Raw genomic sequence first — 69,795 nt, 5'->3', positions numbered from 1 at the left:
CACGCCACCCACTCCTGCTGCCCGCAGAGCACACTTCTCTGTTGTTAGAATCAGCTGATGTGGCCAAGGTCCTGCCCCCAGGAGTGCACACGCCACCCACTCCTGCTCCCTGCAGAGCACACTTCTCTGTTGTTAGAATCAGCTGATGTGGCCAAGGTCCTGCCCCAGGAGTACACACGCCACCCACTCCTGCTGCCCGCAGAGCACGCTTCTCTGTTCTTAGAATCAGCTGATGTGGCCAAGGTCCTGCCCCAGGAGTACACATGCCACTCACTCCTGCTGCCCGCAGAGCACGCTTCTCTGTTGTTAGAATCAGCTGATGTGGCCAAGGTCCTGCCCCAGGAGTGCACACGCCACCCACTCCTGCTGCCCGCAGAGCACACTTCTCTGTTGTTAGAATCAGCTGATGTGGCCAAGGTCCTGCCCCAGGAGTGCACACGCCACCCACTCCTGCTGCCCGCAGAGCACACTTCTCTGTTGTTAGAATCAGCTGATGTGGCCAAGGTCCTGCCCCCAGGAGTGCACACGCCACCCACTCCTGCTCCCTGCAGAGCACACTTCTCTGTTGTTAGAATCAGCTGATGTGGCCAAGGTCCTGCCCCAGGAGTACACACGCCACCCACTCCTGCTGCCCGCAGAGCACGCTTCTCTGTTCTTAGAATCAGCTGATGTGGCCAAGGTCCTGCCCCAGGAGTACACATGCCACTCACTCCTGCTGCCCGCAGAGCACGCTTCTCTGTTGTTAGAATCAGCTGATGTGACCAAGGTCCTGCCCCAGGAGTGCACACGCCACCCACTCCTGCTGCCCGCAGAGCACGCTTCTCTGTTGTTAGAATCAGCTGATGTGGCCAAGGTCCTGCCCCAGGAGTGCACACGCCACCCACTCCTGCTGCCCGCAGAGCACGCTTCTCTGTTCTTAGAATCAGCTGATGTGGCCAAGGTCCTGCCCCAGGAGTGCACACGCCACCCACTCCTGCTGCCCGCAGAGCACACTTCTCTGTTGTTAGAATCAGCTGATGTGGCCAAGGTCCTGCCCCAGGAGTGCACACGCCACCCACTCCTGCTGCCCGCAGAGCACACTTCTCTGTTGTTAGAATCAGCTGATGTGGCCAAGGTCCTGCCCCAGGAGTACACACGCCACCCACTCCTGCTGCCCGCAGAGCACGCTTCTCTGTTCTTAGAATCAGCTGATGTGGCCAAGGTCCTGCCCCAGGAGTGCACACGCCACCCACTCCTGCTGCCCGCAGAGCACACTTCTCTGTTGTTAGAATCAGCTGATGTGGCCAAGGTCCTGCCCCAGGAGTGCACACGCCACCCACTCCTGCTGCCCGCAGAGCACACTTCTCTGTTCTTAGAATCAGCTGATGTGGCCAAGGTCCTGTCCCAGGAGTGCACACGCCACCCACTCCTGCTGCCCGCAGAGCACACTTCTCTGTTCTTAGAATCAGCTGATGTGGCCAAGGTCCTGCCCCAGGAGTGCACACGCCACCCACTCCTGCTGCCCGCAGAGCACACTTCTCTGTTCTTAGAATCAGCTGATGTGACCAAGGTCCTTCCCCAGGAGTGCACACTCCACCCACTCCTGCTGCCCGCAGAGCACGCTTCTCTGTTGTTAGAATCAGCTGATGTGGCCAAGGTCCTGCCCCAGGAGTGCACACGCCACCCACTCCTGCTGCCCGCAGAGCACGCTTCTCTGTTGTTAGAATCAGCTGATGTGGCCAAGGTCCTGCCCCAGGAGTGCACACGCCACCCACTCCTGCTGCCCGCAGAGCACACTTCTCTGTTGTTAGAATCAGCTGATGTGGCCAAGGTCCTGCCCCCAGGAGTGCACACGCCACCCACTCCTGCTCCCTGCAGAGCACACTTCTCTGTTGTTAGAATCAGCTGATGTGGCCAAGGTCCTGCCCCAGGAGTACACACGCCACCCACTCCTGCTGCCCGCAGAGCACGCTTCTCTGTTCTTAGAATCAGCTGATGTGGCCAAGGTCCTGCCCCAGGAGTACACACGCCACCCACTCCTGCTGCCCGCAGAGCACACTTCTCTGTTGTTAGAATCAGCTGATGTGGCCAAGGTCCTGCCCCAGGAGTGCACACGCCACCCACTCCTGCTCCCCACAGAGCACACTTCTCTGTTCTTAGAATCAGCTGATGTGGCCAAGGTCCTGCCCCAGGAGTGCACACGCCACCCACTCCTGCTGCCCGCAGAGCACGCTTCTCTGTTGTTAGGGGCGGCAGCCAAGTCTGCACAAGGCTCCATGAGGTCAGCCCAGTAAAAGCCCGTGCCTCGCCCAGTCCAAACCAGTCCACCTGAGCAGGGCAGAGGGACCCTCGAGTTGGGGGCTCAGCCACAGCCAGAGCACTGAGCAGTCAGGCAGCACACACCTGAGCATGGGGGCTCCTGGGCAGGTGTCCAGGGAGGACCTGGGAGTGGCAGAGCTTGGTCACAGGAGGACCCGTGGCTGCCAGGGAGGCCAGGGAACCCCGCATGGCTGAGTGCCCAAACAGGTGAGTCCAGTTGGCTGGGGCGTGTGCGGCACGCTGTGTCTCCATGCTGCGTGCAGACCAGCAAGCAACCCTGTGGACGTCCCTGGGGGCCTCGCTCGCCAGCCTCTTCACCTCAGCCTACCTGGCAGATCGAGTCATACACGGCAGAGAGGAGAGCAGGTTCCACCCTGGGTCTGCGACAGGCTGACCAAAGGGGTCTGCACAGTGCTGCAACTGACCCACGGGGGGGAGGTGACCACACGCCAGGAGGAACCAGGGAGTGAGACCTGGAGCTACGAGTCACTGCCCCGGCCTCCAGCGCCTGCAGCCACGCAGGAAGGTCCTCGGCATCCCCACCCATGTCCTAAATCGAGGGCCACCACCCCTTGACCCGGCCTCTTTGCCCTGCTGCCTCCAGGGCATCTGCATCTCCACTACCGCCCACAAGTGGCATGGGGACCCCTCACACGGTCTTCAGTAGCACTCATTTATGTTTCTCAAGTGGCAGACCACGTAGTCCCACTAAAAAGCCTTTATTATGAACTGGACATAAACAGCAGCTGGCTTCCTCTCGGTCAGCGCCTTGCCGGAGTTTCACGGATTCACACTGAAAGGTGGGCACCTCTGGTCCAATGGCTGAGGCCTCACCAGGGGCAGGAGAGCAGGCACCAGGGCACCCACTGCCCGAGCTTCTACAGGGACAGAGCCTTCTTCTCCCTAAGCCACGGAGAGTGTGGGGAAGTCACTGGGAAGTGCGTGGTGCGCTTGGCTGGGAGGTCACTGGGGGCCCCACGGGGGCTCCGTCAGCCAGGACCCCACGCGAAGGGGGCTGGCCAGGCAGGTGTGTTGCTCTGGTGTTGATATTTAGCCAGGCATTATCGGCATTTTTCAGTGGACGCCTGCTGGTTCCTGGCATTGCTGCGCTGGGGAGAAGCCTCTCGCAGCCGAGCCTCAGCGCCAACCTCAGCGCCAACCTCAGCGCCAGCCTCAGCGCGAGCCTCAGCGCGGGCTGGCTTCTTCAGATCCTCTCCAGAGTGCTCCAGTGACCCTCCAAATCAAGTGTGGAAGGTGGAGACGTCTTACCAGAGGGCTGGGTGTCGGGGTTTCCGGGACCCCCAGCCTTGGGCACGGTCAAGATGGCGCCTGACGCTGAGCCAAAAGCGGCCAGCTATACAGTGAACAACCAGCAAATTCCAATGATTGGCTAGTTAACGATGTGATTAGAGCATGCCCCCCTCGTGTACCTATTCTATGCCTGCAGCTGTCCGCACGTTTACCTCGTGTGCTCTCCCCTGATTGGTTGAAGTGTATATAAGCTTGGTGGGTGGGGGAGTAAGAGACAGAAGCTGAAGCTGGGAGTGCGCGTATCGCATCCCCTCTGCCCGCAGAGAGAGACACGACAAATGTCTGAAGCTTTGGAAGTTTATTGTGCATAGTCCCTCTTCTACACTTCTCTTACTCCTAGCTTCCCCGCACTCCCAGCTTCCCTTCTCCCAGCTTCTTCCAGCTTCCGCGCACTCCCGGCTTCCAGCTCAGCTTCAGCCTCCACCTCCGCCGCTTCTTCCGCTTCTGCCTCTTCTTCAGCCCCCCTACTCTCCCACCCACCAGGCTTATATACACTTCAACCAATCAGGGGAGAGTACACGAGGTAAACGCGGACAGCTGCAGGCACAGGATAGGTACACGAGGGGGGCATGCTCTAATCACATCGTTAACTAGCCAATCATTGGAATTCGCTGGTTGTTTACTGTATAGCTGGCCGCTTTTGGCTCAGCGTCAGGCGCCATCTTGACCATGTCCAAAGGCTGGGGGTCCCGGAAACCCCGACATATCCCCCTTCTTTACTATTAAACTAAGGCTCGGGACCGTGTCTGTCTTAGGCTGAGTGGTCAGCATATGTCCTTACCCGTCATCAGAGTCTGCAGAGCATGCTGCAGCTCCTGTCTTAGGTTGGTACACAGCCACCTCCTTCATTACCCGTCTTTGACTACCGGTCTAGCATCAAGAGCCATACTAATGGGGGGCTGTCGGCCTTTAGGGCGGTCATGGCCTGATGAAAGATAATTTGATCTCTCTATTGGCTAGCTCGTAGATGCATGCCAAAACGAATGAAGAGAAGGAGGCCAAGGCAGAGGAGTACCACCATAGCTCCTAAGCCTGCCCGCTGTTTGACAAATCTATAAACAGAAGAAAAACCATATAGCCATATTAAATACAGAAACAATATACATCCCAGTAGTGTTACAATACGGGCAACACAAAACAGCTCTCAGGGAATAAACGCATCCCAGTCCCAAAAGTTCTTGCAAGGTATCCACTTGTTCTTATAGTGAGTCCCAAAAGTTCTTGCAAGGTATCCACTTGTTCCCACAATTAGTCCACTCTCTGATAGAGTCTCCATGGTCTGTAAGGCTGCAGCTGCATTCTCGGCCAAATAATCGTTATTATGGTTGTGTCAATGCTGCTACTGCAAGGACTGTGATGGCAGTGATCACGGCTGTTGCAATGTCAAAGCCTCTCCTGCTTCTCGACAATTGCACTGGCAATTCTATATCTGCAATAGAAACTAGGACTGGTAGGAAGATAGAAATGTGCAAATTGCACAAAAGAACCATTCCAGTATTGTGAAAGATAGCACACGGTTAGTGAACAGTTAAGAGGTGTTATTAGAAATGTTAGTTGGTAGAAACATAAAAAGGGAGGAAATACACAAGCTGACGTGGGAGGAGAAGCAATATTACAGCTAGGGTCAGCAGAACGAGTTGCTCTACTCTGGATCTGATTTGTAGTATGATTCCAACGGCAAAGTGCAAAAATTCCTCCTGTTAAAGCAAAGAAAGACTGGAGATATCCTTGTCACCAAAAACAGCACGACCTGAAAAATCATCAGTAGAATTGACAGACTTGTAGAGGAATTGGTGAAAAACAAGAAAAGGAAGGATAAAAAATGTGTTAGTTAGAAGTGAAAAATATGGCCAGGCTAACAATGGCCCATAGGTTCCGGGTTTGCCTTTCCGTCTAAGTTTTTGTTATTGAAGGAAGGCTCAGACTCGCCATTGTGAGGAGGAGCAGCATCACTTGCATGCTGTAAAACTCTGATTAGCCTTTCTGGAATCCAGACTGGAGTCTGTTGATCCTGTGGGAAAATACAAACAGACCCTCGGACCCAACGAAGGACTGGATCCGGTCCTTTCCAACAATCTGTCAGGATATCTTTCCATTTTGCCCATACTTGAGGAGTATTATGGGGATTATAATGTCGATCAGCTGCAGAATGACCGTCCCTATCCAGAGTTAAGAAATTTAGAATGAAAAGAACTAAATTAAGTTTATCTTTAGGAGACTTGTAGGAGGCTCCTATTCCCCCTTTTTGTTTATTTAAACAATTTTTTAAAGTAAGATGTGCTCTTTCCACAATGCCCTGTCCCTGAGGATTATAGGGGATGCCAGTGACTAATTGGATGTTAAATGTTTGTAAAAACAACCGGAAGCTTTTGGAAGTATAAGCAGAACCATTATCTGTTTTAATAACTTTAGGTATGCCCCAGCCAGCAAATGCTTGTAGGCAGTGTTGAATGACATCTTTTACCTTTTCTCCAGAATGAGCAGAAGCCATAATGACCCCTGAAGCAGTGTCTACTGACACATGTACATACTTAACAATACCAAATTCAGAAATATGGGTTACATCCATCTGCCAAATATGACCAGGCAGCAGTCCCCTGGGGTTAACTCCAAGGATTGTACTGGGATTAAAGGAGCACAATGTTGACAATTTTTTTCTATTTGTCGAGCCATACATTTAGATATAGGAAATTTTCTGCTCAAAGTAGTGGAATTTACATGAAATTTTTCATGAAAGAGTTTTGCTTGTTCCTCTATGGAAAAAACAAAAATTGATTTGGTGGCCATATCTACCAAGTCATTAGCATTGACCAAAGGTCCTGGTAAATTAGAATGAGCTCTAATATGTCCTACATAGAATAGATGTTTACGCTGTAGGATAAGGTTTTGTAGCGTAGTAAAATAAGAAGCTACCGTGGACATGGAAGAAATATGGGGTACCGTTTCAAGAACCTGTAAAGCGTTAACGATATATAAGCTATCGGATAGAAGATTGAATGGCTGATTATATGCTAATTTAAAGGCTAATATTACAACTGCAAGTTCAGTAACCTGTGCGGAGTTGGGTGGAACTATTATGGTGTGAAGTTGTTTACTGATAAGTACTGCACCTACTCCATTTTTGGAGCCATCAGTAAAAATGGTTACACAGTCTTTAAGAGGCTGGACACGAGTCACTTTTGGAAAAACTATGGGAGTATTTTTACAGAATTGAATCCAGGGATGTTGGGGATAATGGTTATCGAACTGAGCTGAAGTGGAACAATATAATACTGACCAATCATCATCATTATTAATTAGCCATTTAATTTGCTGAGTGGAATAAGGAGTTATAATAATAGACGGATGGATTCCAAAAACAGTAATGCAAGATTCTATTCCCTTGAATATTACCTGAGCAATAGCTTGGGGATATGATTGCAATGTTTTAGCCGGAGAGCTAGGGAGATTTATACTTTGCAGAGGTCCTCCCTGCCAAACTATGCCAAAAGGGGTATGTTTCTCTGAGATTATGATTAAACTTAATGGTTGAGTAGGATCACAACGATCAACGTAACACTGCTGAAGTCTATTCTCTACTAGCTGTAAGGATATCCGTGCTTCGGGAGTAAGTTTCCTAGGGGAATTCAAGTCAGGATTACCTTTTAATATATCAAATAAAGGTTTTAATTCCCCTGTGGATAATTTTAAATAGGATCTGATCCAGTTAATGTCACCTAAGAGTTTCTGAAAATCGTTCAAGGTATTCAATTGATCTGTCCTGATGGTCAACTTTGTTGGTCTGACTGTAGTAGCAGTGAGCTTTGTACCCAGATATTCTTGGATCTCCTCTAATTGTAATTTTTCAGGGGCTATCGTTAGTCCTCTCTTTTCTAATGCTTGAGTTATAAATTGTAATGCTTCTAACAAAACTTCTTTTTCTGGATGGCAAATAAGTATGTCATCCATATAATGATAAATCAACAATCTCTTAAACTTTTGTCTAGTAGTTGTTAACGCTTTATCTACGTATATTTGACATATAGTAGGACTGTTAGCCATACCTTGAGGCAACATGGTCCATTCAAATCTCTGGTCAGGCTGAGTGTGATTAAGAGAGGGCAAAGTAAAAGCAAATCTCCAACAATCATTTTTGTGTAAGGGTATAGAGAAAAAGCAATCTTTTAAATCCAGAATAATAGTAGGCCAATTTTTTGGTAGTGCAGTGACAAGAGGGAGTCCACATTGGATGGGTCCCATAGGGTACATTTGTTCGTTTATGGCTCTTAAATCATGTAATAACCTCCATTTTCCTGATTTTTTCTTTGTTAAGAATATTGGAGTATTCCAAGGAGAAGTAGAATGTTGTAAATGACCTGCTTGTACCTGCTCTTGTACTAACTTATGAGCTGCCTCTAGCTTCTCTTTTGTTAGGGGCCACTGTGGAATCCAGTGAGGCTTATCATCTTTCCATATTATAGGGATTGATGGTTTATCAGTGGCCCCTAGGAAAAACCCAATCCATGAGAATCATTTTTTGGTGGAAGTAAAGGCGTGGTTGGGTAGATCCTTGACTATGTCTTCCTAATCCTTTTTTATCATCATAGTTCATATTTTGTAACATATTTCTTACAGGAGTCCCTTGGTAAGTCTGATCAGTGGTGAGTTTCATATCCATTTGCTGCAGGACATCTCGTCCCCATAGGCTAATAGGAACATTACAGACATATGGCTGAAATATTCCTGTGTGTCCCTCTGTATCTTTCCACGACAACGAGGAAGCACTTTGATTGGGGCTTTCTGCTACTCCTAAGCCTCTCAAGCTCTGAGCCGCTGTGATCAATGGCCAGTGCTTTGGCCAGACCATTGCGCTGATAATACTTTTGTCTGCTCCCGTATCTAATAAACCTGTAAATTCCATATTTCCCACTTTTAATTTTAGGAGGGGCCTCTGTCCCATATCCATAGTAAGGTTTATTAAAGTGGTTCCTGTTGATCCAAAACCTCCTTGTCTTTTATTTGTATTTTCACTGGGCCACAAAGAATGTCGACTGGGCAATATAAGCATTTGTGCAATGCGATCCCCTGGAGAGATGACCGTAATTCCTTTTGGTGAAGAGACCAAGGCTTTTATTTGTCCAGTGAAATCAGGATCAATAACCCCTGGGTGTACTATAAGTCCTTTTAGTGTTGAGGAACCTCTACCTAGTAATAGTCCTACACTGTTCTGTGGGATTTTTTCATGCCAATCAGTATCAATCATCTGCACCCCCATATCTGGGGTTAGTATGAGTCTGGAGGTGGCACAGATGTCCAATCCGGCACTTCCTGAGGTGGCTCTGCGCTCCCCTTCTCTGTGGGAGGATACCACCGTCGGGGAACTTGTTGAATTACCCCGTATATTTGTTGCGGGCCCCGGGGAGCGCCCTGTCTCCCATTTTTTTGAAGTTCAGGATTCAACCCTAGGAAATTATCCTCCCTATCTCTAATAGGCTGACAGGCACTATTCCAATGACTTCCTCTTCTGCATCTTGGACATAGCCCTGGGTCATAAGGTGTAACAGATTTTACTATAGTTATCTCTTATCTTTTGTTAGGGCATTATCTCCTTGCTGCTGATTTTGTGCATCTATTGAAGCGTATTGGCCTTCTCCTATTAACATTTCTATCGGGAAACCTTGCCACTATATTTCTGCAAGCAGTTTCAACAGCTATTTCTTGCTACTGAGCTTCTCAATTAGACATTGTCCTCCAGATAACACTGCTCTGCATACCTGTTTCCAAATAGTCTTAACTGCCTCTTTAAGTTTTTCTAATGGTTGATGGTATTTCCATTTGCTCCTCAAATACGGGCAGGTTCTACAAATTTTGAAGCTCTTTTTATTAGGCTTAGGTTTCTCCTACCTTTTCCCCTTGTTCCTAAGTTTTCACTACCACTTGGTTATTCCTTCCGGGGGTTCTTTATGTTAGACTTAGTTCCCTTTTTTCCCTTGTTCTTAGATTTTTTGAGGAATTATTTTCTAGGTCACCACCACTCAATTTTTCCTCACTTCATTCTCTTTAAGAGTTCTTTTCTGTTGCTATTAGATCCTGTTCATGAAGATCCCCCTTGTGGCACACTGAGCAGCTTTTCTTCTATAAACTCTGGGCTTATTCTACTAGGGTTTGAACATATAATCATACAGTGGTTTCCTTATTTTCTAGTCCTTCCCCAGTGTTTCTACTGTAGGGTATTCAAAAAGCCCTCAAGGGGAAACCTTTCCATAGTATCAAGAAATACTTTAGCTGTTTTTTCCTTTAATGGCGTCTCATGGTTTTTTAATAGTTCCCTGAGGGGTTGCTGCATTCTGAATTTAGACGTTTCAGACCCCATTGTTACTAATTTGAATAGCTTTAGTTATGGTAATTACAATAACAAACAGTGGCCTAGCTGCCAGGAGCAACGAGATTACTGAAAGGAAAACTATCAAGTGCGCATTAGAATTTTTATAGCGGCTTTTCACGTACTACCTAATTGGACCGCTTCAAACGTGTTTCTACTTTCACTTTAATTAGACCGCGTTCCACGCGTCAGGACCGCTGATGGCGTATCCCGATACCCGCGTTCTACGCGTCAGGATCCCGTTACCTTTTAACCCGCGTTCTACGCGTCAGGACCGCTGATGGCGCGTCCCGATACCTTTCAACCCGCGTTCTACGCGTCAGAATCCCGATACCTTTCAACCGGACCGCATTCCGCGTGTCCCCAGGACCGTCAATGGCGCATCCTGACACCCTTTAACTTTTTTATAACCGGTTTAACTTGTATACAAAAAAAATTTTTTTCAAATATCTTACCTCGTTTTCTTTTATAAGGCCTTCATCTTTCCTTCATGTCCCGGGTTTCGGCACCAGTTATCGCGTTCCCTCTGCCCGCAGAGAGAGACACGACAAATGTCTGAAGCTTTGGAAGTTTATTGTGCACAGTCCCTCTCCTACACTTCTCTTACTCCTAGCTTCCCCGCACTCCCAGCTTCCCTTCTCCCAGCTTCTTCCAGCTTCCGCGCACTCCCGGCTTCCAGCTCAGCTTCAGCCTCCACCTCCGCCACTTCTTCTGCTTCTGCCTCTTCTTCAGCCCCCCTACTCTCCCACCCACCAGGCTTATATACACTTCAACCAATCAGGGGAGAGTACACGAGGTAAACGCGGACAGCTGCAAGCCTAGGATAGGTACACGAGGGGGGCATGCTCTAGTCACATCGTTAACTAGCCAATCATTGGAATTCGCTGGTTGTTTACTGTATAGCTGGCCGCTTTTGGCTCAGCGTCAGGCGCCATCTTGACCATGTCCAAAGGCTGGGGGTCCCGGAAACCCCGACATGCGCGGAAGCTGGGAGTAAGAAGAAGCTGGCAGAAGCTGAAGCTGGGAGGGCGTGGAAGCTGGGGGGAAGAAGAAGCTGGGAGTAGGAGCAGAAGCTGAGAGCAGAAGCTGAGGGCAGAAGCTGAGGGAAGAAGCTGAGAGAAGAGGTGAGAGTAGGGGTAGAAGCAGGAGAAACGAAGCGGCCGGAGCAGGCGAGAGCCGAGCGGGAGAAGAGTAAAGTGCAGGAGAGGGAAAGAGAGCGAGAGAAAGGGATAGATAAGAAGGAAAGAAAGGAAGACTGTACGCAATAAACTTCCAAAGCTTCAGATGTTTGTCGTGTCTCTCTCTGCGGGCAGAGGGAACGCGATAACTGGTGCCAAAACCCGGGAAGATGAAAAATAAGATATCTTAAAAAATTTTAACAAGTTAAACCGGTTATAAAAAAGTTAAAGGGTATCAGGATACGCCATCAGCGGTCCTGGGGACACGCGGAATGCGGTCCAGTTAAAAGGTATCGGGATACGCCATCATCGGTCCTGACGCGTGGAACACGGTTCAATTAAAGTGAAAGTAGAAACACGCTTGAAGCGGTCCAATTAGGGTATAGGTAGTACGTGAAAAGCCGCTATAAAAATTCTAATGCACACTTGATAGATAGTTTTCCTTTCAGTAATCTCGTTGCTCCTGGCAGCTAGGCCACTGTTTGTTATTGTAACTGCCATAACTAAAGCTATTCAAATTAGTAACAATGGGGTCTGAAACGTCTAAATTCAGAATGCAGCAACCCCTCAGGGAGCTATTAAAAAACCATGAGACGCCATTATTCAGAATGCAGCAACCCCTCAGGGAGCTATTAAAAAACCATGAGACGCCATTAAAGGAAAAAACAGCTAAAGTATTTCTCGATACTGTGGAAAGAGTTTCCCCTTGGTTTTTGGATGAGGGCTTTTTGAATACCCTACAACACTGGGGAAGGACTAGAAAATAAGGAAACCACTGTATGATCATATGTTCAAACCCTAGTAGAAATAAGCCCAGGGTTTATAGAAGAAAAGCTGCTCAGTGTGCCACAAGGGGGATCTTCATGAACAGGATCTAATAGCAACAGAAAAGAACTCTTAAAGAGAATAAAGTGAGGAAAAATTGAGTGGTGGTGACCTAGAAAATAATTGCTCAAAAAATCTAAGAACAAGGGAAAAAAGGGAACTAAGTCTAACACAAAGAACCCCCAAAAGGAATAACCAAGTGGTAGTGAAAACTTAAGAACAAGGGGAAAAGGTAGGAGAAACCTAAGCCTAATAAAAAGAGCTTCAAAATTTGTAGAACCTGCCCGTATTTGAGGAGCAAATGGAAATACCATCAACCATTAGAAAAACTTTAAAGAGGCAGTTAAGACTATTGGAGACAGGTATGCAGAGCAGTGTTATCTGGAGGACAATGTCTAATTGGAGAGCTCAGTGGCAAGAAACAGCTGTTGAAACTTCTTGCAGAAACATAATGGCAAGGTTTCCCAATAGAAATGTTGAGATGTTAATAGAAGAAGGCCAATACGCTTCAATAGATGCACAAAATCAGCAGCAAGGAGATAATGCCCTAACAAAAGATAAAAGATAACTATAGTAAAATCTGTTACACCTTATGCCCCAGGACTTTGCCCAAGGCGCAGAAGGGAAACACGTTGGGCTAACGAGTGCAAATTGGTTACTGTTGAGGGAAAGCAGCATGCAAGTGATGCTGCTCCTCCTCGCAATGGCGAGCCTGAGCCTTCCTCCAATAACAAAAACTCAGACGGAAAGGCAAACCCAGAACCTATGGGCCATTGTTAGCCTGGCCATATTTTTCACTTCTAACTAACACATTTCTCATATTGTTTCTGTATTTAATATGGCTATATGGTTTTTCTTCTGTTTATAGATTTGTCAAACAGCGGGCAGGCTTAGGAGCTATAGTGGTACTCCTCTGCCTTGGCCTCCTTCTCTTCATTCGTTTTGGCATGCATCTACGAGCTAGCCAATAGAGAGATCAAATTATCTTTCATCAGGCCATGACCGCCCTAAAGGCCGACAGCCCCCCATTAGTATGGCTCTTGATGCTGGACCGGTAGTCAAAGACGGGTAATGAAGGAGGTGGCTGTGTACCGACCTAAGACAGGAGCTGCAGCATGCTCTGCAGACTCTGATGACGGGTAAGGACATATGCTGACCACTCAGCCTAAGACAGACACGGTCCCGAGCCTTAGTTTAATAATAAAGAAGGGGGATCTGTCGGGGTTTCCGGGACCCCCAGCCTTGAGCACGGTCAAGATGGCACCTGGCACTGAGCCAAAAGCGGCCAGCTATACAGTAAACAACCAGCGAATTCCAATGATTGGCTAGTTAACGATGTGACTAGAGCATGCCCCCCTCGTGTACCTATTCTATGCCTGCAGCTGTCCGCGTTTACCTCGTGTGCTCGCCCCTGATTGGTTGAAGTGTATATAAGCTTGGTGGGTGGGGGAGTAAGAGACAGAAGCTGAAGCTGGGAGTGTGCGGAAGCTGGGATTAAGAAGAAGCTGGCAGAAGCTGAAGCTGGGAGTGCGCGGAAACTGGGAGTAAGAAGAAGCTGGGAGTAGGAGCAGAAGCTGAGGGAAGAAGCTGGGAGAAGAAACTGAGAGTAGGAGTAGAAGTTGGGAATAGAGGCGTGCAAGCAGGTGTGAGCCGAGCGGGAGAAACGAAGCGGCCGGAGCAGGCGAGAGCCGAGCGGGAGAAGAGTAAAGTGCAGGAGAGGGAAAGAGAGCGAGAGAAAGGGATAGATAAGAAGGAAAGAAAGGAAGACTGTATGCAATAAACTTCCAAAGCTTCAGACGTTTGTCGTGTCTCTCTCTGCGGCCAGAGAGAACGCGATAGCTGGGTAGGCCCGAACCTCCGCCTGACCTGAGCGGCTGGCCGGGGAGGGCAGCCCAGCGGGAACCTGCCCCCACGCCTGCAGAGCTGCTCCCTGAGCGCTCTCACGGGCTTGTCGCTGCTGGAATTGTGTTTCACGGAGGTGCAGGTGTCCACGCAGGGTAGGTGGGACGGGTACGTACCAAGAGCATTTCTTGGGAGGAAAAACTTCTCCTGGAGCGGGCTCCAGGGAGGAGGGTGCTCCAAGGAGGAGGGGACTCTAGGGAGGAGGGTGCTCCAGGGAGGAGGGTGCTCCAAGGAGGAGGGGACTCCAGGGAGGAGGGTGCTCCAGGGAGGAGGGTGCTCCAAGGAGGAGGGGACTCCGGGGAGGAGGGTGCTCCAAGGAGGAGGGTGCTCCAGGGAGGAGGGTGCTCCAGGGAGGAGGGTGCTCCAAGGAGGAGGGGACTCCAGGGAGGAGGGTGCTCCAAGGAGGAGGGGACTCCAGGGAGGAGGGTGCTCCAAGGAGGAGGGGACTCTAGGGAGGAGGGTGCTCCAGGGAGGAGGGTGCTCCAGGGAGGAGGGTGCTCCAGGGAGGAGGGTGCTCCAAGGAGGAGGGGACTCCAGGGAGGAGGGTGCTCCAAGGAGGAGGGGACTCCAGGGAGGAGGGTGCTCCAAGGAGGAGGGGACTCTAGGGAGGAGGGGACTCCAGGGAGGAGGGCTCCAGGGAGGAGGGTGCTCCAAGGAGGAGGGGACTCTAGGGAGGAGGGGACTCCAAGGAGGAGGGGACTCCAGGGAGGAGGGTGCTCCAAGGAGGAGGGGACTCTAGGGAGGAGGGGACTCCAGGGAGGAGGGCTCCAGGGAGGAGGGTGCTCCAAGGAGGAGGGGACTCCAGGGAGGAGGGTGCTCCAAGGAGGAGGGGACTCTAGGGAGGAGGGTGCTCCAGGGAGGAGGGTGCTCCAGGGAGGAGGGTGCTCCAGGGAGGAGGGTGCTCCAAGGAGGAGGGGACTCCAGGGAGGAGGGTGCTCCAAGGAGGAGGGGACTCCAGGGAGGAGGGTGCTCCAAGGAGGAGGGGACTCTAGGGAGGAGGGGACTCCAGGGAGGAGGGCTCCAGGGAGGAGGGTGCTCCAAGGAGGAGGGGACTCTAGGGAGGAGGGGACTCCAAGGAGGAGGGGACTCCAGGGAGGAGGGTGCTCCAAGGAGGAGGGGACTCTAGGGAGGAGGGGACTCCAGGGAGGAGGGCTCCAGGGAGGAGGGTGCTCCAAGGAGGAGGGGACTCCAGGGAGGAGGGGACTCCAGGGAGGAGGGTGCTCCAAGGAGGAGGGCTCCAGGGAGGAGGGGGCTCCAAGGAGGAGGGGACTCTAGGGAGGAGGGTGCTCCAAGGAGGAGGGTGCTCCAAGGAGGAGGGGACTCCGGGGAGGAGGGGACTCCAGGGAGGAGGGTGCTCCAGGGAGGAGGGCTCCAGGGAGGAGGGGGCTCCAAGGAGGAGGGGACTCTAGGGAGGAGGGTGCTCCAAGGAGGAGGGTGCTCCAAGGAGGAGGGGACTCCGGGGAGGAGGGGACTCCAGGGAGGAGGGTGCTCCAGGGAGGAGGGGACTCTAGGGAGGAGGGTGCTCCAAGGAGGAGGGGACTCCGGGGAGGAGGGCTCCAGGGAGGAGGGTGCTCCAAGGAGGAGGGGACTCCAGGGAGGAGGGGACTCCAGGGAGGAGGGTGCTCCAGGGTGGAGGGGACTCTAGGGAGGAGGGTGCTCCAAGGAGGAGGGTGCTCCAAGGAGGAGGGGACTCCGGGGAGGAGGGCTCCAGGGAGGAGGGTGCTCCAAGGAGGAGGGGACTCCAGGGAGGAGGGGACTCCAGGGAGGAGGGTGCTCCAAGGAGGAGGGGACTCTAGGGAGGAGGGGACTCTAGGGAGGAGGGGACTCTAGGGAGGAGGGCTCCAGGGAGGAGGGTGCTCCAAGGAGGAGGGGACTCTAGGGAGGAGGGGACTCCAGGGAGGAGGGCTCCAGGGAGGAGGGTGCTCCAAGGAGGAGGGGACTCTAGGGAGGAGGGGACTCCAGGGAGGAGGGCTCCAGGGAGGAGGGTGCTCCAAGGAGGAGGGTGCTCCAAGGAGGAGGGGACTCCGGGGAGGAGGGCTCCAGGGAGGAGGGGGCTCCAGGGAGGAGGGATCCAGGGAGGAGGAGGGGTCCAGGGAAGAGGAGGGGTCCAGGGAGGAGGAGGCTCCAGGGAGGAGGAGGGCTTTGGGGGGGTGCTCCAGGGAGGAGGGGGCTCCATGGAGGAGGAGGCTCCAGGTACGAGGGTGCTCTAGGGAGGAGGGGGCTCCAGGGAGGAGGGGGCTCCAGGTACGAGGGTGCTCCAGGGAGGAGGGGGCTCCAGGGAGGAGGAGGCTCCAGGGAGGAGGATGCCAGGGCCGACTTCTTATTTCTTTCTTATTTATTCACTCTGCTCTTCTGGGTTAGGCCAGGGCTCCATCACTGAGCTACACCTCAGCCCGGAGGATGTCTTCATATCAGAACAAACAGTACTGTTCTGCTTTGATTGACAAAGGTGTGGGAGGAACCCTGGTGCAATTTCCCTGAGGCACAGAAAGGTAAGGAGGCTGGGAGTGCAAGGTTGGGGCGACACTCATTCTTAAAGCAGCAGGAACAGGGTGAGGTGCAGGTGTGGGGGGAGGCTGCTGGAGCCGCGGGCATGCCTGGGGCTCCTTCTGATCCCCAGAATGTTCCTTAAAAATGCATGCTGTTGCTGGGCACAGTGGCACACGCCTATAATCCCAGTGGCTCAGGAGGCTGAGGCAGGAGGATAGAGAGCTCCAAGCCAGCCTCAGCAAAAGCGAGGTACTAAGTAACTCCGTGAGACCCCGTCCCTAAATAAAATACAAAATAAGGCTGGGGGTGTGACTCAGTGGTTCAATGCCCCAGAAATCAATCCCTAGTACTCCCCCAAAAGGGGGGCAGCTCTCATGAAAATGGAAGGCAGAACATGAAGTAGAGGAAGAGGGCCGAGAGGGAGGGAGGAGGGGTGGGAAAGGGAGGAACTGCAGACGAATTCCACCAGACTAAGCCACGTGCAGGTGTGAATGTGTCACAGTGAATTCCCTGATTCAAAATAAACAGACCAAAGGAAGACCGAGGGGGCAGGTGGGGAGGGGAGGGGAAGGAAGGAGGGAGTGCTGGGGACTGAAGTGGAGCAAATCATGTTATGCAAAAAGAGCTAGACAATGATGTAAAACCAAAAAGATATATATTATCAAGTAATTAACAATAGCATATCCAAATGTCTGTCACCAAACCCCAGATAGTACGGGGAAAGAAAATCAAAGAGAATTAATGACTCCACCTTTCAAAATATAAATATGATTTTTAATTCCTAAATGATAATTCTGAACTAATTATTTGGGTTCAGATTTTTCTTTAAATTCTGAACTGATAGCAAGTCTAAATTACTTCTCAAATACCAGACACTTAAAAGGTTAAAGAAAACAGTTTATGAAGGAAAAGACAGAAGAAAGAAAAACAAAGTCACCTTAAATCTAAAAGTTTAAAGTAAAGTTAAAAACGAGATGAAGAATGTCAGGTAAGCACGCAAGGGTGCTCATGGACCCGAGGTCAGTAAGTACCTCAGCCAGTGCGGATGGATGCTTAACCAACAGAGGAATGTCACGGACAGGTTCACAACACCTGCCTTCAAGAAGCACACAGAGTGAGCTAGAGAAGAAAGAGAAGGAAGGAATTGAAAAGTCAATACCATTTCAAAAGATGAAAACACCAAACTGTAAACAGGGCAGCTTTTGTTGATTAAAGATCCAATCAGCAGTGCACGTGTTGAGACACTGAGATTTCAGGTCACTGGCAAGCATCAGTTATGTCAGCCAAAAATTGTTAGGATTGATTGCACAAAATTAAAAGATGCTTTTAAGAAGAACTGAACACTCGGACAGCAGGTGGTGCCTCTTCAACGTGAGTTATTCTGAGTCGAGTGCCATGGGAGGGGGCGGTGCAGGAAGGGCCTCCCTGCCGCCTTGCCTAGGGCGGGACACGGCACAGCTGCAAGGCTGCTCCTGCCCAACCACTAGGGACACCGCCACTGGAGGTGGCACCAGAGGAATCTGCAAATCCAGCTGCACTGACGCCTTTATCTGCTATTTATTTGCCTCCCCATAACCTGCTGTCCCTAGAGACTTCAGGTCTTCTTCCTTTTTCTTGTCACTTTAAAAATGCATTAATCTTGTTGAAGACGCTGCATAAACTGGAGGTCTGGGTTGTCTGTTGAGAATTACTGGCTGATCCCCTGACCTCTTCCAAGCCCATATAAAACACTCTTAGGGAACCTGCCTTCGTTATCTGTTGGGGGCTATGCCGTGCGGACGGCGCGGGATGGCGCTTGGCAGTCAGCCAGAGGTTGCTTTGATCACATCGGTGGCGAGGAGGTTGATTGACATAAGCACACCCAGGTGATTTGTCATTGGCCTTATTCAATTAAGTCCACTCACACAAAGCGTGCACAGGTGTTCCCGAGTGCTCCTGATCCTGCCGGCTGATTTTGACCTTTACCATGATTGGGCAGCTAGCTCCTCGCCTAATCTTTGCATAATTGGTGTCAGCCCTACCCTTCGCCTCCTGGAGGGGATATAAACTGGCTCTCCTTGAGCACTGGGTTTTTTTTTTTTTTTTTTTTTTAAAGAGGTTGGAGGTTGGAGGTTGGAGGTTGGAGGTTGGAGGTTGGAGGTTGGAGGTTGGAGGTTGGAGGTTCCAGTTCCCGGGTTTCCTGATTCATCAATAAACCGTTCCGAATTCAAGAGCCTCGCTACTCTTTTGTCCCCCGTGCCAAATTGACTCTGCTGGACGGCGTCAGTTATCCTCATGTGATCTGTCTATTGCATTGGGATTTTGCAGTCGGGGGGAGAGATTGGGCTCAAATCCAGACACAAACTTGGATGGGGGAATTGGGAGCCGAGGAGCAGCGTGGTCAGGGCCTGGCGCATTTCTAGGAAGAAACACCAAGACCGACCAACGTGATCCCACAAGATTCTTGCTGAAGGCAGGCGAGGGCGCCAGCATCCCCTGGGGTGGAGGATGAGGAACCCGATCAGAACGTGGTCGGGAGGGTGTCCCTCAGCACCTGTGCACGGTTTGCTTGCTCAACTTGGACAACGCAGAGACTGAAATGGAAGCCGAGCATCAGGCCCATTTGGGAGAGTTCAGAGGAGCCAAGTACAGGTTGGCCAGCAAGAAAGTGGTCAGGGAGGGGTGCGGCCCGAGCGCAGCACTGGGTTCACAAATCAATCCGGGTTTTCTTGGAGCACAAGGTGCAAATATGAAAACTGTCGTGATCTTTCTTGTGGAAATTTAAAGTTAAGGCAATTGACAAAAAAAAAAAAAAAGAGGAAAGATTATTTTGGTGGACCACAATGCATACTTTGCATACTTCTGAAGAAAAAGCTACTAATGTTTAATGGAAATACTTATATGTGGTAAAATAAAAAGCAAATAAAATTGTTCCCCTGCCCCAATTCCCAACACCTAGCGAACAGCCTTCAAAGCCCATGGAATTTCCTGAGGGCAGAGTCCTCTCTGGCCCACCTGCTTTGGACCAGCCAGTGGATGGCAGGGGATCTCTAGAGGTGTATGATGAAAGGTCAGCAGGGTGGACTCTCCAGCTCCACACCACCGCTGACCTCCCGGGAGGAAAGCCGTGCCAAGGAGGCATTCAACCCTGGAAACTTAATCAATCATGCTACGGGGTGAAGCTTCTGCAAAAGCTTCAGGGAAACTGAGCACAAAGACCCCCTTAGAACTGCAATTCTGGTGATCACGTCAGTCTCAGACCTGTCACTCAGAGAAGCAGGCATGAGTTTGTTGGAAGGATGGGAAAAAGGGACTCTCAAGGGAGAGAGAGGGGCCTCACAGAGAGAAGAGGGACACTGTGCCTCTGCTTCCCTCCAGTCTTACTGGGGCATTCCCAGGGAAGTTTCCAGAGAACCCAGAAAGCTCTTGACTTTTGACTGACAGCAGGATGACATCAGACCTTCAAGTCCCCCCTACCGTGACTACTCTAGGTCACTTTGGCCCATGCCGACTGCTTCTGAGTAAGGGCCACAAAAGTCCCCCCTACAGGATGGCTGTGTTCTTATCAGCATTTCAAGGCCTGCATTTCCCCTGCAGATAAGTGGTTATTTACTGAGGAATGTGACATATCCTGTCCACTCAGGCCAGGCAGGGCTGCAGGTACTTTGTGTTTTAAATGTAAAAGCATGCAGGGGTCCCTTAACCCAGTTGCATCTCTTATCCATGTATTTTAAGAAAACTGTAAGTCAGGGGATTTTCCAGCATCATCTACCAATCAGTAATGGAGACCAGGTCAGTCTGAGGATCCTGAGAAGCATCAGATCATCACCAACCATCTGTGGCCACTAGACTGATGTCCTCCCTACACAACTTCCCATGCCCACCGCTCACCCAGGTTCCTATGAAGAAGAGCCCAGAACCCCAGAAGCACATCTCTCACTCTCCAGATGCCGATTCCCCCCTTGAATGTGCATCTGCTTTCCCAAATAACTCTGTCTGAACAACATGTGCTGAAGTTCTTCTAAATCAAACCCACCAAGAGCCCCCCTGGTCCTGAGCCGAGGTCCCCTCTGCAGGAACACCTCCCACCTTTCTTGGTGACAATATGACCAAGAATGTTAAGCAACAGCAATGTTTGTCACATAAGTGATCTAATGCAGAGAGGAGACCCTTAACAGATGGTTACATTTCAATATAATCTGAGAATATAATTTCATGACACTACACTGAACAAAATTGATCTGAGATCATCAGAATTCTAACTGGAAAAGCTAAAACCACAAAGCTTAACAGAAAATCATGGGAGAACATGTTCATTACTTAGGAGGGTACAATGATTGGTTAGGACACAGAAAGCAAAACATTAAAATGATTCATGGTTCTGTCCTCATCAAAATTATAAATCCTGCTCCTCAAAAGGTCCATTAGCAGAATGAACAGGCATGACCGAGGACTTAGCTCCAGACTGCCCAGGCCTCCCTGTCCCCAGCTCTACTGTGGCCCTCCTTGGGGTTCCCACCAGGCCCTGCCACAGCCCCTCAATCTCACCTTAAATGCCAGACATCATACATTGGGAATGAGGACAGAGACACACAGGGAGCAAATAATTTTGTCATTTCTGTAAAGTGGTCTGATTTTTACAGGACCGACGCATCTGACGAGCTGACGGTTCTGGAGTTGTAAGATTTCCATTAAGGTCTTTCATACATTGACATCACCGCCAGGGAGCACAAAACTCAGTCAAAATCTGCACGCAACAAATACGACAGTGGAAGCTTGGCTGGCGTCCTGCGCGCTGTGCTCGCGGGTGGAAAGCGGGGACCCCGAGGCTGGGGGCACGTGCGGCGCCTGCCGAGGCTCTGGGCCCGCTGGCAGGAAGGGCGCGTCATCTGAAGTTCGTGGGGAATGCAGGCACCGAGCAGGACCGGCTGTGATTTCCCGGAAATTCAAAGCAGACGCCCCTGCAGTGAGCCGCGAGCACAGCGTGAGCGCCGGGGTTTCCGTTCCGTTTGTGTTTTCACTTTTGACTGATCTTTTAGAAGAATCCTCATCTTTAGGGCTGGACAGAAGAGACGGGCAGCCACGTCCGAGTCCTTTGGCCTCCCTGCCTTTGTCGGGTCCCCCGACACACACACGGAGAAGACAAAGGCGGTCAGTATCAGGGCAGCAGAGTCTGCCCCTGGTCCTGGGTCTGAGGGTTTAAGAAGCCAGCCGACCACATATCCAAAGGAGCCGGTGGAGGTGGAGGTACCGCGCGTGCAACGTGGAGAGATGGAGCCGAGCTGCGAGGACCCGCCGGGGCGCACCGCGCCCCGGGCGGTCCCCACCCTCCCGCTCGCAGGCTTTGCACGCACAGCGCACTCTCCGCGGGCTGCTTCACCAGGTGGCTCCCCCGGGTCACAGGGGCGCCGCGCGCGAGCCACCCGGGCAGCGCAGCGCGACCCGTGGCGACCCCGAGCGTCAGCGCCGGGCCTGGCCCCGTGGGCCCGGTGGGGCGGCTGCCGGCTCTAGCGCAGAAGCACAAGCTCGTAGTCGTTCTCCGCGGAGCAGGCGGCCGGGCTGGCGGCTGGGGCCCTGAGCTGCGCGTACTCCGTCTCCGAGGCGCCGCGGGGCAGCGCGCGCCGCGGGGCGCAGTCCACGTTCTCGTAGCCGTGGTCGCTGGCGCTCAGCGAGGGCCGGCGCGGCGGCGCGTGGCTGATGACCGTGTAGCACACCTCTTCCGAGCCGCCGTTCCCGGAGTCCTGCACCGGGGGAGACCGCAGACGGGGTCAGCTCGCCTCTGCGCACAGCCGCCCAGGTTCTCACCCAGGACGCCCAAGCCCGTTCCCAGCGGGGTCAGGGACCTCGGCCTAGCAGGCCACTGCCCGGTCTGCTTCTGCCCCACATCCAGTAACAGAGGCGGGAAGGATTTGCAGACCTCCAATACGGAAACCAGCCACACGCTGCGGTCACACAGTGAGCAGATCTCGAAAAGTAAACCGAGTCATTAACACCAGTTTTTTGGTTTTTTTTTTGTAAGAGAAAATGCTAATAATAAAATTAGTAAGGAAAGAAAAAGTTAAAAACTTTAATATATACTAATTGAATCAATGAGATGCTCGTGATGTAGTTTTCTGCGTTATTGATTTCTATCATGTTCACAAGCATGCATGTTAATTTCTGGATACAGGGACAGACAGGATGTGGAAGCTAAACGAAAAACGTTATATTGTGTTCAGATAATAAGTGCAAGCCTACCTGATTTCATCTGTTTTGTTATAAGAGCTTTGAAAATTAAAACATTAGGTGTCAGCAAAATTGGGACCATAACAATAACTTTCTAATCATCTAAACCAGTTAAAATATTTCAAGTTTTTATTTCCTTTCTTTATCCACTAAAATTACCAGGTAAATTATTTAAAATACAAAAGATATCTCTAAGTCCACTTAGAAATTGTAAGTGAAGAAAGGCAGTTGCTACTTTTGAATAAGATCATCTGTATTTTGACATTTATCAGAAAAATGCAATAAAAGTTAGTTGGGGGCTCATCCTGATGATTTTTAATTACCTGATTAGAAGTGGATAGAAATTCTTTACCTAGAGGATAAAAAACAAAAGGAAAAGAAAGTGAGACTTGTGACTTCCACCCCCACAGGGAGCGGAAAGGAAGGAGGGAGCTGGTGGTCAAACTGCAGAGGCCTGGTCCCTTCCTTACCCGCCCCACAAGCCCAGGCTCCCCTGAATGGCGAGACCAAGAAAGAGGCAGGTCACCCTGCATTCTGTGTGCTGGTACACACCAAGTCCACCGGCGACCCAGGACTGGTACCAAAACGTCCACAGACACCATGGCAGTGAAGTGGGGAAGCAGACCATGAAAGCTGTGAATCCGAGATGAATCCAATGAGAGTACCACAGGACAATCTCATGATTCTTAAAGAGGACCCGTCATGATGGCGACAGATCCACAATAGCAAGAGTAACTCTTTCAAATTAAATACAAACACACAGTTCAGGTTGATTTCAACTGTGAACCCTGAAGCAATTTGCATACAAGGAAATTGTATTCAATTTGTAGTGACTTGAAATCCACTACTTACCATTTTTTTGAATAAACAACTACCTTAGGGAATTCACCAAATACTGAGTAAGGCGACCATCTCAATTCGTAAGAAGAAAAGTGACTGATTCTGAAACCTACAATCTAATCTGCTTGATAGCTAATCTTAGCAATTATTAGGCATATTAGGTAAATTGAATAGATGCTGGTGAACAAAATAAGCTAAGAATTTCTAATAGTTAATAATTTCTAATAGTTAATAGTTCTAATAGTTTCTAATAGTTAAGAATTTCTAATAGTTAACTGTTCTTCACAAATAAAAAGTCATGCCCAATGCATTGATTTCAAATAGGAATGCTACATACATTCGTGTAACCATGTGCCCTTATCAATGCAGCCATACCTAACGGTCTAATTAGATAAGTGTGCTTCAGTTCCGGACTGCTTTATGATCATAGACTGAGGAAGTTACGCAACCTATGGGCAGTTCTGGAGGTGCGTCTGAGAGGCATGAAGAAATCAGACTATTGGGTAAAGTGTTGCTATTGGTGCTGAATTTGTTACAATATTTAGGAACAATCCTTTTAAGTTTCCTATTCAAAGTAGGAGCAGGCCAGTGCTGCTTGGAGGACCTCTGGAGGTCTGGACCTTGGAGGACTGGACCTCTCGCAGACTTTTCATTTGAAAATAGGGCATTGACTGCAAAAGCATGAGAGCAGGTGCATCTGATGCAGTCTGACCGCAGCACCCTGAATCCCAACCTGCCTCGAGTCTCTTCTCAGAGGAGCTCCCGGCTCTGGTCCTGGGAACGAGATTCTCCTGACCTGAATACCCACGGGAGTTGTCTTGCAGAGGAAGATGGCTTTCTGAGGGACAGCATTACATCAGGCTACGGGGGAAATATATGAATGTAGCTGCTAAAATGGCAAAGAAGACCTCCCTTTCTCCAAGTCCTAATACACATTAATGAGTATTGCATTGCTTTCTGAAATGCAAAGGGAACGTGTTCTAAATAAATCTGGTAATCCAAGTATGCCTTGAAAGCTCTTTTCTGAAGTTCAACCCAAGTGCAGCTAAGCTGCAGAAGCTGATGTCAGGGATGCCTAAAGAAAGAAATTCACAAAGGTTTGAGAGTCTGGGCTAGTTCAGTCACCTGGTTTGGTTTTGAGATGGAGCAGATGCATTACATCTAAATATGGGACATAAAGAGTTCACCATCCACAGCACACAGGGCGCAGGCTTATGAAGGCTCAGCTGTGGCCACCTGACGCAGAACGCAGTCTACAGGACTGATCCCACAGGGCTTATGGGAAGAGTGGAGAGCACCGGCCTCTTTGTGGTCCCTGCTCTTCAGAGCATGGAAACACGGGACGTGGCACCACCGGGCTTCCAACTTGTGGCTCAGGGCCTGAGTGAAGGGCCAAGGAAATGGCCGTAAAGACCTGCTTTGCACCTCGACCCCTGATTTGGATAGTGGGACAAATGCTGTTGTTCCTGGATCTGTTTCATATGGGTTGAAAAGGCCCTTAAACATGTTCTGTGACTTTCGCCAGGACTGGAAATCGTGGGCAAGATCAACGCTGTCGCCCAGTTGGTAACAGCATCTCACTGGCTCTCCAAACCTACTCAGCTGGCGTGGCACCCGTGGAACCAGACCAACCAGCCAGAAGCAGAACAACTTCCCTGCAGAGTCAGGAGGTTGACCGCATGAAGATGTGGCATTGATTTTGACTGCATCCCCTGTTGACTTCGTTTTTTAACCTGTTCGAGGATTGCTGGGTCTGAGTCTTCACAAACATGAGACGCGTGTGAGTGGCAGACGACACCACTGAATTAAGCAAGAGGTGCCAACGCCTAACACGCACTCCTTTCAAACGCGGGCAGCCAGCCCAGCTTCCCTGGTGCACGTCACAGCTCCGTCAACTTCTGTCTTTTGGTCAAAATCTGACTTCAAGAAGACTGAGCCCCTCCCGCCTCCACATCATGATGGTCCACAGCCCGAGGACAGAGGCTGACAGATCCAGCAGAGAGGAGGCAGACACCTCGCTTCACACACTGAAACCCAAGGAGAACAGGGACCCAGCAGGTTCTTCAGGCTTAGTCACCTGAATGACTCCAGGATGGCCACATCAAGTCAAGTTTGTCTGCTCTCTTTACAAAAGCAGTACAATATCTGGTGAGCCCTTTAAAATTTGGATCAGCCATACACCAGTTGAAGTAGGTACAGAATGAGATATTCTACTGTAAAAGCATTAATAAAATCCAAAATGTGGTTCCATTAAAAAATAGCAATAATGCGTGAACTTGGTGCCAAGGTGTCGTTCAGCAGTAGATCCCTTACCTAGCATGTGTGAGGCCCTGAGTTCAGTCCTCAGGACTCCAGAGAGAGCGAGAGAGAGAATAAAATAACTGAAGGATGGATCGCTGAGGACCACCTCCACTCCAGGTCGGACTCATGAAGGTGCAGTGTCAGAGGGAAGCAGGCAGGCAGCTGTGGCTGAGGACCCCAGGCGGTGTGACATCAGAGGCGGCAGCCTCAGGAGGGAGATGCGAGCCCCAGCCGAAGTGCAAGCGCCGGGTCAGGATTAAGACGGGGCGTCCTCCAGTCGGAGGCCAGCCGCAGGAGCGGCCTTAGGCTCTTGACATGACTCACAGGCACAAATGGCCTTCCTGCCCAGGTCTGGTGCCACCACACTCACAGCGCACTTGACATCACCGCCAGGTGACACTTCCCTGTCGCGACCGCGGGGACTCGGTCAGGCCCTCCTGCCTGGGGTTGCAGTGGCACCTGGTGGCTCTGCTCTCCACAGCCAGTGACGCTCACTAGGAGCAGGGAGCAAGCACAGGCTGGGGGTGGGTGGGCGGGGAAAGCCCCCAGGGCGGCAAGAGGCAGGAGCAGACCCGCAGGAGCAGCAGGAAGCTGAGGAGGGGAGCCGGTCCCCCACCCCGGGCAGCCTGCAGCGCAGGCGAGGGGCCTGGGGCCACGCCCAACCGTACCTGGGGCCCGCACTGCGGGGCCGGCACAGCGCCTGTGCGTGGTGACCGGCCGCGGGCTGGCGTGTGGGGGGTCCTCACACCCTGGGCCTACCCTCACCACCACGCAGCCTCATTTGCCAATTACGCCTCAGAAGAAAAGGAGAGAAGCGAAGAAAACGAGTGTCCTTAAGACACAGCTGTCCTCGGGGACTGACACCACTATTCTTAATTGCCTGTTTTGAATAATTACGTGATTACCACCCTAGACAGTGTGGCAGGTGGAGAGAAGAAAAAAGACAAAATGCACTCTATCGCCAGCCGATGTTCAAAGCGGCACTGTCTGGAAACAGTAATACAGACACTAAAATCCGGAGGCTTTGGTTAATGACTGCCCTCACACGTTTGTGAGGCATGGCTCAACCTACATCAAGGACAGTGTGACCGCAAGACCTAGGTCGACGGTCTGAGAAGGGAAGACCTAGCAGCCGCTGCTCGTGCAGACCCTGGATGGCTGAATCCACATTCCCGTGCGAGGAAGCAAGGACTCACCGCTCTCCTCTTGACTGTGGGTTTCCCCTTCAGCCGCGGCCATTTCCTGCCTGCAAGGTAAGAAATGAGCTGCCCGGTCGTCCTCTGGTCCTCCGAGACCCTTCCCGGCGGCAGCACAGCCCTCTGAACAGTGGGGCCTCCAGGAAAGCGGTGCAGCTGGAGGGCACCGAAGGTCAGGAAGCGCGGGACTCACAGTTCCACGCCACGCGCTGCCTCCCGCAGAGCGCATGCGAGCAGGGGCGGCGGGACGTCCCAGGGAGGCTGGACAGGGAGGCTGGACAGGGAGGCTGGACGTCCGTGCACCTCGCTGCCCTTCAGGGTGCGGGCGAGAGGGCCCTGCAAGCTCTTACAGACAGGAGCGGCAGCACTGGAAGTGTGGGCCAGCCGTGAGAGGAGTGGAGAGTCCTCGTGGGGCACGGAGGGAAGGCCTGGGCCGTGGCTGCCAACACAGCACCTTCGTTCCCTGCCTCCCAGCCTGAGCCTAAGGGGAAGCATGGAGGCCGCCGAGGCCGCTGCTGTGCTGGCCTCCGGCTCAGCAGCCATGCTCGCAGGAGAGAGGCGCCAGCCAGGGGCGAGGCATCGGTGGCCAGGTGTCCGCGCAACACGCCCAGCGAGGCAGGTCCTAGCGCCTTCCCCTCCGCACCCTCAGACACTCGCACACGGTCACACTCACACACACGCACGCACACACACACGTGCGGCAGCCGGGAGCTGGAACGTGCACAGCTGGAGGATGGAGGAATGCACAGCTGTGATATAAAAATATGGTCCAAGAATCACCAAAAAGAAAGTGTACTGCTGGGCCTGGTGGCGCACGGCTGTAGTCCCAGCGGCTCAGGAGGCTGAGGCAGGAGGATCGAGAGCTCAAAGTCAGCCTCAGCAAAAGCCAGGCCCTAAGCAACTCAGTGAGTCCGCGTCTCTAAATAAAGTACAAAACAGGGCTGGGGAGGTGGCTCGGTGGTCAAGTGCCCCTGAGTTCCATCCCCGGTACCCGCCCCTGAAAAAAGAAAAAAGTAAAGAAAAAATGTGCTGCCAAGCGTTAGACATGGTTCCTCTGGGAACCTGTGACCTGTGAGCTCTCCAGGAAAAAGCAGGTGGCCGTGGCCGCGCGGCCAGGTGGCCGCCAAGCACGGGAGTGAAGAGTCAGGGCGCTGCTCTCCTGGCCCCAAGGTCTGGCCTCAGGTCCAAGCCGCCCAGGTGGGCAGGGTTGGTCTGTGCTCGCTCCCCACGGCCTGGCCTCCAGGCTGGTGCAGGATGGCTTCACTGTGGGGAAACCAGGACCTAGGGAGCGTGGGTGACCGTCTCCCGGGGACACGTTGGCCAAGAGGACTGAGAGAACCCAGCAGCAGCAGCCGCAGACCGCACGGCCGGGCGCGAGGAAGACAGTGTGCTTCAGAACCTCAGCACAGGGTTGAAGTCAAAAGCTCCTCGGATCTCAGGAGAGAAGAGCAAGGTGGCAAAAGGCGAAGGCTGGGGACACGCCCCAGAATCTGGCCTCATCCACCCCAGAGTGGCCTCAGGGGCGGCCCTCCCACCACCCACCTGCTTGGAGCCTGAGCCGTGGGTTTCTAGTGTGTCCGGGGCTGCGGGGCGGCCCACACGCGGACTCTGCACTTCACTCGGAAGGCAACTCCGATCCTGGCATTGGTGGCCCGTCCCTCCAGCCCGGGGCCGGCAGCTGCCTCCCTCTGGCCCGCGCCTCTCCGTCCTCTTCCTTCTTCCTGCTGCAGCCACAGACACCGGCCACCTCTCCTGCCACCACCCACCCGGCCTCCTGTGGCCGCCACCTGCCGCCTCCCTGAGATCGGCTGTGCACACACAGACGGAACCTCATTCACAGTTCAGCCTCACACACTCCCGCTCTCCACAGGAAGGGCTGGAAAGACACGACAGTCTAGGGTGCAGACCGATCAGGACAGCGACAGAGGAAGGAGAAAAGCGAGGGCCGCCAAAGACAGAGTTCAGTGAGGACGAAGCAGTGACTGGCCACACCCTGCAAGAAGCAACCAGAAACCAGATGGCGTCCCCGCGGGCGAGGGGCGGCAGAGGCCAGGGCTGCTGCCCGCGGTGCCGTGCCTGGGTCTTTTCCTGAGCGCACTGCGCTGTGTGAGAAAGGGTGGAGATCGTCGGATCCTGACTCCACAGATGACGTCCCCAGAGCCAGCTGCAGGGAAAGGGCCCGGCTCTCCTTATCCACGCATGACTGAGGCTGCGGGCTAGATGAATGACGCTCTAGTAAGAAACAGTCGCGGAGAGTGAACTTCCTGCGCCACCCGCAACGTCAGCCAGGAGGAGCGCTGGCTCAGGGCCGCCCCCCACGGGACGACTCGGATGGAATGGCCCAGGGCGCTCGGATGCTGCCCGACCGCCCGCCAGACGGGCTGAGGAGGCTCCCGGGCCCTTGCTCCTGACTCTGTGGGCCGGGATGCCTGAAGCTGCGCACCACCTCTTATTTAGTCATTGTCTACTCGTAATAAAGACTCGCTGCCGCTCAGAGATGTGCATGCTTCACTCCCTGTAGCAGGAAGAAATCAGAGGGTGAACCCAGTGCAGGCCTCCGTTATGGAGTGACTGGAGGCAGGGCTGCTGGAGGCAGGTGTCAGTCACTGACTGACGGCAGGGCTGCTGGAGGCAGGTGTCAGTCACTGACTGACGGCAGGGCTGCTGGAGGCAGGTGTCAGTCACTGACTGACTGACTGACTGACGGCAGGGCTGGTGGAGGCATGAAGCATTTCCCAGCCCCGGATCTGGCTCCAGACCTCATAAAAGAAAAGGCTTCTTCGGTTCCTCTTTAATTGCTAAGTGGAATGCTAGAGGAAAGCCCGCTCGATGCAGTGCACAGCCTGGAGCTGGACATCGCCTGCGTCACGGGGTGGGCCCGCCACCCTGCGGTCCCTGCGGACTGACTCGGGAAGCGCACCTTGTGCAGAGTCGAGATGAAAGTCTGTCAGACAGCCAGGCTCTAAACGGCAGCTCCGCTCGCAAGCGGCCAGTCCTCCCTCGGGAGGAGAAGGGCCACCCAGAGACAGGCACCAAGACCCTGGGGTCTCATGATCAGGAAGGACGCTGAGGGCACAGACACAGAGCCTGGCCGTCCAGTCGGTCAGGTCTCGCGTGCCTGGAAGCCGGGCCGGGGTCGGGGCCGAGCACCGCAGCTCCTGCACTCTGCCCCGCGGAGGTTCAGGGGGCTGACAGCGGGGCCGTGCATCACCGCAGTCAGGCCTGAAAGGCAAGTGGGCAGCAAAGGGAGAGGGGGACCACGGAGCCAGGGTCAGGCACAGAATCCCAGGGGTCAGGACCTGAAATGCAAGTGCGATGCGTAAGGGACAGAAAGCCATGGGCGCCGGGGCAGAGCCCACCCAGAAGAGCAGCAAGGTCCTCCCAAGCAGGCCTGGGGCCAGCACCTCCAGGAGGCCACACTGCCCTCAGCCCAAGCTCAGGAGCAGCATTTACAGAGAAGTGACGGGCAGTGAACAGCAGGTGCACCGTCCCCAGGGGAGCTGAGCTGCTGGCCCAAAGAACGTGAAATGAAGTCAGGAGGCCCAGAAGGCTGGGAAAGGGCGGAGGCTGAGCAATGAGGCTGGAGAGGTGGGCAGGAGCCAATTCCTACACACCTGGGGGTCCTGGCGAAGAGTGTGGCTTTGCTTTGGATGCAGTGGAAAGCAAATGGTCTTAAGCAAGGAAAGGGTACCATTAGACTACGGTTTCCCAAGATCCTCCTGGCCACTCCAGGAGAAAGAGGTTGAAAGGAGCCCATTGCAGACATCAACTGAGAACAAGCATCCTTTACTCCAGCTAGCAACCCTGCGTGCACCTGTGTGTGTGTGTGCATGCATGTGTGTGCATGTGTGTGAGTGTGTGCATGTGTGTGCATGTGTGTGCATTGTGCATGTGTGTGCATGTGTGAGTGGGTATGTGTGTGCGTGTGTGCACATATGTGTGTATACATGTGTGAGTATGTGTGCACGTGTGTGCATGTATGTGTGTTTGCATGTGTGTGTGCACGCATGTGTGTGCATGTGAGTGTGTGCATATGTGTGCATGTGTGTGCATTGTGCATGTGTGTGCATGTGTGAGTGGGTATGTATGTGTGCGTACATGTGTGTATACATGTGTGAGTATGTGTGCATGCATGCGTATGTGTGCATGTGTTTGCATATGAGTTTGTGTGCATGTGTGTATATGTGTGTGCATGTGTGTACATGTGTGTGCATGTGTATGAGTGTGTGTATGCCAGTGTGTACATGTGCATGTGTCTGTCAGTGTGTGTCAGTGTGTGTGTATGTCAGTGTGTGTGCAAGTGTGAGTGTGTGTGTGTCAGTGTGTGTGCATGTGCGTGTGCATTTGTGTGTGCATGTCAGTGTGTGTGCATGCATGTGTGCATGTGTGTGTATAGCAGTGTGTGTATGTGTGTGAGTGTGTGTGTGTCAGTGTGTGAGTGTGTGTATGTCAGTATGTGTGGGTGAGTGCATGTATGTCAGTGTGTTTATGAGTGTGTGTATGTCTTTGTGTGTGTATGCATGTGTGCATGCATGTGTGTATATCAGTGTGTCAGTAGTGTGTATGTCAGTGTGTGCATGTGTGTGCGTGTGTGTGCATGTGTGTCAGTACGTGTGTGTGTGTATGTCAGTGTGTGAGTATGTCAATGTGTGTCAGCGAGTGTGTGTATGTCAGTGTGTGTGTGTGTGTATGTGTGTGTGTGCATGTGTGCATGCATGTGTATATATCAGTGTGTCAGTAGTGTGTATGTCAGGGTGTGTGCGTGTGTGCATGTGTGTGTATGTAGTGTGTGTGTCAGTACATGTGTGTGTGTGCATGTCAGTATGTGTGTGAGTGCATGTATGTCAGTGTGTGTGTGTGTCAGTGTGTGTATGTGTGTGTGCATGTGCACATGCATGTGTGTATATCAGTGTGTTAGTAGTGTGTCAGTGTGTGTGTGTGTGCATGTGTGTATGTAGTGTGTGTGTCGGTGTGTGTGTGTCAGTACATGTGTGTGAGTGTGTATGTCAGTATGTGTGTGAGTGCATGTATGTCTGTGTGTATGTGTGTGTGCATGTGCACCTGCATGTGTATATATCAGTGTGTCAGTAGTGTGTATGTCAGTGTGTGTGTGTGTGCATGTGTGTGTATGTAGTGTGTGTATGTCAGTATGTGTGTGTCAGTACATGTGTGTCAGTGTGTGTATGTGTGTGTGCATGTGCACATGCATGTGTGTATATCAGTGTGTGTTAGTAGTGTGTCAGTGTGTGTGTGTGTGTGCATGTGTGTATGTAGTGTGTGTGTCAGTGTGTGTGTGTCAGTACATGTGTGTGTGTGTGAGTGTGTGTGAGTGTGTGTGTGTCAGTGTGAGTGTGTGTATGTCAGTACGTGTGAGTGTGTGTGTGAATGTGTGTATGTCAGTACGTGTGAGTGCGTCACAGTGTGTGTCAGCGAGTGTGTATGTCAGTGTGTGTGTGTCAGTACATGTGTGTGAGTGTGTGTGAGTGTGTGTATGTCAGTGTGTGTGTGTGAGTGTGTGTATGTGTGTGTGTGTCAGTGTGAGTGTGTGTATGTCAGTACGTGTGATTGTGTGTGTGAATGTGTGTCAGTGTGTGTGTGTGTGTGAGTGTGTATGTGTGTGTGTGTGTCAGCGAGTGTGTGTATGTCAGTGTGTGTGTGTGTGAGTGTGTATGTGTGTGTGTGTCAGTGTGAGTGTGTGTATGTCAGTACGTGTGAGTGTGTGTGTGAGTGTGTGTATGTCAGTGTGTGAGTGTGTCACAGTGTGTGTCAGCGAGTGTGTGTGTCAGTGTGTGTGTGAGTGTGCGGGGTGCTGGGGCCTCGACCCAGGTGCACTCCACCACTGAACCACACCCTTTTCATATTTTATTTCGAGACAGGACCTTGCTAAGTTGCCCAGGCTGGTGACCCTCCTGCCTCAGCTCCCAGGCCCCTGGGCCCCGGGCGAGCGTCACCAGGCCAGGATTCCCAAGAGCACCACTGCACTCACTCTGCTTCTCTGACCGACAGCACCTAACCTGTCCCCAAGTCGCAGAGGCAACCGCCAAGGCCCTGGCTCTGTGGCTCTGACAGCAACCTGAGGACGAGGCTCTGGGAGTGAACCCGAGGGAGTTGCCTGACAGTCTCTGCTCACCGTCTCCTTTTCACTCCTCGGTTTCCCTTCCTGTTCTTCTTTTGCTCCTTTCCCAGGCAGCTGGATGGAAACAGAGGGGAGAGAGAGACCATTACCCCTCCACTTTGTCACCCCTTCTCCGGCTCCTGACCAGGAAAGCTGCTCCTTTGGCTGCACATCTTTCTCTCAGCACTGACGGGCATTTCTGAAATGAACCAGCTTGACTGGAGAAGGGCTGTAGTCCAACCTTTTATTTTCTGGGTCCCGTACCTAGGAATCAGAAAATTCCAGGGTTGGGTTTATCATGGTCAGCCCAGCAAAATTTCCAGAGTCTCCAGAAGGCTGGGGCGAATCGCCCGGCAAGGTATGAAGACCCTAGGACGGGGCAGTGCGGCTTCTCCGAAAGCCCAGTGCAGAGCCAGCGCTGGTCCTCAGCCCTGCAGGGCGAGGCCCGTGGGCCCTGGGCCCTGCATTCGAGGACAGCTTCTAATTGTTGTTCTGGGCATCAAGCAATAGCTGAGCAGCGAAGCTGAGGTCAGACAAGTCGTGTAACTTGTGCGGTTAACTCAAAGGTTATGATGGACCAAACCCCCCCCCCCCCGCGGCTGCTCAGGCTGCCAACTCCACCGCTACCCCAGCAGCGTCTCTGAGTGTTTTCCCCTGGGATTTTCCTGATTCACAGTCTGCTCCCAGATTCGACCAGATCAGACTGTGAGCATGTGCATCTCTCCATCCGCACGCACCAAGCAGAAGGCCAGGTCCCCCGGTCACTCCCCAGCGCTGGTCCTCTCCTCTCCTCTGTGCATGCTCCTGCTTCAGGGGAGACCTTTCCTGGGCAGTGACAGATCCCGTCCTCCAAAGTCACTCCCCACCTTCTCCAGCTGTCCCAGTCATCGCGACCTTTCATTTTTGTCAAAGGTCTCTGTCCCCCAGCATCAGCCAGGCCACCCCTAATGTCGCTGGCACACCTTCAAGAAGCATGCTGCATGCTAACCTGCAGGGCCCCTGAGCAGAGAGCAGGGTCTGCAAAACGCAGAGGAGGTCAGGGTTCCAGAGGGGCCGCGTCTTCTTGCAGGAGAGTTCTGACGTGGAGTCGGCTCGGCATTCACACCGCGCCCAGTCTGGAGGGGTGGTGGTCCCACTGGGCAGACCCTGAGGCAGGCGGTATCTGCCCTCAGTGACCCAGTTAGTGACTTACCTACCCAAAAGTAAACCAAAAAGCAGGACCTGATAGTGCGTGGCACTGGAGCGACCTAGCTGGAATTTCAGATCAACACGCTAGTGACACTAACTCCCACCACACAGAGTAACTTTGCCCCACAGCCTGGAGGTGTCCACGGCTGTGTGGAGGCCCTCCCGGCTGCAGGGCCATCTGCCTGGCTCTGCTTCCCACAGTGACTCTGACTAACGAGCAGCACTGTGCTCACAACGGTGGTACTAAGAGGACAGCGTGCCGTCCGTGAGGGGCAGCAAAAGGAAATACCAAGACTGGAGGATCTGCCGCACGAAGAAGCAGATCCAGTACCAACACAGACGCTGATCTGTAACCAAGAACCACATCCAACGGGAAAAGAATGGGCCTTCCAAAGATGACCTTGCAAAGTCTGTCTTGCATCTTGGAGAAAAGAAAGTTGAAAGCCCACTTTATGCCATATAGTGATGGAGAGTCAAGATCTAAAGGCGAAGGTACAAGTATCGAGTCAGAGGAAGAAAACTCCGAACAAAGACCGAGATCCAGCAGTGAGGCAGAGCTGGGGCGTGGCTCAGTGGTGGAGTGCTCAGGGCCTACTGTGCGCAAGACCCTGGGTTCCATCGCCAGCACAGAAAACAAACTTGAGTAACCTAGAGTCCCAGAGGAACAGAAGCCTACACCCACAGTGACACTTGGACATGAATATTTAGAGCAGCTTCACTCAGAACAGCCCAAACTGAAAGCAACCAAATGCCATCAGGGGAAGAACGTTCAGCATACTCCTGTATATTTGCACACAAACAGACTCTGGGGCATTCAACAACAAAAGAAAGAGAGAGGGAGGGAGGGAGGAAGGAAGGGAAGGAAGGAATGAAGGAAGGAAGGAAGGAATGAAGGAAGGAAAGAAGGAAGGGAGGGAGAGAGGGAGGGAGGGAGAGAGGATTGCACAGTGTGAATGAATCTCTCCAACGCAATGTGGGAGAAAGAAAGTTGGCACAGAAGAGGACACATCACAGGCATCCCCTCACAGGAGACAAACCCAGCAACAGAGACCACGGCAGTGTCTGGAGGCGAGTCACTGGTAGGAGCATCGGGAACTCCTGGGTTGGCATGGTAACTGTGGGCAGGTGCACTTGTAAAAATCAGCAAGTGTCACAGTAACTAGCATGTGCTTATTTCACTATGTACAAACCTTACCTCAGTACAGAAATCGACTCAAGGAAATTTATTTTAACAAACAAAAGAAAACCCCACAAACCATTTGTTAAAAATGTATGTGTTTGACTACATCAGTATTTAAGGTTTCTGATGAAAAAAAAAAAAAAACCGTGAAGTGAAGCGAGGTCTCGTAGGAACAGATATTTGCAGTGGCCAATACACAGGGAGTATCTGTGGTACTCAGAGCACGCCCCTGCGCCAATCAAGAAAACCAAATGGAGTACAGTATGCACAGAAAAGATCTTTGGCATCTTCTTTCGTTAAGAAGATGGGGCAGAGAAGAGCCCTACGCCCTGGAAACCACCTGAGATTTATTCTGGCTACTTGGTCCTGAGAGGGCGTGGGTGGCCTCCCTGTGAGCACTTATGCAGATTCAACTCTTTCTTCCCATGCTGGTGATTGAACCCAGGACCTTGCACATGCTGGGCACACACTCCACCACTGAGTCATGCCCCTAGTTCCTCAGATTTCCTCAAAAAGCCAAGTTCTAAACATCGTTGTCTGGAGGAATTTGGGCTGAGTCTGAGGCCACTGGGGACAGGATGAATTTTCCATGACTAAAACTTTCTTTCAATTATAATCTTTTCTCCACTAACATGCACTGGTGGTATGGATGACCAGGTTCACATGGTATTTCCACACATGGATGCAGGGTCACATCACATCTGACCTCTCTGCGTGCTTGCAGGGTGCACATCACATCTGACCTCTCTGCGTGCTTGCAGGGTGCACATCACATCTGACCTCTCTGTGTGCTTGCAGGGTCACATCACATCTGACCTCTCTGCGTGCATGCAGGGTGCACTAATCTGACCTCTCTTCTTCCACCCTTCCTTCACACACTGCTGCCATTTTGCAGAGCTGCATGATCAAGAGGCAGAGTGGAGGGATGGGTAAGGGGAGGCAATGCGGAAGGAAGCTTAGACAAGCATGTCATGTGCATGTATAATATAAGACAGGAGCTTCATCTCTATGCACAGGTAGAGAACCAATCAAACATAAATTAACAGACAGTGAAAGGAACTTTAGTAAAGGAGGGGAATGGGGGAGAGGAGGGAGGACCAGAAGGAAAAGGGGGAATCATGAACTGAAAGCGAATCCCATGCAGTGTCAGCTTCTTGGGATGAACCCAACTACTATGCATGACTATAAAGCTCTAATAAAAAATGGGGAAGAAAGAAAAAGAAAGAAAGATGTCGGAAGATATTCAAGATGATAAGAACAATAAACCGAGCAATCTACAATTCAGATTTTCATCCTTACTAAGGAACTGCTTCACTGTTTTTAGTTGATCCAGCTTGTGGGCACACACCTCACTGGCTGCAGGTAGAAGCAGGTGGAGAGAATCCTGCATTCTGGCCTGACGTATGCTCCAGCTAGAGGTCTGCAGAAGAAGCCCCCCCACTTTCTGCCTGATGTTTACCCCACAGATGAGCCACACTGCACCCCCATACCCCTTTGGGAACCACGGGCCGGCTTCCAGAAGGCAGGGGAGGCACCAGCCACCGTCCCAAGGGCAGGGGTCCCGCAGAGACCATCTAGATTATCAGAGAAGTCCCGTGGGCTTCATGCTCTTAGAACCAGGAAACTAAACCCTCTTCTGATGCATATCACCACAGGAAGGAAGCCACCCTACGGTCATCTACTGTGTGATTCCAACTGCAGAATGTGCTAGAAGAGATAAAACTATAGAACCAATGAATGAAAGATCAGTCGTGGTTTTCAGGGTAAGAAGGGAGGGAGGGATGAACAGGTGGAGCAGAGAGCAGTTGAGGGCAGTGACTGTATCCCAGAGGGTGCTGGGCACATAGGATGCACTTGCCCAAACTCAAGGACGTTCCACCAAGCGTGGGCCCACATGGAAAGCGGACTCCAAGTGACAATGGGGTGCCCTGGTCAGTCCACTGGTTGTGTGTGCCACTCTTGACAAGGGATGCCAACACAGGGAGGCCATGCATGGGTGGAGGCAGGACAGCAGCTGCATGGGACATCCCTGTAACCTTCCACTCGATTTTCCTGTGAATCTCAAATTTCTCTTAAAAATAAAGTCCATTAAGAAGTATTGGAATTCTATGGTCTGAGGGTGTCCCTCCAACTTCACCTGTTGGAAACTTAGTCCCCAGTGCAACAGGGATGGGAGGAGACCTTCCCGAGGTGGCGGGGTCCTGAGGCCTCGGCTCTGTCGACGGATTGATTGTGCATTGCTGGGGCGAGGACTGTCACCAGGGAGTGGGCTCCCGACACAGGACGAGCAGCAGCCTCTTCTCTCTCCTGCCTGCTCGCTCGACCTTCCTCCCAGGTTGACAGTCAGAGGCAGCCCCCGACCTCGGACTCCCCAGCAGCCCCCCACCTCGGACTCCCCTGCAGCCCCTGACCTTGGACTCCCCCGCAGGCCCCAGCCTTGGACTCCCCCACTGCCCCCCACCTCCGACTCCCCCACAACTCCCCACCTTGGACTTCCCAGCACACCCTGACCTCAGACTCCCCTGCAGCCCCGGACCTCAGACTCCCCTGCAGCCCCCGACCCGAGGTGAGTGCCTGGGCATGAGAGGACGCTGGGCTGGGAGCTTCCACTATGACGCAAGCACCAGGCTCCCTGGAGAACAGGCTCTGCTCCCTCTTCCCCTCCCCAGATTCCAACCCAGAGCTGGAATCCAAGCTCTCTGGAGGGGAATCGTGGGAGCCTCAGCAGAAGGCACGAGCCAAAGAGCAGAGCGAGGGGGAGCTTCCAAGCCCAGGCACGGCCACCGGGTCCCACCGGGTTCAGGTTCATCTGAACCTGGCTGGTTGATCTGTTTCCTCTCGCCCTGTGATTTTCACAAAGCAAGTGAAGTCGGGAACCTCCCCGCAGAGGCTGCCAACATGGTCACAGGTATAAGTGAGAGCGTTTTAAAAGCCACACATGGAGAAAACGAGAAGCAGAGACCCCTTAAGTCTGCATCCCCAAGCAGGTCATCACTGCCCTCGACCTGCCTGAGAGCTCCTGAACTGCAATCCAGCCAGGAACGTCGACCTAAAGCCGTATTGCTGCAGGGTCAACAGGCGTTCCAGGGACTTCAAAGAATGTAAAAAGGCCTTGTCCTTGTGGTCAAACAACACATGATCTGAAAGACGCAAGCCGTGGTGGAATCAGGACAATGGGCAGCGTGTGCTCAGTGTTGTAGACGGACAGGAACTATCCACAGAATATGGAAAGAACAATTTCTGGCAGCAGCCAGGAAGATGAAGCGTTAGATCAGAGCATGCAGAATGGATTTTTTTAAATATTTTTTTAGTTGTCAATAGGCCTTTATTTTATTTATATGCAGTTCTGAGAATCAAACCCAGTGCCTCACACAAGCTAGGCAAGTGTTCTACCACTGAACTACAACCCCAGCCCAGAATGGATGTTTTAACAAGTAAATGTGATTGAAAATTAACTTTGGAGCAGGACATCTGCCAGCCAAGACATGCACTTGAAATGAGAACATTAGCCCCTGATCAGATTGACAGGAGCACAAGATGCATTCAGCAAACTTACGACAGAAAGGGCAAAAAGCATATTTAGTTGGGCTAACTAGGCCCACGTTCTTCAATACCTGCTCTGTGCTGAGCTCCAGAGAGGCGGCAGGGCCCTTGATGTGTGCCCGTGAACGACAGTCTCCCAGGCAGGAGACACCGAGCAGGGGGGCTGCAAAGTCAGCGATGGACGCGATGTCCAGAGGAAGAAGAGCAGAACTCAGGAACCTACAGATGCAAAGCAAGGAGTGGGCCTCAGGCGTTAGCCAGGGAAGGAAAGCGGCCCTGCAGCACAGGAGCCACGGGGCTTGCCCCGGGCAGACCCATGTAGTTGTGCTAAGGCGAGAGTGTTGGAAGGGCTGTGGGAGAGGGGACTGCAGAGAGGAGGCCGTAACACCAGTCCTTCAAGACTCAGAAACACGTGAGCAGGGCCGCACCTGCTGCCTCCCCTGTCCTACCACTTGCCAGACACGGAAGCAGGGGGGGGGGGGGGTTGGAACCAGGCACTCCTTGAGCGCCTCCGCCTGCGAGTTCTGGGTCAGTTTCTGGCCCCTGGATGGCTGTGCGTTGTCTTGCCAACCCAGAGGCTGGTGGGTTGGAGGTCCATCCTACGTCCCAGATAAGGGAAAAAGAAGGGGTGGAGAGATTGGAGAGGCAGAGGTCTCGGGCTGCCTGATAAGCACAGATTCCCATTTCACTTCAGATGCGCATGCATTGCTTCTCAGTGTCAGTTCCACCGGTAACAAGGCCCAAAATATCACACAAGGTGCGCTCACCACAACAGCAAACCTGCCTGTTTTCTGAAATTCGGATTTGACCCATTGTCCGCTAGTTTCGTGTTCTGCACCTAACACCCCCCTTGGCTCCGCGGTCGGGAGCGGCCACACGCCCTTCGAGGACGCTGCCCTCGGAGCAGACCTCTGTGGCACAGCCTGGACAGCCACCCTGCACCACATCCACTCTCCTTCTCCCAGGAAAGGCAGCGTTGCAGCCAGGACTCACCTGAGCTCTCTCGGAAGAGCGTTCCCCATCTCCCACGGGCGCGCTTCTCAGCTCCAGCTTCTCTCCACTGGGGCAGGCTTGACCGGGGCAACGCCCCGCGAAGTGTGCAGGTCCCCGTGGCCTCTGACCACTGGCTTGAGCTCCTGCCAAGTGCTCGCGGCCGGGGCTGGGCAGGACAGAGCGAGCAGGAACGGCCCTGAAGGGGGGGGGGGGGAGACAGTGTGTGTGTGCACACGCGTGTGAGGGAGAGATGGTGCACACCCACAGCGCAGGGGGCGTGGGCAAAGCAGGGCGAACAGCGGCGACGCTCATGCTCGGCTCTGGGCTTCGAGGAAATGCACGACCACAAGACCAGACAGGGCAGGTGTCTGCCTGCTCCTCAAAGGCCAGAGCTCAAGACTCCCGGTGCTCTTCCTTGCCAGCTCACAGACAGGAAGCATCTTCTTAGGCAGAGGGAAAATGGAGTGTATTTTCGTGGCTCTGGCCGTGAGAGTCAAATGGCACATCAGGGCACCTCCTCGGAGTCTGGGGCTTCCCAGGCCAGATGGAGAGAGAGGCGTGCGCCCGGGGCCCGGAGGCCTCCTGCAGAGGAGGAGCAGCCGCCTTCCTTCCAGCTGTCACCTCCAGGCTGACCAGGCAGGACGAAGGATGCAGGCCCTGCCGGCTTGCCATCCGGCCTGGGCTTCCTGCCCGGCCGCCCACTGGAGCCACAGTGCAAGCTGGTCCCCATGATAATGCCAAGGCCCCGCCGTCAGGGGCAGATTAGCCATCAGCTGCCCAGCCGCTGCGGTCAGGGCCGAGCCAGGTCTTGCCGTGCCTCCCGCCTGGGCCTGGCCAGAGCTCTACAGGGAGCCGCTCCCTGAGGTTCCGCCAAGGCGAAATCGACTGGCAGGATTAGAAGCTGCAGCTGGTCTACTTCGTCCCTTTTCCCCCAGTGGGAAACCAGAGCTGAGAGGTTCAGCTGCCAGCCACCACAGAACGCAGGGTTCTGCGCCCACGGTTGTCAGCTTCGCATGGTTACTTCTGCAGTGGAGCCAGGGTGCTGCACACCTTGGGGCAGGCCGTGGCTCACCTGGGTCGTACCTGAGAGCCAGCACACCAGGCTCCGCTGCCCAAACTCTCTCCCCTGTGCCAGTCATCAAGGACCTGCCAGGGTGCAGATTCTGATTCTGTCTGCTGGGTCAGCATCCTGCCTTGTGACAGGTGCCCAGGGATGCCACCCCTGCAGGCCCTGCAATCGCAAGTCACCTGGCCACGCTGCCGCACCCGGCCAGCAGCAGCAGCTAGAGCCTGAGTGGAGTCTTGCTGCCCGCCAACACGTGAGAGCCACAGCCACAAGGCACTCTTCTTCACCAAGCAACCGTCAGCCCCAGGGCTCAGCGAGGCAGGACCCCGGCCCGCAGGACAGGCCTGCAGCAGCATGGAAGGCCTCCCAGCACACGGCCTCTCCTCACACTGGCTGGAACTGGGCGGGGCAAGGACAGCACTTCAATTCTGCTATGGACGCTGAAGAGCCGTTCACTCTGCCGTGAACCCCTGCACTTCTGCTTGGCCTCTGCCCGGGCCCCGTCCACTGGCAGGTCAGGGCCCACCTACCTGAAAGGCAGAATCACTCTCCACGTGCCGGGCAGGCAGCACCACCGTCTCACTCCAAGCAGCAGCGTCAGATGTTCAGTGAGATGCACTCCTCGCTCACAAAATCACCGTAGGTTTGGTGCAGGACACTGGAAACTGAATCAGAGAAAATAAAACCTCCAGAATCCTACCACCCAAAATAACCCCACTGACAACCACTTCATAACCCATTTTGTTGTTGTTGAGACATAATATTCAATTGTTTTATGGGGTTGAGTATGAAAATTCAAGGTGTATTCACTGTAGTGATTCAATCTGTGTGATTGGCACGTCCATCTCTAGCACATTCCTCGCCTGCCTGTTAGACCCTCCAGAAACCACCCCTTCTCTTCCCCAAGTACTGTGGTGAGCACCTCTGCAGCCCTCTCTGCACCTGAGTACCTGGTGAGCACCTCCACAGCCTGCTGTGAGCACTTGAGCACTCTGCACCTCTGTGAGCACCTGAGTACCTGGTGGGCACCTCCACAGTCTACTGTGAGCACCTAAGGACTCTGCACCTCTGTGAGCACTGAGTACCTGGTGAGCACATGTGCAGCCCGCTGTGAGCACCTGAGCACTCTGCACTTCTGTGAGCACCTGAGTACCTGGTGAGCACCTCCACAGCCCACTGTGAGCACCTGAGCACTCTGCACCTCTGTGAGCACCTGAGTACCTGGTGAGCACCTCCACAGCCCACTGTGAGCACTTGAGGACTCTGCACCTCTGTGAGCACCTGAGTACCTGGTGAGCACCTCCACAGCCTGCTGTGAGCACCTGAGCACTCTGCACCTCTGTGAGCACCTGAGTACCTGGTGAGCACCTCCACAGCCCACTGTGAGCACTTGAGGACTCTGCACCTCTGTGAGCACCTGAGTACCTGGTGAGCACCTCCACAGCCTGCTGTGAGCACCTGAGCACTCTGCACCTCTGTGAGCACCTGAGTACCTGGTGAAAACCTGTGCAGCCTGCTGTGAGCACATGAGCACTCTGATTGCACCTCTGTGGGCACTGAGTACCTGGTGAGCACCTCCGCAGCCTGTTGTGAGCACCTGAGCACTCCAATTGCACCTCTGTGAGCACTTACACAGGCATTTTCAAAGTGGAGCTGGTCTCTGCACATTCTTTCACAACCTTACAGTTGTTTTCAAAGACCCTGTTCCCCTGGATTTATTGAGGTATGTTTGGTATACAAAACATAATGGATGTGTACAATTTGTTGAGCTGTATCTGCACATGCATTTCTGTTACCACAATCAAGATAATACACCTAGCTATCTTCTCTCATAATTTCCTTGTGTGTCTGTGTCCTTCTGCTTTTGGTGATTGTGGTAGGAACATTTAACGTGAGATCTACCCTCTTGACAGACTAAGTGAACGATGACTTATTATCGACCATGAGCACTATGCCTAACAACTGGCAGGATGAACAGGCCCCCTGCGGGATGGGAGCAGACATTTGCAACACTATATCCAATAAGAGGTTAATTCCAAAATAGGTAAAGGCTCGAGCAACTCAGTAGCTCAATACAGAAACTAGCAAATAAACCCCAACTCTAAAAATGGGCGGAGGACTGGAGCAGACATTTCTCCAAGAAGTGGCATGACTGTCCAGCAGGTGTGTGCCAGGTGCTCCTCGTCACCAGTCACTGGGAAATGCAAATGGAGGACACTGTGCTAAGTGAACGAGCCAGGCACCCAAGGACTGGTGTGCATGGTCCCCCTCGTGTGGAATCTGAAGTCGACCTCAGGTGAGCCTGCAGTAGTGGTCCACAGAGGCTGGGAAGGCCAGGGCAGGCTCGGAGAGGGGACTAGGTGGCTGCCTCTCTGGAGAAGCAAGCTTGGTGCACAACAAGAGAACATAGACAATGGTGATGTTTTATATATTTCAAAATAGCTGCAAGACAGGATTTTGAATTTTCCTACCACAGAGAAATGATAAATGTTGGAAGCGATGGAGATGTGAATCGCCCCAATTGGATCATACACGTATTAAAATATCTCACTGTGCCCTGGAAACACATATAATTATCATGTGTCAATAAAAAATAAATAAAGCATATAAAAGGGAGAAAGTCATAATGCCACATCTGTTAGGATGACTATTATAAAATGCATCTTAACTTCATCCCGATCTATGTTAAGCATCCCAGTGTACAATCATTTGACGAAAGAACAGGTAGTTTTTTCAGCATTTTCAGTTATCCATAAATCTTGACATGGTATTGTTGACAACATTTAATATTTTTAATACTAGTCAGCAAATTCGCCCCCATGAAAAACTAGATATTTGTACCATAAATCAGCGTCAGCAGCTGGGGGTCAGAGGGGGCGCTCTGACCCGGCCACTTGGGCAGGCACGGCAGGACCCAGCTTGTGAGTTCAGACAGACTCTGGGTTGGCACATGCAGGTAACAGCACCAAAACCAGGTCCTTACCCAACACGGGGTGAAGAATCAGACCCAAATGTGCCTCAGTTATTTCATTTTCAAGGCATGTCCAGTAAAACGAGGATCAGATATTAGAAAATCTAACATCTCAAGAAATTAGAAATTTGTTTTTTTAATACCTAAATGTTGCTTGAGGAAATTTAAATTCCTTATGTTTATTATATGAAAGAAAGAAATCAGCTTGGGTTTGAAGAAGGGCGAAAGAAGGGCTGACTTTCATCTCAGCCAAAGCACATTCTAGTGTGCGGGCCCTGCCGCCTGCCCGGTGCGGCCCTGGCCGCCAGGAAGGAAGCGTCCGCTGCTGGCGGCGCGCGCAACTGAACCGGGTCGGGCGGCGTGTCCGCCGCTCGCTTCCGCAGCAGCCGGGCAGCCGGGCAGCCGGGGCTGGGCACGCGGAGGTCGGACGCGCGCCCCTGGCATCAGGACCTAGTGGCCTGTTTCCCCGCCTGGCGGGCGAGGCGGGCTGGTTTGACTCACTGCGCACAGGCCACAGCCTCCTCCTGTCCGTCACACCCTGGGCCTTCCCCAGTACCACGTGAGCACCTGCCTGCGGACCCCACCCCACTTTCCCTCGGCAGTCCCTGTGCTTGGTTGATGAGCTCAGCGTGCTCTTCAATTCCTGGGGGGGGGTTGTTTTAATTCTGTGACACCAGGAACTGCAACTTCTAAAGGTTCAGATGTTTCCAGCCTAGTAAGATTGGAGGTTAACCTGCAGGAAACTGGTGGTGTTTACTTACTTATCTATTTTGCATTTGGTTCCTCTTACTTGAGAGGTGTTTGCAGTAAATATTTGAATCGCATTAAATTACCTTTGAATCCTAGTTTTTCAAACGTGTAATCCTAAATGGAGGGAAAATACCACCATAATCCACTGTTCTGCCACCAAGATGCATCCACTGCTCAGAGTCACAAGTGGCCAAGGGGACTTGGCCCTGCAGGTCAGTGAGCAGGGTCGCGTCACCTCTGGCCTCGGGAAGAGCAGACAGATCTTATGCGAGCCCACCCATCCTAGCCACTCTGCCTCCTTCCACCCCCGAGGAAGCTGCCTGCTCCTTAACACGCAGTGGCAAAACTTCCTTTTCCTTCTTTGAGCTTTGTTTTTACTGACATGCAATAAAGAAAGGGATCTCACGGAAGCTGTGACTAGGACAGGGTCACCAGAGGTGGGTGTCCCTGAAGAGGGTCAGTGAGGCCAACACTCCTCAGGAGGAATAGGTTCTGGCTTCCTCTCGAGTGCTGGGGTGACCACAGTTAACAAGAGAGTAATATCTATTTCATAAAAGCTAGAATGAGGATTTCAAATGCCCTCACCCCAAAAGAAGGATGGACATGCGGGCCGCCTGGCCTGGCCGCTGCATGATGAATGCCCGCATCTGCTGGTTCCTAATGCTGCGTGCGGAGGCCCTCCAGTCGGGCCCTCGCCTGTAGTCCCCAAGGTCGCCAGTGGCTCTGCGTGCCACGCCAGCCCTGAGCAGGCATCAGGGCAGGTGACGTGCCCACTGGAGAGGATCCTGGTCGTGGTTCTACCCCACGGGGCTCAGAGCCAGTTCCATAAGTCCAGGAAAGGAGAGTGCCCGGGTGGGAGCTCAGCCCCCCTGGGCAGCAGGAGAATGACCTCCTGCCCTGGCCAAGCGCCAGAACAGAGAAGGGTCTGACCAAGGCTGTGTGTGGTGTCCGTGCTGGTGGTCCAGACGTGATCTGCTGGGATGACCTTGTGTGGAAAGGCTCCAGGGTGGGGGTCCAGCACTGACCAGGGACAGAGACCCCCGTCCCCCCCCCCCCTTCGGTCAGCATTCTTACTCACTGCAGTGACGTCCTCAGGACCTCCCTCCTCAGCAGAGCTATCACAGGCTAACAGCCAGGTGGCTTTCGGCTTCCCCCTCTCCCCCCTCATTTCCCAGCACTGAAGAGCCTGGTGGGTTTGTTCCCCAGGGAGGCTCTGTGGGTGGAGGGGTCTCTACCCAGGCCAGTCTACATTCCGGCAAAGGTGCAGGGCAGACAGCTTGCTCACGTGTGTGCTTGCACTGGTGTGAGCGTGTGCTCAGGATCTTACATCTTTACATTGTCATTCTGCTCTGACTGCAGAAGTTGGGGTGGGACAGGGACATTCTCTGGGGGTTCTGGGGTCCAACAAGGACCTTGCAGTGCGAGGCCTAGGCTCCGCCGCTGAGCCACATCCCAGCCCTAAGCCGGAGAGATCTTGCCAGAACTAGCTGCGGAGGCTTCTCCCTGGAGAGGCTTCCCTGAGCATTCCTGAGGAACCGCAGTGCTGTGGGAGGAGCTGCGTGTCCTGACGCCTCTCTGCCCCGGCCCCCAGACCTCAGGCCCCGCGTGCTCCTGGGGTCCTCCCCGCCCCGAGCCCGCGGTGGTGCTGAACGCCTGCACCGTGGTCTCCCCCCGCGCACACCTAGGAAAGTTCACTTACTCTAGAAGGGAAGAACGAGGCCGCTCATAGGAAGGCCGGAGAGTGTAACAACAGGGCGCAACACGGGCTCCGCAAGCGGAGGAAGAGCGACATCCGGCGCAGTATGTCGCAGCGCAGGACTGCTTGCTTCAGGTGGGAGGTCGGTTTCTTACAATCAATGGCATTTCCCACTTAACATTTTTGCACCTTGGTTGACCTCAGGTAACTGCGCCACACATTGAAACCGTGCGCAAGAGGAGGCTGGGTACCGGAGATCAGGTCTTTAACATTGAAACGAGGCCCTTAAGGGAACCCTAATCCAATAATCGGAGGAGACTCCTGTGCAGGAGGGAGGGCCGCACATCCCGGAGGAGCGCCGAGGCCAGCCACCTGCCTGTCAAGGAGGAAGCCTGCGAGGAGCTGCGTGCCTGGATCCCGACTCTCCTGCAGGTGTGGGAAGCTCTTCCTGGCAAAGCCTCGGTGTGTGGGTTGGGGCAGTTCCCCTCTTGCGCACTCGCGGACGCACACACCCCTGAGCTCCTCAAGTCTTCCATGGCTTCCTTCCTAATTTTTACTTACGTGCCTTGTTCTTTCGGAACGTGAGCTGTGGCGTTGCCCAGTGATGTCCCTTTGTCACCTTTGCATCCCCAGTGGCAGAACGCGGCACAAGAAGCTGCTAATGCACGCAGAGAGTGCCTGGAGGGCTGTAGTCAGTGCCCGATGCTCTGGTCACCAACAGGAATTCCCGGGAGAACAAGGACTTCCCTCTGCAGGCGGCTGGCCAGGTGCTGAACTGAACGCGCTGACCAGAAAAGATAACACCTATTTGTTAAGATGCTGAGATCTTTTGATTTTTGAACGTTTAGCTACCTCCCATAGTAAGTGGTTAGTCAAGCCTCTTGCCTGCTTTTCTCCTGGTGTCTCTATCTTTTCCTTTTTTATTGAAAGTGTTTAGTTATACGTGAGGTCATTAGTTCATTCACTGTCACTTCTCTCTACCGTTTAGTGGTATGGAATGAACAGAATTTTATTTAAAACATAAAATCTCACCCTGTTTTGCAATTTCTTGTTTTCTTTTCAGTTCATCTAAAATGCAATCATCCCACTACCAAGCGTTTGTCATTTGGAGTGAGGTTTAGAGGGAAGAGCAGGATGGGGACAGGGAACTTGGCAGCCCCCAGCAGGCGTGCCCAGCTGGGCACAGTGCCCAGTGAGCTTTGAGAGCAGATGAGAAGACAGAGCCTCTGGACCAAGCAAGGGCTGGGGAACGCACCTCCGCTGGCCAGTCCCCCACTGTGTGTGCGGTGAGTGTCCCGCAGGCCTGAGGAGCGAGCAGAGGCCTGGGCCTGCCCCTGGCAGAGTCGTCCCGGGGTGGGCAGCTGAGCCCAGGTCTTGGTTCTTGTGTCCTGGTGAACGAAAATTTAAATTCAGGCTGGAAAAGTCACGCCAGAGGACTTTGTCATGAGGGAAAGTGGAGACAGGGTCAGCAGGGAACTCTCTGAGGAGAGAGGGTCATCTCGGAGCAGAGAAGGGAACAGTGCCCCTTCCAAGTGCCCCTTCCAGGCTTATCACTGTTTCATGTCCGTCCCGAGACCCGGGCCCGCCTAAGTGCTGGGCAGGGGTGTGACCCTAGCTGGTCCTTTCCAGAACTATCATAGTGCCCGTCCCGACCTGGGGGCTTCTTCTGCAAGTCAGTCCTATGTTGCCGCAGGTGCTGGGGTTAGAGACCAGGTGCACCCTAAGTGTGCTGCGCTACTGAGGAAATGTCCCTTTGCTAGACGGTGGGGAGCCGATGGCCATAAGTCCCAGCTGACCTGTGTTGACATACTTCTTCACTGACTCCATTTGTTCCTCCCTGTTTATTCCCAGGCTTAGCACACCTGTTATTCTTCTGTAAGTTACCTGATTATTCAGTCACCTTAAAATTAAAGAAAGCCTGTGACTTTGCCACATTACGGGGTCACATTCCACCGCCCACTACTAACTGCTGCCTAATGAATGGGAGGCCCTGGGAAGTGGGGGAAGGGGTTCAGAGAGGTCATGGAGGTGGGAAGGCCCAGCAACGGGGCGTCTTTGCCGAGTCAGGTGGACAGCGGTGAGGCCTTTCCAGGTAAGATGGAGGTGACTCGACTCACCTGCTAAAGCTGTTAATTTGCTGAGACAGTGAAAGGTCCAGTTGTGAGAACCGATCGTAGTCTGGAAGAGTCAAAGGTAGGGTAAAAGGGTTTATGGATGGATTATGCATGCAAGGGAGGGAGGCTTGGGGAAGGGCAGAGGACACCGCTGGCACCAGGGTTCCTGGAGCCAACGGCAAGACGGTCCCCATCGACCGGAGAGGAGGTGGGGCTGCGGCTGGAGCAGGCCCAGGGTCAGCTCTCCCAGCAGCCAGCTTGGCTGCACTTCCACAGTGGGGCGGCTTTAACGGCAGAAATCGTCTTTCTCAGGTTCCAAGGCTGGAGGTGGAGGGCCCGAGTGCGGCTGTGGCCCGTGGTGAGGCCTCCTCATGACTTGTGGCCGGCGGCCTGCCTGCCGGTCCTCATCGCCTTCCTCTGCGTGGACAGTGACGGCAGGACCTGGCGTCTTTCTCTTCTTACAGGATGGCAGCCGCTGGGTTAGGGCATGGCCTTCACGCTGTCATTTAACAACACCTCACAAAGGCCCTGTCCCCAAACCGTCCCACTGGGAGAGACCACACAGTCCACAGCACCGGAGAGGCAGGTGACCGCTAGGCACGGGAAGCGTCTGAGCCCAGGCAACACCATGGGAGGTGAGGTAGGCAAAGGCATGGCTTAGGAGTGCACAGCCTCGCCTGGCCTGTCTCCCACTCTGCGGCCACGAGACCCTGAGTGCCCCTCGCCCACCGCAGCTTCAGTGATCCCACCTACAAGGGGGACCGCGAGACTGGATAACGCAGGGCAGACTGAGGGCACCAGACCACAACCACTGAGAAGCCGCCAGCCGACCTTCACACGGTCACTGCGGGCAGTAGGCCGCCAGCCGACCTTCCACAGGGTCACTGTGAGCAGTAGGCCACCAGCCAACCTTCCACAGGGTCACTGTGGGCAGTAGGCCACCAGCCAACCTTCCACAGGGTCACTGTGGGCAGTAGGCCACCAGCCAACCTTCCACAGGGTCACTGTGGGCAGTAGGCCACCAGCCAACCTTCCACAGGGTCACTGTGGGCAGTAGGCCGCCAGCCGACCTTCACACGGTCGCTGTGTGCTCTGAGTAGCAGACCGGATCTAGACCTTTCATTGGTTGACGTAGGTAGACGATCAGCATTTGACTGGTCTTTAATAAATGATTAAAGTAATATTCGCTGGGTGCCACAGCACCCCAGGCATCGACCTCTGTTGGGGTAACAGGAGATGGACGATCTTCTAGGGCAGGCACAGACACCATCCTCACAGAACTGAGGAGTTAGGCTCACATATTGCAGACTCTTTCATGTACAGATATGAAAACTGGTGACAAGTAGGTTCAAGTGGCTCGAACAGCCTAGGAACAGGGCGGTGTGCAAACTGGCGGATTGTAAGGCCCCTTAGCAGTTGCTCCCATCGAGGAGGGTTCCACTATATGAAGCCAAGAGCAGACCAACCCTCACGAGATGTGGGTCCACTCACAGAAGAATCTAAAGTGTCACTCGAGGCAAGAGTACTTACATCTACACAAAAGACTGTGACAGCCAGATGGAGACACCAAACGAAATCGCAGACCAAGGTGACTTATAAATACAGACACGAAAAAACAAGCAGAATGCTGGCAAGCCAAACCCAGAGCAAACCAGATCCAGCAAGAACCAGAAGAGAATTCTGCACAATGACGAGGAGGGACTTATACCCAGGCAGTGTGGTCGACATAGGAAAGGTCGCACTGTGTGAAAGAAAATGACATCATTCTAACAGGGAGCTTCCCCAGTGAGATGAAGCCACTGTGAAAACCACAGCTGAGGTCACACTGCCTGGTGACAGACCCAGCACTCCCCCCAAGATCAGGAACAAGTCACGCAGGCCGGCTTCCGCCTCTTCCACCTGATGCTGCTCGGGATGTCCTGCTCATGCAGCGCCAAAGCAAATAGAAGCTTCCACAGCAGAGGGGGAGAAGCAAGACCACCTACATCCACAGATAACAGGGCCTCATATGCAGAAAGCCCAAAGAAGTCACTGGTTCACACAGTGAGCAAATTACGGTGGGCAAACAAATTTAACAGAGTCCCACAGGCTATTTTTTTTTAGATCCAATATTTAATTTGTATGGGACTGATTCTCAAATTCATTTGACCCTGAAGAGTCAAAACAATCTTAAAAAAAAAAAAAAAAAGCTAGAGGATTCACAGTTCCTGATTTCAAAACTTACGACAAAGCTGCGGTCGTCAGAAGTGTTATACTGACACAAGGACTGACCTGGGCATCAGTGTGGAAGTGGATGTGGAGATAACAGCACAGCTGTGTCCACTGACCTCCAACAAGGCCTCTCTGAAGAAAGCACACCCTCCTCAAAACATGGCAAGGAGACCACTGGATGTGCACCTGCCAAAGGCGGACCCCTACCTCACACCACATACAAGAATAACTCAAGATGCATCCCAGGCCTAAAGTAAGAGCCAAAAACTGTAAAACCCTTAGAGGAAAACACAGCAGCAAACCCACAGGGTGGTGGGTCTTAAACATGACACCAAAGCCACAAGCAACAGAGAAAGAGATAAAGTAGATTGCATCAAAATCAAGAACTGGTGTCCAAAAAGGGCAATGCCAAAAGAGGGCAGATCACACAGCTCCTAAGGGTCTAGTACTCACAAGATGTGAAGAACTCTTCTAGCTCAGCAACAGAAAAACAAACCAATAAAAAAGGGGGAAATGATTTTTTAATTTCTAATTTTCCATATATGCATTTAATAAATTAAATGCTATTCTATAGTATCTCTTACACTTAGAGGATTTTGTATTTCCCCACCCATCTCGAAAATGATTTAAATAAGCATTTATCCAAAGAAAATAAGCAAGGGACCAGCAAACACATTTAAAAGTTCACTATGTGATTAGTCACTAGGAAAATACAAATCAAAACTAAACGAGATATGGTTCCCACTGCGGTGGCCACACAAGGGAACAGAGGGAGTGGGGAGGGAGGTGGACACAATGACACATGCCTGCAATTGCAGCTGCAGAGGGGGCTCAGGAAGGAAGATCACAGTTCAAGGCCTGCTGGGCTCCTTATTGAGACCCTGTCTCAAAATAAAATGAAGAGGCGTGGGATGGAGATGAGTGGAGGGCACTTGCTCAGCATGCACGAGGCCCTGGGTTTGATCAGAAAGGAAGGGAGGAAACACAAACAGCTCCGGTAATGCTGTGCGGTGCGGGGACACACCGTCTTCCAGGAGTGCACGGTCCAACCCTGTGGAGAGCCAGCAGGTGCACAGGAAGGGCATCACAGAATGCCGGAAGACCCAGCGGTCCACTCGCAGGTGCACAAGAAGAGCAGAACACGTGTGCAAACAACACCACGAGCCAGTGTTCACAGTCCCTATTCACCAAGCCAGAGGGACGCTCACGTCACCTGGTGAGCTCAAACACCAAGGACAGCTGCACAAGCCGAGGAGCAGAATGGATCCGCAGACCCTCGAGGAGGGTGGATTGCCGACATGCTGCAGCACGCATCAACCTGGCCAGTTTCCCAGGAGGAAAAAGCAGCACAGAAAGCCACGTACTCATGATTCCGTCAATACGGAACCACCTGAGGCAAATCCATACGGACAGAAAAAAGGTGCCAGGGTTCCAGGGCGGGAGTCGGCACGGCAGGGGAGGCACCGTCGGGTCGGGGTGTCCGACTGCAGTGGTAAGAGGCGCCAGGGTGCCAGGGAGGGGGAGTGGGCATGGCAGGGGAGGCACCGTCGGGTCTGTGGTAAGAGGTTCTGGGTTTGAAATGACCTTCTCTTCTGTCCTCTACACTTTAAAACATTGCAATGATCAGCTTACATCTCAGGTGTATTTTATCACAATAGAAGTCAACATGCTCTAGGAATAAAAAATCCTGCCCCTTCACATGGGCTGGGCCAATAATAAAAGGAATGAATTAAAGAGAAGGGTCTACTTCAGCCTGTGTCAGAGCAGCGTAACACCCCACTGTGTTGGACCCCCACCCCACACATCCTCCACAAGGAGACCAGTGCCTGCTCTGCATGCAATGGCCCGGGGCAGGCAGACAGGAAAGCCTGCGTTCATACAAAGAAGCCAATCTGTGCCCTCCTGCAATGCGTGTAATTATCCAACAGGGAGCAGTCCCCGTACTCCTGGGGCACGCCGCATCCTCCTCTCCCGAGAGCTCCAGGGATGAGCAGGTGGCTCAGGATGGAGAGGCTTTGCGTAAGGCTGTCCGCGGGGTCCCCTGCATTTCCCCTCTGGGGCACGGGAGCCATCCTCACTCCGTGGCCGTTCTCCTCCGGGAAAGCCAGGGTGCGTTTTCAGCGCAGGGCACTCTGACTGAGGACCTCAGGTGTCCTCAGATATATGCTGAGCAGAGCAGGGCACGCGGCCCCACGGACGTGGAGTCCCCAGAGCTGGGCATGGCCAGTGCCTTGACTGACCTGCCCTTGCAATATATCCATGAGCACTCCCAGTTCCCAAGGCTGGCCCACTTCCTTCATGTCCCCACAGGAAGTGGAGGCTGCTGCTGGCTCCCCTTCCTAGGTGGCTTGGGCTTGCTTCTCTCTCCTGGTGCATAAGGGAGCTGGGTCCTGGACTTTCTGGTAAGTCCAGCATGGGCTGAGGGACACCGATCCACTGAAGTGCGCTCCCTCCTCCTCCTCCGTGGCTGGGGTGTGTGATGGTCACCCACACTCTGGGAGCAGATGTGGATGCACAGTTAGCTCAGGTCAACTAGGATCCTGGCTCTTCCACAGGGTCACTGTGCCCTTGCTCTTTGGTGACATGGCACAGAACCAGGGAAGCGGTGAAGCTGCAGAGTGAGGATTGCTCCCTGAACCACTGGTGGCAGGACCACACCTGGCAGTGGGGTTCACCGTGACATAATCGGGCGTGTGTGCGATATGACTCGCCCTCCAGTCCCCAGGGCCTCCTCTCACCTGCTCACCTGTCTGTCTGGGGCTGTGTGCTCCCAGGTGTACAGAGCCTCCTGTCAATTTCAGCCTGAGTTCCTCCCTCACCTTCTCCCCTCCCTCACGCCCCTTCCTCTCCTCTGAGCTCCCTTGTGTTCATGGGACCTCTCTGTGCCCTTCTTTCTGTCTTGCTTCCCCACATGAGAGAACACCTGGACCCTGCCTCTTGGACCCTGGCCTATTTCTGCAGCCCCATCTTCTCCAGGGCTACTGTGACACTTTGGTGCCACCTTGGGAGGAGTGCCCTCTTCCTCTGCTGGGGGTGTGGACTTTGTACTGAGGAGCTGGATGCCTTGGGCTAGCTCCAGCTTCACTGAGCAGCTCAGGGCCGTGGATGCCTCTGGACATTCCTAGAAACAGCCCAGAGCATCAGCAAGGTCTGCTTGGCCTCCAGGAGTCTGCAAAACTGTTCCATCAGGAGCACCCCATGGTGTCCATCTCCTGGTGACATTTATGCCTTTGCATATTGTCAACTGTGAGTCAGCTGGCTGCTCTCTATCCACAGAAGGGACACTTCCTCCCACTGATGACAAGGCTGGTGTCAAAACAGCCTCCTGCTTTTGAGGTCATCCGTGGTGACCCTTGCAAAGACCAGTCCCTGGGATTGTGGCTTGACTCAGTTGCAGAAAACTAGCCAGGTTCACCCCTTCTCCACCAAGTCCCAGTGATGAAGCCACCATGTTCTGGGGATCTCAATTGCCTCTGCCTTGGAGGAGGTGGGGACGTTTCCTCTAGACGCCCTCTCCAGGGTCCAGCGCAGCCCTGGCTGGCCCTCTGCAGGGCAGACACTGTCTCAGCACACTGGAGCGCTCAGCTGCTCTCTGAGAGTCTCCAAGGTGAATTCTAGCAAATGCCTGGAGCTCGGAGTCCCGTTCCTACGCGTGCCCGTGGAAGGAATGCTGTATGTATTTTAGCTTATTGACGATGCACACTGTCTGTGCCTGCTTTTGTGGCACCTGTGAGGCTGTGAGGCTGTGTGCACTGAGGTTGACCAGGGCAGCATCACTGTGGCCTCTGCTGCTTCCCCAGGGGAGTCCCTTCACACTGTCTCTTCTGTGAGGGACACAAGGCCTGTGGCCACTACCCTCACCTGCTCAACACAGAACACCAGAAACTGGTCCTCCTGCCAAGCACCAGTGGTGCCATGGATGGCGCTTTCCTCCCCTCGCCCTCCCGCACCCTCTCTGCAGCCTCTGGTGACCGGCACCCTGCTGTCCCCTCCCTGGATACACCTGCAGTGTGCACATCCCTGAGTTCCCAGTTCAAACTCTCGGTGAACACGCCTGCTCCTGCCTCTCTGCTGGATCATGCCCAGGCGGAGGGCCGGTCGGTGCCCCTCTGGGAGCCTGAGACGGCAGGTGGTGACCGTTAGAGCTGGCTGCTCCAGTCCGGGTGGACCTGACCATCGTCCAAGGACTCTTCTTCTCAGGTTCAGGCTGCCAATAAACCCGGAGGTTTCCTGGGCTGTCTGACACTGACCGTGGCAATCTGGTGTCCCTGTGGGACTGGCTCACAGTCTGCTCAGACGTGGCTGCCCCTTTCCCTCTGTGAAGGACGCAGAGGAAGGTCTGGGACCCTGCATGCTGCTGGCTGTCCCCAGACGCCATCCTGCCAAGTCTGGTGGGGCTCTGCTGGGAGCCCCTCACCTCCAGGCCTGCACTGCCCTGACCACAGGCCCTTCTGACCACCCCCTTCAGATTGGGCCCATCAGGGCACATCCATAAAGACAGAGGAAGGGACGTCTGCATCACATGCTGGCCAGCCCTGGGGACCCAGAAGCAAACAGACCAGTGAACTGAGGCCACAGGGAACCGGTGGTCTGAGTGAGACGGGGTCCAGGTGCCGCAGCAGCTGACCGAGGGTGGAAGCCACCGAGCGTGAAAGCAGGCGAGGAAAGGCAGGGAGGGCGGGAGGCTGCCTCTGCCTGGGCACTGAGGGCCGGGCAGGGGGCGGAGGGGCAGCAGGGGCCACCTCTGCACAGGACCCTGGGTGCATGTCTCGCTGCCTCTCCTGATTTGGGGCAGACTTGGAAAGGAAGCTCAGACACCAGCTGCGGTGTCAGATGGAACCTCGGGTGGAAAATGGCGGCAGGCTGGCCAGGGTGGCGGGGCCCCGAGGGGTGAGGAGGTGAGTCTGGACTTGGGACTGGCAAAGCCAGGCTCTGCTGGCTGCGGCCAGGAGGACCCGGGTTCGACACCCGCACTGCGGTCCATCCCCGGAGCAGCACCTCTGCCCAGGGCTGCACCCAGGTGTCCCTGCTCACTCAGGTGCAGTCCAGCTGCTGCGAGCACAGTGACCGCTCCACTGGCCCCAGTGCCACTCTCACCGTGAGTCTCGGCAGCTCCTGGGCCGTGCGTGTCCAGCCCTCACTCATAGGCCCTGTCTTCTCAGGAAGGCCATGCAGAGCCGCCCAGGGGCGTCCTCAGAGCTCGGGGAGCAGGGTCCTGGTTCATGGCTCTAGCTGCTGAGACCACCTCCTGCTTCATGTCCAGGGCCCCCCACACAGCTGGCCCTTTGGCCCTGCCCTCTGGGCATCAGAGGCTGGAAGTGACCAATGGAAGTTCTCCTGCCGTGTTTGTGCTCCTGGGCTTCTCTGCCCGCCCCTCGCTGGAGCCCGTGCTCTTTGTGGTGGTCTTGGGGTGCTACGTGGTGTCTGTCCTGGGCAATGCCACCATCGTCCTGCTCGCCCGGGTGGACGTGCGTCTCCATACGCCTATGTACTTCTTTCTTGCCAACCTGTCCTTCCTGGACGTCAGCTTCACCACCAGCATCGTCCCCCAGCTGCTGGTCAACCTCTGGGGACCACGGAAAACCATCAGCTATGCTGGGTGTGTGGTGCAGTTCTATGTGTCCCACTGGCTGGGGGCCACCGAGTGTGTCCTCCTGGCCGTCATGTCCTACGACCGCTACGCTGCCATCTGCAAGCCCCTGCACTACACGGTCATCATGCACACACGGCTCTGCCTGGGCCTGGCCTTCACCTCCTGGTTTGGGGGTCTGACCACCAGCATGGTGGGCTCCACGCTCACCATGCTCTTACCACTGTGTGGGCACAATTGCATTGACCACTTCTTTTGTGAGATGCCCCTCATTATGCAACTGGCCTGTGTGGACACCAGGGTCAACGAACTTGAGATGTATGTTGCCAGCTTTGTCTTTGTGGTCCTGCCCCTGGGCCTCATCCTGGTGTCCTACGGCCACATCGCCCAGGCTGTGTTGAAGATCCGGTCAGCAGAGGGGCGGAGGAAGGCCTTCGGCACCTGCTCCTCCCACCTGGCCGTCGTGTCCTTGTTCTATGGGAGCATCCTCTTCATGTACCTCCAGCCGGCAAAGAGCAGCTCTCATGAGCAGGGCAAGTTCATAGCTCTCTTCTACACCGTGGCCACCCCCATGCTGAACCCGCTCATCTACACGCTGAGGAACAAGGACGTGAAGCAGGCGCTCAGACACTGCGTTGGAGCCCTGCTGTGAGCGTGGCCCACTGCTGCTGTGCGTAGTCGATGTGTGATGGTCACCCACACTGTCCACGTTGCAGTGCCAGGTGTTCCTACCTATGCTGTCACTGCTGCGTGGCTCACAGTTTGTAGTTATGTCTACGGAGGGTGCTTAACATGAATTCTTTTCCATTCTTCCGACATTTTTAATGACTCAGTGAGTAGACATTGGTGACTTAATGAGGGCGAGTGTTTACAGAGCTCTGGGGTGTGGACTGAGTTTCGAGTCTGGGTCGGCTGCCCGCAGATGTGCTTGCACATTTACCTGCAACGCCCTGGGGTATCATGAGAACCACATGTTCCATCTTGTCCCAAGTCCTGGTGTGATCTCCTTAAGACCTCCTTTAAAGAGAAACCCTTAAGAACTGACCCAGCGCTCCTCCAGTTCTTCCTTGAATCAGGAAGGGATGGAACACTCCCAAATTCATTCTATGAAGTCAGTATCATACTCATACCAAAACCAGATAAGAACACATCAAGGAAAGAAAACTCCAGACCAATATTCCTGATGGAAATAGATGAAAATCCTTTAAAAGTAGTAACAAATTGTATTCAACTGAATAAGAAGATTGTGGGGCTGGGGATATAGCACAGTTGGTAGAGTGCCTGCCTAGTGTGCACAGGGCCCTGGGTTCAATCCCCAGAGAGGAGGATTGCTTAACACATTGATAAATTAAATTGATAAATTTAATTCATCACACAAAGAGAAACAGATGATGAACGCTCAGTCATCGCAACAGACACAGAGGACGTCTCTGACAGACACCGCCCGCTCCTTGCCTAGCGAGCCTCCTTGAGTCCCTCCACCCCCAGTTTGGTTGCCCAGGTTTTTGGTGTCTTGTGTATCTGAGACTCAGGAAGCGCTTCCTGAATTCCAGGCACTGATTAAAGCATTTCGGTCACATTACCCACTGAACCCTCTGTCCGGCAGCAGAACAGAGCAGCACCAGACCTGACCTCCGTGGGTGTGCACCGGCTTCGGAGTCCAGTGCTGGGGGCTCTTTCACGGTGGACAAAGTGGACCTCCTCTTCCTACTTTCGGAAATCAAAATTCCGCCAGACCCCAGGACGTGGAGGGCCCCTGCTGCCAACCCTCCTCACTCATGGATTCCTTTGAGGAATGAAAATCCCCTTACTGGAGACAAGATTCTTATGAATTCAGTTCGTGTTTGATGAGAATGAATAAAGTATTTTAAGTCACTATGAACCGTTGAAAAAATACAAAAGAAAAAAAGAAAAATCTGTATCAGAGAATCTGTAATATGAAAAAAAAAAAAAAAAAAAAAAAAACCCTCACTAGAGTTAAGGGTAAACAGTAAGAAAGACAACGTGCTGGAAAGAGACCTCCACACGCTATCAAACGCCCTCCACCTGAACCTCGGCCCTTGGGATCTGTGATCCCAAACGGGTCACAGATGGTGGACATGACAGGTGGACTCAGGAGTTTTAATGGAAAGCAAAAGAAAAACAACTGGAGGCCGGCTGGGCGCAGAGCCGCCAGCTCACCGAAAGCCCAGCACGCAGGGAAAGGCTGCCAGGCACCCTTCAAAGGGGCCATGGCTGGCAGTCGCAGTTGAGAGGGTGGTGGCCGCGGGAAGCTGCAGCAGCGTCTGCAGACTAGTTCCTCCACCTCTACAGGAAAAGCAGCAGCAGCTCCTTAGCAGCAGTGTAGACAGAGGGTACAGGGAGCCCTCGGGTGGGCGCCGCTGGACACCAGGATCTTGATGGTCGTTATGTAAGGCTGTGTGTCTACAAAATTAAGAGAAGCGCACGCCAGAAAATTTTACAAGTCTACTTTACGACGAATTGAAAAAGAAAATGTAAAGCAACCCAAAGGAAGCGTCGCTCTCGCCACCGTGGTTTGTACATACATATGGACTCTGCACTTACTTGGAAGATGGTGTAGCAGAGTAATTTCAATGTGAAATTCATTTCTCCCTCTGGTGCCGGGGTCCAGCCCCAGCAGGGGTCGTGGTGGCCACAGGCGATGGAGTGGGCCTCGGTTAGGTAGAGGACAAAGCAACACAGACTCAAGGAATAGATGCTGAGTTCTGAATTTTATTTTTCCCAGCCAGCTTTTTATACTTTAAAAGGTTGACAGTTACACATGTGTTTTCAGAACAGGAAAAGGTCACAAGGAGAAAAACAAAAATATTTTGTATGATTACTAGACTAGACAAGGAAGTATTCTAATTATTCTAGTAATTGTTTACTTGTGATAACCTATAATAAATCATAAGACATACTTATATTTAACTGATCATAAAGGTTAAAGCAAGTTCATCAGGGTTAAATAAACGTCAGTCGTGTGACTACTGCTGTGGTTAATCAATGCTAGACATTTTAAGGTAACAAATATATGATATCATCTTATACTGTGTGAACTTAACATTGAGGAACCCTTTATTTCTTCTGTTCCTGTTATTCCTTCCTGATGGGGTTGGAATTATTTGCCTACGTGTTTCAGGTCATCTGAGAGTAGTCAACAGGGGATTGGCAGCTAGAGTCTGTTTTTGTATTTTCTTATAGCATTCTTGGTTACTCGGAGTTTCATAGCAAATGAGTAAATCTGAAATCACTGTTCCATAAGAAGTCTGATTTTTATGTTCTAACTCTGGTCCTGTTAAGACCCCTATTTTCAGGGAAAACACATAAAATATTAATAGTAAACCTACATAAAATATTAATAGTAAACCTAAACCCAAATTCCCAACAAGATGAGACTCTGCAAACATCTTTTTAACTCAGTGGAGTCCTTGTCAAGCACTGAGGGGAATTGCAGGTGGCGTAACACTCTGGGAGGAGGAAGACGGGTGAGGACCCGGCAGGTCTGCGAGGACTCTCCGCCAGGCGCTCCTTAACCCGAAGGGCCCCTTCCCAGCCTTGCTCTGCTGTCGGTGTAACTTGGTAACTGCACTCCAAGGCCAAGAGACGGGAGGCAGGATCCAGCGAGGCCGGCCTCTGCGCAGGGCCTGGGGCTGCCCGCCCGAGGCCTTCCTGCGCAGGCACCCGGGCCCTGGGGTCCAGCAGTCCAGTGAGGCATAGGAGGCGCTCCCCCGAAACCCCACCAGACACACCACAGACATCTTGAAGGCTGGGTTCACCGCGGAGCCTGCTGCCAGGAGGGCAAGGCGCCCCTGGGCCAGTTCCCCTCAGAGGGCAGGATGGGTCTGCGATCATCACTTTCACAGCGTCTGTCCCCTTAGTTCTAAAGTAAAGATTCTTGAGATTCCTCCCACTAATTTGAGAAAAAACTGCTTATTGCTAACTAACATGATTAAACCTGAATGGTCAGATACTCCCTGGACCCCAGCATGTTCCCTCTGGGTCCAGAGAAGAATCCAGACACCAGGACTGGAGCCGGGCTTTCCCAGCCTCAACCACACCACACCCCAGGCCTGACGGTTCCTTTCCCAAACCCAATTCCTAGTCTCCATCACCCTCCTGTTTCATTCATTAAACTTGCATAGCTTCTTCCTGAGTTATTAAAAGGCTTTTCCTTGTTTTCGCTCATACGTGGACACTAGAGCGAAATACGGAATGAAAGGGAGGAGATCCCCTGAAAGTAGAGGGGAGGTCAGCAGAGCGGGGGTGGGGCAGGGAGAGGCAGGAGCTGAGGCGCGAACCCACAACCCAAGTGCTCGCCACAGATCACTCTGCCTGATTTACAGCTGTAAAGCACCAATTTAAAAGATTCCTCAGTGGAAGGAAGCCCGTAGGGGAAGGGAAGGAGGGAAGGAGGGAGGGACAGAGGAAGTCCTGGGGACTGAAATGGAGCCGTGACGTTCCGTGCTTGTTCCAGCAGGTCAAGTGAACCCACACGCGTGACTGACTGCAGGGCGCTAAGAGGTACCTCCGCAAGGCTTCCTGCTCCTCTCTGCTGGGCACACTCTAAGCTGCAGCAGGTGACCTGCCTGAAATGTGCCGGATCCATGCCGGGCTTGTCCTTGGCCGCTCACTTCCTCTCCGTGATGGAGAAGCCAAACCCAGCGTGCCTAACACTGGCGTGTGAGCCTCCCCGTGCACCCGGCCCCTGAACCCTGGTGCGCACGCGCGGGCGGCGTCTCCTCTGTACCTCCTTCCTCAACCCTCCTAACGCGCACTCCTCAAGATCCAGCAGGTCCGGGCACCCCAGACCTCAGAACCCAGCGAAGGGCTCTCCTGGCAGGCCGTCAGCACGGAGGCCCCTGCCGTCTCCCTCGGTCTTCACACCTGCCCCACTGCCCTAGCGTGGTACGCTTGCTGAGTGGAGGGAAAAATTCGTTAAATGCAAATGATGCACACGTGAATGATTGGTGGTTAATCACGAATTCCTCTATTCCCCCACAGCCAGTGGGGACAGGGGAGGCAGTGTCACTGGTAAGTATCTGTGATAAATCAGCACAGCAGTATAAACTGAGCTCTCAGGAGGCCTGAGTCTGCCTTCTGTGTTCTTCTGGGTGAAATCAACGTATTTTGCAGAGCTCTGTTACATACCGCCCTTACGCCAAGCTACAGCTCCAGAGAGGAGAGCACTGCGCTGCACCCGCCAGGGGCCCATCGCTTAAGCTCCCAGCTGTCCAGGGTGGAGTATGAGCTCACCTCTGCAGGTCCACCTGTGACCAAGAGGCTGCTCAGGACCGGAATCCCCTGGAATCTGAGCCTTCCTCCTCCTCAACAGCTCCGGTGGGGGCCCTCAGCCCCACCCTCAAGGACTCCAGTGTGTCGTGTATACAGCCACTCCCCTGCCCACCAGGTACAACCATTTTGCCCGCCTCCCAACCACCTGTCAATCTGCACTCCACCCACCTCTTCCGTTACAGGAATTTCCGGCCTCCCCATTACCTGTCACTCTGCGCTCTGCCCGCCTCTTACATTACAGGAATTTCCGGCTTACGCTGTCACCATTTTCCTGCTTCCCACGATATGTCCTAACATGCTATTGGTTCATCAGTCAGCTTGCAAGAATTCTCCTCCGCTATTGGTTCCTTCCAGCCCGTGAGATTCCAATATCTGGGAGAAGCCACACACCATGTGGGGTTAGGTATCAGCAGACCACACACCTGGTGGGGTTAGGTATCTGCAGACCGCACACTTGGTGGGGTTAGGTATCTGCAGACCACCCCAGTAGGGTTAGGTGTCTACAGACCACACACCTGGTGGGGTTAGGTATCTGCAGACCACACACCTGGTGGGGTTAGGTATCTGCAGACCACCTGGTGGGGTTAGGTATCTGCAGACCACACACCTGGTGGGGTTAGGTATCTGCAGACCACCCCAGTAGGGTTAGGTGTCTACAGACCACACACCTGGTGGGGTTAGGTATCTGAAGACCACCTGGTGGGGTTAGGTATCTGCAGACCACACACTGCAGGGGTCTTAAACCCCTTTGCTCTTCTCAACTAGCTACAAGGGAAGGGGACACTCCCCAGCAAGGTCAGACCAGGATAGGTAGGGCCGGCTGACCGCCTGCTCCCAGCCCTCCGGGTGGAGGACAATCAGACGCATCAGGGAGACCAGTCACAGCAGGAACTAGTTTATTGAGGAAGTCACACAGCTTTTATATAGGGTGGGGGCTAGGCGGGAACCAATCAGCTTAAAGGACAGCAAAGCACGGAGGATTCACCCAGGTGAGAGTCCCATAGGACTATATGGCAAGCACGAGCTGATCAGGTTCGCGGAACTGTTGTTAACCAATCCCTGATGGTGGTCCGATTTATTGTCATTAACTATTGAAACCACCTTTGAGGCCTTGATATAGCTCACTCGCCAGAGAGTAAGGAGTCAGCCTGAGTTAGTTAATGTGGCATTAGTCCCAACAATACACCTGGCGGGGTTAGGTATCTGCAGACTACACACCTGGCGGGATCAGGTATCTGCAGACCACACACCTGGCGGGGTCAGGTATCTGCAGACCACACACCTGGCGGGGTCAGGTATCTGCAGACCACACACCTGGCGGGGTCAGGTATCTGCAGACCACACACCTGGCGGGGTCAGGTATCTGCAGACCACACACCTGGCGGGGGCAGGTATCTGCAGACCACACACCTGGCGGGGTCAGGTATCTGCAGACCACACACCTGGCGGGGTCAGGTATCTGCAGACCACACACCTGGCGGGGTCAGGTATCTGCAGACCACACACCTGGCGGGGTCAGGTATCTGAAGACCACACACCTGGTGGGGTCAGGTATCTGCAGACCACCCCTGGTAGGGTTAGGTATCTGTAGACCACACCTGACAGGGTCAGGTATCTGCAGACCACACACCTGGTATAGGTTATGATCCAAGACACACAAGGAACACAAAAAGTTCAACAGCAAGAGCACAAGTAATTTGATTCAAAAATGGGAGAAGGATCTGAATATGTATTTCTCAAAATAGATATTTCTAAAAAGGAGCCATTCAAACGTCCAACATGTATACAAAACCTTTCAGAATCACTGACAATCAGAGCAATGCAAGTTGCAACCAGAATGAGATGTCACCTCCTGTGTGCTGGAATGTCATTACCAAAAAGACAGAAAACATCAAATGTTGGCAGGTAGCAGAGAGCAGGGAACATTTGGGCACCGTGGGTACAACCACAGAGGACACCAGCACCCCACTCCTGTATTCAAAGGAATAGAGAGAGGCGTATTTAGACGTCTGAGTCCCACATAAACTGCAGCAGAGAAGGTACTGGCGGGGGCACCACTGAGATGCCTGCCAAGTGGATAAAAGTGAGAATCTGAAGCCTGCGTGCTCTTAGCCAGGGTCCCCTTGAGCCAAACCAGCCAAACCCAAGGGATCCAAGGAGGAGCCAGATGAGGAGTCTGCCCACTTGAACCCAGCAGTCTGTCCTTGGTCTTCCACAACCGAGTCCCTATGACACCAGAGGCTCAGAGCCTCCTCCCTGGGGCCAGCAGACAGCCTGGACCACTCCCTCACCCAGACAGCTTCAGCGAGGGTCCTAAAGCTCTGCAGCCAAGGCCTCTGCAGGGGAATCCGCCCTGGAGCTGAGGGTGATGTCACCTCGCTGGTTGTGCCCTGAGCGGAGGACAGGCACTCACAGGCCTCGCCCATCCGGGAGGGCACGCCTGCTGGCCTCGCTCCCCACCTCGCTGAGTCACGAGGAGGAGACCAACGTGCTGCGGCCTCTCCCCGCGTGGACTGGTGGCCGTGCCACAGAGATTCCCAGCCACACGGCTCCATCGCACCCGAAGTGGCCCTGTGCAGTGCAGCCCAGCATCTTCCTCAAAGGAAGAGTCCCCAGGGGCCCTGGCCAAGTCCCTTCTCCAGCAATCGTCCACGGATCCGGTCCTGGGAAGGGGGGTTAGTGACTTCCAGCCAGGGACCTCTGCAGAGTGGAAACAGGTGAGAGCCACCGGGTCCGGATGGAGGTCAGGGTGGCTTTCGGCCTGAACCCCTCGGGTGTGGAACCCCGCCCGGGCTGAACTGAAGCTGGGATTAGAGTAAGCCCAATCTATGAAAGGGACACGGTGCGACTGCAGCCGTCACGGTGCTAAGGGCTGAGGTCCCGTGTGTCCCCTGCCTGGCTCTCAGGTCAGTACTGCCCCCAAGGTGCTCATGGTTCAGGACACAGGAAGAAGGCCGGGCATCCGTTAACGGCTCCCCCAGGTCACCTGTGGCAGACAGGCCTGGGAGTCGTGTTGGGGAGGCCCAGCCGGCTGTCCTGCGCTGGGCGCTGTGGAGCTGGGAAGTCCGCGTCCCGGGTTCTGATGCCACGTGTTGCTGCCACGCTGCACCTAGTGAGTCCCGACTGCGCTGACCTTGCAGGATCCCCACCAGTCACGGTCGGTGGGGGTGGTGATGACTCTCCTGAGGGACCACGGCGGTCGGTCCCCTCTGAATGAGGCCCACCTGCTCTGCTCCTCCCAGGCCCCTCCGCTGGGAGAGCAGCCGGCCCCCCGGCCTCCTTTCCAGAAGATGCACCTCAGAGGCCGCTGCTGGCTCAGGAGGTCCTCCCGCACACCGGACGCCCAGTCGTGGGCACGGGTGCTGGGAAAGGCTGCTCGCTCCTGCTCTTCCACATCAGTGGAAGACACAGTGCAGACTGCCGGGTGATTGTGGGACGGCGGTGACAGGCCTGCTGTTGTGGATGAGCCGCGAAGACGAGGACGAGGACGCTGCAGGCAGAGCAGAGCGGAGCTGCGCTCCCAGAGCTGACCCCCGTCACGCGGACCCGGCAGGGTGAGCCACGGGACACCCGTCTTCCCCACAGCGGCTCAGGTGGCCAGGAGCGGCCCCGGCCTGTCAGACCCACTCCAGGCTCCCATCCCGGCGCCCCAAACCCAAGCGTCCTCAGCACCAGCAGGACCCTGGTGGAGACCCCACACCCGACTGGCACCTGACCCACAGCGGCCAGTCTCGGGCAGGTGCTGTAACGCCCGCCCAGAGACCCTGGCTACTGTGTGGGCATGCAGGAAACTAGGGAGCCTCAGCTCTGCACTTGAAGCTGGGCGTGGATTCAAGATGTCTCCTCAGGTCCATGTGCAGGTTCCAAACTCCACCCCTCCTCTGTAGAACCTGCCCGCCAGGATGTGGACCAGGAACGCGCGCTGGCCGGCCGGACGCAAGGCCCCTCACTCACGCTTCCCCGGCCCCTTCTCCCAGCCCAGCAGCCTGGCCACTGCCCCCTTCACGTCCTTGTTCCTCAGGGTGTAGATGAGGGGGTTGGCGCTGGGCGTGACCACGGTGTAGAAGAGCGTGAGGAACTTGCCCTGGTCCTGGGAGTAGCTGCCGGCCGGCTGCAGGTACATGTAGATGATGGTCCCGTAGAAGAGCGAGACCACGGCCAGGTGGGAGGAGCAGGTGCCCAAGGCCTTCCTGCGCCCCGCGGTCGACCTGACCCTCAGCACCGCGGCCGCGATGGTGCCGTAGGAGACCAGGATCAGGGACAGGGGCACCAGCAGCAGCACCACCCCGAGGGCGAAGGCACAGGCTTCCACCCGCGCGGTGTCCTCACAGGACATGGAGATGAGAGCCGGCATCTCACAGAGAAAGTGGTCCACCCTGCGGCGCCCGCAGCGCGAGAGCCGCGTGGTCTGAGGACACATGACCAGGGCGTTCAGGAAGCCACAGCCCCAGGCCACAGTGACCAGCCGCAGGCAGAGGCCGGGGTGCATGTGCACCGCGTAGCGCAGCGGGCGGCAGACGGCCACGTGGCGGTCGTAGGACATGACGGCCAGGAGGACGCACTCCGTGGAGCCCAGCACCATGTAGCAGTAGAGCTGGGCCACGCAGCCCTGGTAGCTGATGGTCTTGTCCGGGCCCCCGAGGTTCCGCAGCAGCTGGGGCACAACGCTGGTGGTGAAGCAGAGGTCCAGGAAGGACAGGTTCCCCAGGAAGAAGTACATGGGCGTGTGCAGCCTGGCATCCACCAGGGACAGGAGGATGATGGCAGCGTTGCCCACCAGTGCCAGGACGTAGAAGACCAAGACAGAGGCGAAGAGGATCCTCTCCAGGCGAGGCCGGTCGGAGAAGCCCACCAGGATGAAGGCCGGGAGGGAGCTGTCGTTGCCGCGCCACATGGCCTCCCCGCCGCGTGCAGCCCGGGCCGGGAGCCGGGGAAGAGGACGCCAGCCCCAGCCCAGGGGAGGTCCGCCTTTCCTGACTGCCCAGGGCACACTCACCGGTGCTGAGCACGTGCAAGGCAGTGTGCCCGACTCCCCCAAGCGGGACGGATTCTTCTAGAACCTGCCTCCTTGGGGGACGGGCAGGCGCGTAATGACGACGGGGGCTTAGACGCTCAGCCGGGAGGTTTGTTGAAGGTGTTGGTACGTGGCTCCCAGTGCTGGGGAGAGCCCTGCACACGCGTGTTCAAGGAGGCAGTGGCCTGAGAGCTGGCCTCCCGTTAACCTCCACAGAACAGAACGTGGTGTGTGGCCGACGGAGCAGACGCCCCCAGGGAGCCAGCGGTGAGTGCAAGGTGCCCAGCCACTCTCAGGGGACGCTCAGGACTCCACGAGGCATGCCCCAGGCCACCGTGGGTGGCAGGTAACTGTGCTGAAGCGGGACACAGGGAGTCTTGAGAAGGCGGGTGCGAGGCGGCCTCTGCAGGAGGCCTGCAGCCAGCCTGTCTCCCTGTTGGCTCTCCTCACACAAGCTGGAAAGAGGACAGGGCCTACGTCCCACCCCGACCCCCATGTCCACGGCCTGGGGTCGGTGGGTATGCGCCCGGCCACCGCCAGCCTCCAGGGCTGCAGCTGTCAAGCCAAGGCTGTGGGGACCCTGCCTGACAGTGCCAGGAGCTACTGAGGAAGGTGCCCTGGGACGGCAGCGAGTGACACCTGGCTGCCTGCGGCAGTGCAAACACCAGACCCCCGGCCGGGCCCCACCAAGGGGTAGGGAAGGGGCGGGGCCTCAGAAGTGGCCAGACAAGGGCCAAAGACGGGCACCTTCGGGAGACGTCCACAGGCAGGCTTTTCCAGTGGTGGGTGCGAAGAGCAACAGCCCATCGCAGACGTTCACGCCCGTTGGAGAGACCCCAGAGCGGCAGGGACGGCCACACGATGGCTCAGCAAGGGCTGCCTCTGGGAGCCCACCCGAGCCAGAGCTGCACTTCACGCACGGGTCTGTCCAACACCTTCTCCTCGGTGCTTCTTCACCGAGTGCAAGACGTCCAAGTCCCACAGGCCTCCGCCTCGCCCACCAGGGATTCCACACAGACCCTGCAGCCCAGGGTCCCAACCCCTGTCTGTAGCTGAGAGTCGTGAAATTGCAGGGGCTTTTGAAAATGCCAAATTCCTCCATGAGCACAAACTGTAATGTGCACCAGTGTGGACACTTTGGCCTAAGACATGGGGTTGTGAGTGCAAGGGACCTGACTATAGACCTCAGGTCACACTCCAAGCACACGGACTCTCGGAGGACACAGCCCAGCTCCTGCGCTTCCCTAATGGAACTTGACTGTAGCAAGCAGGGGCTTTTGACCTCCATTTTACTTCAGATATACATCGTGATCAGCTCACCTGTTCATGTTCAACAGCACATTCAGCTCCGGGCAGAGGGATCACACCTGAGTCCAGGCTGTCCCCTCAGAAGCCCTGGACTTAGATGTTCCTGTCAGAGACGTGACGGCAATGCCTGAGCAGCCAAAGGGACACGAAAGTGCCAGTCAGCGCCAAACCAAAGAAAAGCCAAAGGCCAGCCGAGGCCAGGGTGCAGGGTCCCCCAGCTCTGCCCTCCTCCTGTCCATGCCAGCCAAGGCCAGGGCGCAGAGTCCCCCAGCTCTGCCCTCCTCCTGTCCACGCCAGCCAAGGCCAGGGCTCAGGGTCCCCCAGCTCTGCCCTCCTCCTGTCCATGCCAGCCAAGGCTAGGACTCAGAGCTCTGCCCTCCTCCTCCTGTCCACGCCAGGCAAGGCCAGGGCGCAGAGTCCCCCAGCTCTGCCCTCCTCCTGTCCACGCCGGCCAAGGCCAGGGCTCAGGGTCCCCCAGCTCTGCCCTCCTCCTGTCCACCTCCTGTCCACGCCGGCCAAGGCCAGGGCTCAGGGTCCCCCAGCTCTGCCCTCCTCCTGTCCACGCCAGCCAAGGTCAGGGCTCAGGGTCCCTAGCTGCCCTCCTCCTGTCCACGCCAGCCAAGGCCAGGGCTCAGGGTCCCCCAGCTCTGCCCTCCTCCTGTCCACGCCAGCCAAGGCCAGGGCTTAGGGTCCCCCTCACTCTGTACTTTTCCCTTCCCATCCATTTCTCATTTTGGGGGTTTTGGCTGGCAGTCATGGCCACTTTGTCCTCCCCAACCTGCACATAGAATCCCTGAGGAGAATTCCCTCACTGTGAGCTCTTTCCAGAGGAGAGGTTGTGATTATTCTCAAATCTACCGGAGGAGCCCTCCCACTCTGATTTGTCTCTATTTAAGACAGAATAGCAGAGTTTTCTGTTCAACTTGGTTCTTCTAATCCACAAGAGTGGTTTTTATGTGTGCATCTACTCTCAAGGGACACCCTTAGATTGGCCCAGCAGGGATTAGGGAAACAGGCAGAGCAGAATCATTCTTCATATGCCTTAGATTCACTTTGTAGAATTGTTTGTTCCATTATTTCTGAATCAGTATCTTGCTTCAAAAATGCAGTTCCAAATTGCAAGTTGGTATCAGGAAGTCCCTTACTCTGATGCCCTACCCAGGATAAACCCTAATGGGAACCCTCATAAAGATAATTTGAATAAAGGTTCAGACATGAGACTCATTGCCACAAAAAAAAAATCCCATTTCAAAATCCTCACCCTTCCTCTTCCCAGAAGGTGGAAGACTTGAGATTCCATAGTCCTTCTTACCTCAATCCCAGAGATCCAGGGGAGTTTTCTGTGGGATCCCACAGCTAAATCTGGTCCTTTTAGTTTCTGGATCTTTAGTTTCTGGAGTTGTCCAAAGACTCTGATGGAAAATTAAACACAAAACCCACATCTGACCAGAGGCACTGTTATGGAGTTTACCTGGCAGGACGCGGAGGAGAAATCATCACCTGTGGCGGGAGTGGCCAGACAGAGGTCTCCACTGTAGCTCACGGACGGAGGGCCCGGACCCACCTTTCAGATCTCCGCCTGTGTCCAGCTGCAGGTCCCTGCTCGGGGCAGCAGTTGCCCCAGGCGAGGAAGCATGCTGAGCTCGGAGCCCAGAGCCAGGCGATGCCCCTGCACTGGCTCACCCTCCGGGACAGGAACGGTGGCTTTCGCTCCCCGTCGCTGTGGGACTGGGGTGCCGGGGGACCTGAGGGCTGGTGTCGGTGTTTACAGGGCCATGCCCAGGGGACAGCCTGTTCTCAAGGACCCCAGGGAGGCGGCCCGGAGCTCCCAGACGGGCAGCGCAGGTGTTCTAAG

The 69,795-nt window shown here is 53.9% G+C and overlaps 3 protein-coding genes across 4 annotated transcripts; 1 reads left to right on the top strand and 2 right to left on the bottom strand.

The window, feature by feature from the left end:
• Positions 1-19,520: 19,520 nt before the first annotated feature.
• On the bottom strand, positions 19,521-40,094 carry Gcsaml (germinal center associated signaling and motility like). Of its 2 annotated transcripts, none has more exons than XM_047537601.1 (5): positions 39,926-40,094; positions 33,037-33,096; positions 26,907-26,956; positions 22,893-22,921; positions 19,521-22,085 (listed from the first exon to the last, which is right to left on the bottom strand). In XM_047537601.1, exons 1-5 carry the CDS (start codon positions 39,952-39,954, stop codon positions 21,852-21,854), a joined length of 402 nt encoding a protein of 133 aa, XP_047393557.1. In that variant the 5' UTR covers positions 39,955-40,094; the 3' UTR covers positions 19,521-21,851. The 2 variants fall into 2 exon arrangements, with proteins under 2 accessions (XP_047393557.1, XP_047393558.1); XM_047537602.1 differs by lacking the exon at positions 26,907-26,956 and adding an exon at positions 39,004-39,151 and having other exon boundaries at positions 21,976-22,085.
• A 15,861-nt stretch (positions 40,095-55,955) lies between these two features.
• Positions 55,956-56,975, top strand: LOC124974003 (olfactory receptor 2C3-like). The gene has a single exon (XM_047537584.1). It carries the CDS (start codon positions 55,956-55,958, stop codon positions 56,973-56,975), a length of 1,020 nt encoding a protein of 339 aa, XP_047393540.1.
• Positions 56,976-65,564: 8,589 nt separating this feature from the next.
• Positions 65,565-66,512, bottom strand: LOC124974002 (putative olfactory receptor 2W6). The gene has a single exon (XM_047537583.1). It carries the CDS (start codon positions 66,510-66,512, stop codon positions 65,565-65,567), a length of 948 nt encoding a protein of 315 aa, XP_047393539.1.
• Positions 66,513-69,795: the final 3,283 nt, after the last annotated feature.

Source organism: Sciurus carolinensis, unplaced genomic scaffold (assembly GCF_902686445.1).
Source record: "Sciurus carolinensis unplaced genomic scaffold, mSciCar1.2, whole genome shotgun sequence".
NCBI classification, from domain to species: domain Eukaryota; kingdom Metazoa; phylum Chordata; class Mammalia; order Rodentia; family Sciuridae; genus Sciurus; species Sciurus carolinensis.
This window is presented reverse-complemented; position numbering and strand designations above follow the sequence as displayed.

Bases quoted from the DNA above. Each gene is read 5' to 3' on its own strand.
- LOC124974002 (XM_047537583.1), bottom strand. From the start codon at position 66,512: ATGTGGCGCGGCAACGACAGCTCCCTCCCGGCCTTCATCCTGGTGGGC.
- LOC124974003 (XM_047537584.1), top strand. From the start codon at position 55,956: ATGGCTCTAGCTGCTGAGACCACCTCCTGCTTCATGTCCAGGGCCCCC.
- Gcsaml (XM_047537601.1), bottom strand. From the start codon at position 39,954: ATGGGGAACGCTCTTCCGAGAGAGCTCAG. The intron at 33,097-39,925 runs GTGAGTCCTGGC...GTTTCCATCCAG, and splicing joins GCTCTTCCGAGAGAGCTCAG to CTGCCTGGGAAAGGAGCAAA. The intron at 26,957-33,036 runs GTGAGCAGAGAC...CTTACCTTGCAG, and splicing joins CGAGGAGTGAAAAGGAGACG to GCAGGAAATGGCCGCGGCTG.